The sequence below is a fragment of the Haemaphysalis longicornis genome, unplaced genomic scaffold (assembly GCF_048455015.1).
Source record: "Haemaphysalis longicornis isolate Haplotype H1 unplaced genomic scaffold, Haemaphysalis longicornis Haplotype H1 scaffold_52, whole genome shotgun sequence".
Classification (NCBI taxonomy): Eukaryota; Metazoa; Arthropoda; class Arachnida; order Ixodida; family Ixodidae; genus Haemaphysalis; species Haemaphysalis longicornis.
Window position 1 is genome coordinate 1249563 of NW_027526388.1, and position 72089 is coordinate 1321651.

Consider the following 72089-nt stretch of genomic DNA (forward strand, 5'->3'; position numbering starts at 1 on the left):
ATCTATTATCGTCCGTTGCCAAAGGTTTATTGAAGAAAATGAAGGCTACGTAAAAAAAATGAAAGAAATAACAAAATGACAGGGAAGATTATAGTATTGCCACACACATACATGAGGTTTCACATAGTCTAAAAAGAATTGCTCAGAAGGCCCATGTGAGTGTTGTTTTTTCTTCTCCTGATAAGCTTTAGAGACTTTGTAGGCGCGTCTAGAGCAATAACCATAGTCCTCTGGTTTGTAGGAAGAAGCATCAATGACAGTTCATTCCATGTGCAACTAACGTAGTCTACAGTACCCCTTTATTTCGTTGCAACGAATATATCGGGAAGACGGGTAGATGTATTCACGATAGGTTAAAGGAACACACTACAACGTGGAAAAGTGCAAAAGCGCTCGTTTAGGAATACATTGCAGAGACTGTGTTGGGTGCGAGCCTATCTTTAATACTACCGTGATATTGTATGAAAATAAGCATAGGCTAACAAGCGAAATTATTCAGGTTCACAAAACAGCGGAGACGAGAACAAAAGTGTGTTAGCGTCGCTTCGGTCGCGCTATCACCAAAAGAAATCACCAATCTAGACAGTCTGTACACATGGTGCAGCAGCGATATCGTGGGGGAATTGCTATTTTGTTTTCACGTATTCTTTCTCGCATAGATTTCTGCTTTGTTTATATGCCAGATGTCAGATCAGTCAACTTCAGTTGTCAGTCAGCGCCTGAGTGTCTGGCTTTCCCTTTCGGCCTTGTTTGTTGTGTGCGCTGTGAAATCAAGAATTTGATATTATTGTTGTCTGAATGCATCACTATTTTTAGTGACAAAGCTTGATTCGGTTGCATAAGTAGTGCTGGAAATATTTCTACACTTTCAAAGGCATGCTGGCATATGGGGTCTGTTGAAAAAAATGTAGCTGTACCTGATATTTCGAAACATGCATGTTTAATATGTCTACTGCTTGAAAGGTGCAATAATTGTGCGGAGGGTTTTTGGTGTGAGGAAAAATGACAGAATTGTCCTATATTTTCTATAAAAGCTGATACAAACTAGGGCAACATTACTAAATGTTGGTGAAATATTTATCAATTAGTGTTCACTCTTTGACGCGTAGCGTTGCCTTGGGTTTTAAAAATATTGGGAAATTACAGATAAAGGAAAACTTGGCTCCCACACCTCTGGGATGTTTTGCCTTCGCTGCATAGTGCGGGCATTAGCATTAGCTTTGCCATTTGACGTCAAAGCTGCAAGCAAGCTTCGGAGTGCAAAGAAATTGAGAAATGTTTTTCCTAAATTCAGATCACCTTGAAATAAATCAAGCACACAAATTTAATTCAAACTGAACAAACTTTTCGAGATTTGAAGTTCTTCCACCTACTGAGAAGGAGCACAAAAAGAAAATGAATGTTTCAACAAGACCATCTGACAGCTGTGGTTCCATTTGCTGCTGTGCGTAACCTTGATGAGTTGACCAGCACCATTATTCAGTGCATCATGAATAAGGTGAAGGTAAAGGGTGTTAAAGTATGAAAATAAAAAGAGTGCAAGGATCGCGTGTAGGCAAGGGATTAGTTATTGTTAAATACCTTGACAGAAAAGGTTAATTTTATTCAGAGACGCTTTTTAAGGAGTTTATGATAGGATCTTCAAGCTCTTGAAGCTGGTTTCTGTTGTAGTACAACTTGTGTAACCTTAATAAATTATCTGCATTGAATACAGTGGAATCCTAATGATATAATTCAGAGTGGTACAAATTTTGGAATTATATTAACCTCCTAAAAGTCCTGGTAAAATTGAATCATTTTCAATAAAAGAAATTTTGACCTATAAGTCATACAAATGTTCAAGCAAGGCGCGGGATGTCTCAAAGCTGCCTTGGGTGCCGGGTGACTGACTGCGACTTACAGGTACTCCCACCTGCGTGTCCCTGTTTCTTTTGGAATGGCTGGACTTCTGCTGATGTGTGAGTGCGTGCGGCACACAGAGTTTACCGTGGCTGTACCACTGCGCTGTGGGCAACACAGCTCTGGAAAGAAGGCTTTGTCGGCCTAGTGGAGGCAAGCGCTTACGATGCAGTTGGCTAGCGCCTTGACATCACTCAGCTGCTGGCGTGTCATTGCCGGGGGGCCACGCCTTAAGAATGCGGGTACTTTTTACCCGCTCCTTGCCGTTGCCGCCATTTTCCCATTGTGGATGTTCGGTTGCTGAGACACGTATGCAAGGTTTTCGCTGTGAACAGGGTTCTCCCAACCAAATAAACCAGGCTGCTGTCACCTTTCGTGCAAGACGAAAGCCGCTTCCTTCGAGGAGAAGCTGGAAATTCTGTTTAAAGCTGACAGTGAACGGAAAAGAAAGCGCCGTGACTCGGCGAAAGAGCTCGACCTGCTGAGGTTGACGTCGTGCAGCGTTGTTCGGCAACGTGACGAGATCTTGAAAAAGTGCACTGCTTCCACGTGAACGTCAAACAGGTGAAGAGAGCCCAGCATGCCATGCTTGAAGACATCTTCCTGACGTGGTTCAGGACATGACTGCGTCTAGACTGATCATCGAAGGAAACGTGGTCTGGAAGAAAGCTGAGGACATCGCCATTTTGCTTAGAGTTGGGAACCTTCAGGGCTCTGGCGGGTGGGTTTACCACTGGTACAATGGTTGCTTGTTAAAATCAGTCGCAAGGACGAAGACCTCCAGATCAGCCCGTTGAACGTAGTGCACTTCCTTGCCGTATCATGGGAAAGACTCACTGCAGACACGATTTCCAACTGCGTCCGCAAGTGTTAGTTTTCAGCCCCACTGTTACAGTGTCTCCAGAGCCTGAAGGGCCACTGTCAATTGAAGAGTGGGACCAGCTTACCACGGCATATTCAGCGCACCATTTCGCCACCGTTGATGATGATCTTGCCACTTGTGATGTGCGGACGATGAAAAACATCATTAACGAGATGAGATGAGAGAGCACGAGAAGCAGTCGTACAGGGATGGTGAGGACTGCAGCGGGAGGGAGGAAGCACTGTTGACGAGCGAAACCCTGCCTGCGCTTAACATGTGGCGGCGTGCAGTGAGCTTGGGCACTGTGAGTGAGGAGACGAGTGCCAAGTTATGCGCTCCAGAAAGGAAGACTTGGCGAAATGGAGGTTAAGAAAAAGCAGAAAATGTCACACATTTTTTCATGTGAAAGTAGGAAAAGAAATAAACAAAAACGTTTTCTCTGTGCTCAGTTTTTGGTCTGTGTTGGTTCTATAAGAATTGCGGGTGATACGAATGCCGCGAACCATGTATAAGTTGATTGTTTGTTTTTGCTGCCCGGCCATGCCCGGCTCTGTTATCTGCACCCCGAGCGAAGCGCGTCTTCCATTCTTCATTTTTATGCCGCACGCACTATCACATTCAGATAAGCCAACTGTCTCGCCCTAACGTCACTATCCCAGAATGGTCTTCTTTGATCTACGATGTTCTGGATGTAAATCGACGGCTCCAGAAACACTCGCGCCAAGAGATAAAAGCCTGCAGAGCAGACGCCATGGCATTGGAATCGCCGACACTAGTTTACGCACGTTACTTTGTTGATTGCTGTATCGCCGCCTTGTATTCTTTGAGTTGTTAAGCTTCCTTTATTTTTGTAACTCCTAGCACACGCGCAAGGCATGCACGGGGCCGCTAGACGTGCCGCGGACGGAGCGCACAGCAGCGCGTGAGGTCGCGTGACGCTATCACGTGGCATTCAGAAAGAATTAAGGGTTAACCCGTAGATGTGCTTGGTGAGTCCCGCACCTGTCTTGCCTTTCTCCGCGTGGGCTTGTAGCTAAATCGGTAAGACAACGGGCTCTCGATTTGTTACGCTATTAGTTCCAGGTTCGATTCCTGGCGATGTAGCTACGTTCTTTTATTTGTTCGCGGGAGTTTTTTGTTGACACCAACGGCCGCGAAAGAACCTTTGAGGGTAGAGGTATAAAGCTTTGCTTTAAGAGTTCCATTGCACACTGCAGTTGTTTGCAGCAACTGAGTGGTATGGGAAAGAAATAGGAACAGCTGTGTGTTTCAATCATGAGTCAACACAAGGTGTTGAGAAAATCACTGCTAATATAGCAACAAAAATTCTGAGCAAACGCAACACGAACCTTTACGGCTCCTCTTGAGACCGAAATTGAAATGTCGTTTTGCCAATGATGCGTGCATTGATCCCTTTTTTGGCACAGAGGGTTGGCAGGCACATGAAGTAGAGTTTGCAACAGCGAAAAGCAAAAAGCAAAAACAACACCGTGTTCAAGATTTCGGCGCACTTTAAAGGTCCTCAGGTGCTCAAAAGTAATGTGGGGCACCCCCCTACGGCACGGGGTGGAGGTGCGGGGTATCGATCCCCGTACGTCTCGCTTGGCATGCGAGAGGTACGGGGATGGATACCCCACCCCTCCACCAGATGTCACGAAGCCAAAGGCGATGCAGTTTCCTTCAATGGAAAGAAGTTGTTTGGAGCGAACTTGTGCTCCACTAACTACTCAAAGAATACACAGGCGGCGAAGCAGCAGTCAACAAAGTGGCATGCGCTAACGAGCGTCGGTGAGTCTAATACCGCGGCGTCTGCTCTGCAGGCTTTTTATCTATCGACGCGCGTGGTTCTCGAACCGTCGATTCACATCCAGAACATAGTAGATCAAGGAAGATTACTCTACGCTAGTGACGTTAGGGTGAAACAGTCTCCTTATCTGAATGAGATAGCCCGTGTAGCATGAAAATAAAGAATGGAACACGCACTTCACTTGAGACACAGATAACAGAGCCTAGCGCGGCCGAAGAGTAAAAACAAACAATAAATAAACAAACCCGTACATGGTTCGCGGCAGTATTGTATGAGCGGAAATATAATTAGTGTGAGAGAGTTTTAGGGGCCATTAAAAATGATTCGCATCACTCGTTTTGGAAACACTGCTAGATTATTTATATTTGTTTTTAATGTAATTGCCCAGACTAAATGACAGTAATTCAGCGTGGATAAAAATAGTCCATTATATAAAACTCGTTTTACGGCCAAAGGAAAACGTGGCGATTCGGATTTCACAGCAGAGTAGCTCTTTATTTGCTACATACACGTTGAACGTGCAAATCGCATGTTACATTTTCAGGAAATATCATGTCAAGAGTTTTAACATGATCAACAATTTCAATATTATCTGTATTTAAATATATCCGTGATCTTACGTGTAAGGCTGTATTCTAATATCGGTACAGTATTGCCTGCGTTTTTCTTCTGTACTAATTTTCACAAAGTTTTCTTCACACGATTTAGAAATCCGCGCAAGAAATTTATGGGCCCTGTAAATGAAGCTATCTTGATCTACTCCACGCAACAGAATTGATGTATCATCCGCACACGCTATCCAAAGGGTGTCATCTAAAGTTTGAAAAATGTCGTGTAGATATATAAGGAACAGAAGAGGGCCAGAATTAAGATTTGACGCAGCGAAAGTCAAGGGCGAGAAAAAGGACGGCACGGGCGCTAAATCCTAAGTATGCAATATGTACCAACTCGCCCAGCAACACGTCTTACAGAAGAGGGCCACGAGTGCTCCCCTGAGGTACATTGGTGGTTACATGTTTCTTGTTAGATTGTACACCTTGGTTGCTTATATACTGATACCGATATTTTAAATAGCACTCCAGACGTTCGTTTGCCTTTCCGCGTACACCATATTGGTTTAATTCGTATAGTGGTATTTTATGATTCACGCAATTGAATCCTTTAAAAAATCAATATACAACACCAGTACGACAGCCCTTGGTTAAAATGCATTTAAAATGTGCTCTTTTTTACAGCAAAGCTGTAAATGGCTAGGATCCAGCAGATCGTCTCCGGTGGCAGAGCGATATAGACATGAATCGCTAGCGGAGCCCACTCAAATCCCCGGAATCGTAAAACTGCGCTCTACACCCCCGGGGCATGGAAAAACTCATACAAAAATGAAAAATTCCTAGGGCCTTCATAGAGCAAGCGCCGTGATTACCATACCCGCGCTATAATTAATTTATACCCACGATTCCTGTGTGTTTTGTAGCGTAAGCTACACTGGCTGAGGTTGAGCAGTTTCGCGTGTGCCGAAAAGGGCCGTTCTGCGCAAGCGCGAGTGGCATTGGATTGGATTCGATTGGTTTGGCTTGGCTTGGCTTGGATTGGATTGGATTGGATTAGATGGGATTCGATTAGATGGGATTGGATTAAAGTGGATTGTGTTGGATTGTGTTGTGTCATAACCGCGGCAGACGCACTGGCGCCGGCGCGTGCCCAGGTGTGCGCCTCAATTGCGCAGTAGCCAAGCCTGACGATGCGTCGGAGCCGCTTGATAGCCGTTTCACGTGGCTCGTGAAGAGGCGTGCTGAGCATGCGCGAGGAGCAGAGACTGGACAGGACTGGGCTTTCAGTTAATAACCAGGAACAATGCTCAATCGCAAATTACAAACAAACGTGTTTTGCTTCGTTCACCCCTTGGACTACGACACAGTCAAACCTCACGTGGAGGCTCGGCACCGCAGCTTTGCTGGCCATCCCTCTTCACGGGGTGGAAGGGCTCTGAATTGTTTTTAAGAAAGCTACTTTGGTAGATTTGCCTTTTTGAAAACCGTATTGATCGCTGGAAAGTTAATGCTTCACCAAAAACTGGATCAATCGAGAATTTATTATTTCTTCGAAACCTTTGGACAGTATAATCAAAATAGATATCGGTCTAAAGTTACTCGTGTTATTTTTTGTTTCCGCCTTTATATATTTATATAACTTTTGCTATTTGCATTTCATGAGGAAAAGAGACAGTTTGTAGAGCTAAATTGTACAACGCTTTCAGAATCGGAGCTAGAAGGTCGCTAACATGCTTTACTGGGCCCATCTGCATATTGTTAGAATCTTTTGATTTGGAGTTTTTAAATTCCTTAAAATCATTTATAATCTCAGCCTCATTAGTTGGAAAAAATAACATACTGCTAGTAAAATTTGCTGTACTATGCAGCCGCGGATAATTGCTTATGTGACAACCGCCTGCGTCGCCTACTGAGACAAAATATGTATTTAACATACCTGGAAGCTGTTTGCCTCTAACAATGCGAATATTTTCTGTTACACTTTGAACTGGTTCACTAGAATAAAGGAGTTAACCCCCTTCCATAACTTGTCACTTTTGTTCGCTACACAGTCAAAATAGGCAGAGAAGTAGTTACGTTTTGCTTCTCTTAGTTTAGCATTCAGTTTGTTTCGGGATTGTTTGAAAACACGTCATTTTTCCGAGTGCTTTGTACGTACAAACGCTGTGTATAATTGGTTCTTGACCCTAATTTTATCAAATATGAGTTCGTTATCCAAGGCTTGGGACATTTCTTGAACATAGGGGCAGTTACGTATGGAAAATGCGTTTTATATATCTTACCCGCCTTGGTGTCTCAGTGGCTAAGGCGTTGGGCTGCTGAGCGCGAGGTCGCAGGTACGATTCCCGCCCGCAGCGGCCGCTCTTCGGATGGAGGTGAAAAGCAAAAACGCCCGTGTGTAGAAGATATCGGCGCACGTTAAAGATCCTCACGTGGTCAAAATTAATCCGGAGCCCTCCACTGCGGCGCGCCTCATCGCCCGCGTTGCGTCGGTGAGTTAAACCCCCAATCCATTTTTTGATAAATCTTACCAGTATCGGGCAATAAAGCATTGTACATTGAGTCTGCGTCGGTTTTTAAAATCACGTCACTCCAGTTATGATTCAGGATATCCCTGCGAAATGAGTTCAGTGTAACGCTTGTGAGGCTTTGATAACATGCTGGAAGCCTTCATTCTGCTAACTTTTTTATCGTCATAAATCATCTCAAAGATAGGTAGAAGGTCACTAATTTCATATGGTAGAGTCGCTAATGCTAGGATCGCTAATTTCATATGCTATTCCCAAAGAAATTTCCAGTATTGTTGTGATAATGAGGTCGACAATACTTTCAGATGATGTTGTTATGCGAGTAGAGACAGTAATTACATTCTTAAAACCGTGGAATTCAAGTATAGATAAAAATCACCTCCATCAAAAAGCGAGTATTTCTTAATAGATGCAAAATCTAGAAAAGTTTCCATAAAACAAGGAAAAGCTTGCGGATCTGCATTTTGCGGGGAATAAGTCGCTGAAAACATTTTTGTACCGTCTGCAACCGGTAACATTTCATAAGGTATGTTGGAAACGGTAAATTCCTCGACAATCTGAGGATTCGGCAGATTGTGATTATTAACATTAAACCACCGCCTCGCAGATCTGTACAACTCAAAACAAAACATTTGTAGTTGGGGTAGGAATAAGGAATGAAATGTGTAGTATACCAAGTTTCGGAAACCATAAGTGCGCCAAACGAGACGCCAGAACTTTCAATTAAAAGATCGAGGCTTTCGTGCTTGTTTTGTAATGAGCGCGCGTTTATGGGGAGAATGCACATACTCTTTTTTTTGCTATTGGATTGCAGATCAGAGCATTCCACTGCCATAGTGAAACAGCTTTAACTGTCTATAAAGAAAACGCCAGCTGCTGATGTGGTCGAACTAATTTTTTTGACATAGCTTTACTTAACTTTTTAGACGGTGGTTGGGAGTATCCTTCGCAAAGCCTACTCGTTCCCCATCAGGACGACCAGAATAGCCCACTGTAAGGCGGAAGTTACTATAGAGCATGTGCTGTGTCGCTGCCCCGAATACTCGTCGGAGAGAAACGTGCTTTCCATCGTGCTCAGCCGATTGCACAATTTACCACTTACAGTAGACTATCCCAGGTCATCGGCCTTTACCATCGACTTCACATAAGCTGGCGGAAACCCTTCTGTGTTTTCTGAGCGGAACGAATTTGCTTGACGACTGTAGTGCCTAAAACGGGACTATAGAGTGCGCCTTCCCACTCCTATTTTCTCCTCTTCTCCCACACTCCCTTTTATTCTCTGAACCTCACTCCCCCAGTGTAGGGTAGCAAACCGGGCTCTACACATGGTAACCTGCTCTCTTTTCCGTCATTTCTTTCTTTACCAACTCTTTGTTACTCCCCGCATTTCCACTGCTTGTTTTAAAGCAAAGCTTTCTATGCCTCACTGTTGGTGCAAGGAGCGCTGCGAAATTCCCTACAGTAAAGCCACATTTTCTCAGGCGCCTTAAGAAAGAAAGATTTCTGTGGATAGAATCGACCCTGGGTCTCTCGCGATAGGAAGCCAGCGTCTCTCTGATTGCACCATTCTGACAGGGTGGAAGCAGTTTGAATTTTATAGCAAAGCGTTTTTTGCGTCAGTGATGGTGACCATTCAAACCAAAACGAACGGCACGAAAGCCAGCTTTCTCTGACAATGATGATGATTGCGTGTGAAGCAAAAGATGGTTGGTACACAAAGCTTTCTCTTGTCAAAATCCAATGTCGTGAAATACCAAAATAAAACTTCAAAATTCAAATCATTACACCCGAAGAACTGCAGGAAAGTCCACCTGAACAATGGGTTTCTGCACAGAAACATCAAAGCGCAGTTGCAAAGTCAACCCTTATTCCTGGCAGATTCCTCTGAGTGGGTTCGTGACATAGACTTCAAGGATATCATCATCGTCATTGTCATCTTCATTCGAGCACGTAAAAAATTGGCTTTGGCGAAGCGTTTAGGCGTAAGACAAAGTTGCCCACATTTATTTCATCGCGACCACCAAGTCCGTCCATCGCCGGCTGCCGTCATGGGCAGCCGATGACAGAAAAAAACCTGTACTAAGATATTGGACTGTGATTCGGCACGGCTTGCGGATTAAAAGAGCTTCGCGCTTCAACCTTCTGTGCGTTAGACAACGCGGCTTCAAATTTTTAGGCATGCTAACAATCCGTATAATTTAGCTTCAATGACTTGGAATTGTGTTGTCATTCATTCATTCATCTTAAGCACAACAGGATGCAAATCGGCGGATCGGGAACGAAAAAAGACACTACAAGCGCTTGTAGTGCCTGCTTGTGTTTCCATCCCCGTCGATTTGCGAGCTGGTGTGTTTAAAGTGGACCATATCTAAATGGGCCAACTTATAACCCTCCTACAGTGTTGTCCCGGCCACATTAGCAAACCGGGAAGAAGAATGACGCTATATAATGAGTATTTTGACCCCTCTTACCTAGTTGAAATTTTCTTAAACCGTCTGGGAAGGCAAATGATAATCAGGTATTGCGTACTGTAATCTGGCAAACTAAAAACAAACAATTGGCGAACCCCTGCTCTCTCCTCTTAAGGTTCCTTGTCTTTAGGAACATCTTTATTTAAACATCTTTATGTTAGATTCCTTGAAAAACCGTATATCGTTTAAGTAAAATTAGGGATATAACTTTTTTAAGCGGCCACTTAGACCGCATAGTATCCGACAGGTCATTTCATCATACACTGGTACAACACGTTTCTGTGAGTCGATCGCCAAATGGCTAAGGATACATGAAAACAATTTAAAATGCTGGGATTTTATTTTAGACCACTGTTTTTTTCTGAGATTCTATATTACCCTGCGAAGGAACGTTTGACATCCACCTAAATGAGTTTGATTTGTTGATCAATTCGCTCTCGCGCTACAAACGACTACCCTCCTGGTTAGCTCAGTTGGTAGAGTTACTCCTCCGGTTAAGCGGTGGTCCCGGGTGTAAATACTGGACCACGATGATTTTTTTTCAACAGTGAGAGAGAGAGAGAAGGCTCTTTAATGTAAACTGGTGAGGCCAGCCCTGCTAGGGACAAGGCTTGCTACACCAGATGGTGGGTGACTACGTTGATGAGTGGTGAATATTAGACATTAGGGTTACAGCAGGAAGAAGACAAACAAGAAGCGTTGAAAAAAAGGAAAGTAAAAACAAGAGAAATCTCCCAGCAGAGTCCGGACATAAAAATACAATTGAAAACATAATCGTTAATCCAACACTGAAACAAAACGAAAAGTAAACGACGCGAAAAACAGTGAATTTTCTGATGCAGCTGTATAGCTTTCCTTTGTAGCCGTACGGCTGCATTTAGGTGGATGTCAAACTTTCCTTCGCAGAAACTTACTCCACCTTGGGGATTTCCCCTAAATCTGGTCGATATATTACCCTGCGTTTTATGAATCAAGTAGCCTGTGAAATGAAATCTCATTCTCGGTATTAGCTGAACAATAAAAGGGTGAGTGAAAAGGTACACTTCCAAATGACCACTCAGAGAACAGATAATGACAATACCCTCGGCAAGCTTTACATTATTTTTAACCAAACTAAACATTTTTTTTTTCAGAGATAGGTCACCCCGTCCCTACGGTTAGAAGGAGATACGTCGACTAAACACAATGCACTGTTACACCCGAAACTGCATTCAAGGTCCTTTTTGAGAGCTCAGATAAAATTATAATAAAAAAAGAACAACATAAAAATTAAAGGTAGTATTACGAGCTCTTCGTTTGCGTTTTGTAGCAAAACCTTGAAAGTGTACCACATGCAGCCCCTGTTCTAGTGAAAGGAACCCCAAAAATAAAGTGATACACCCTTCTGTAGTAAAGAAAACAGCTCCACCATGTTGTCAGCATCACAAGGTTTTTGCCAAGCAGGCAGGAACTTCTTTTCGTTTATTGGTAGCTTGTCTAACTACAGCATCTAAATAAAGACCAGGGCTATGTTCCCCCGGTGCCTCATTTTTGCCATGTTTCCGACCTGTCACTTCTTAAAGTGAACATTATAATCAGGGTCTGTGGATATAGCGCGTCATGTCCTTCTAAGCTAGCATGGGGTACTAATGAGGGCGGAAATCACAACTCCAATTAATGACAGATCTACCTCCAGATGGTGAAACAGGTTAATATTTTATTACCTTTCAAAAGAGCCAGTGACGCGTCATGTCGTTCCAAGGCGTTGCTGGGAATGCAGTAAAGTTGCAAAGACTGATCCTTCTACCAAGTGGAGATTTAACAGTATGGTGTCAGAGAATTTCAATGTTTTCCTGTAGCACATAAGTTTCTTCAAGAATAACAAGGAACAGTGCAGACAGCACATTAAGAACTGTACCATCGATCCTCGCGCACAGCAAACAGAAAAAGTCCTACCTTCACTTGTTGGGATAGTCATGGCTTTTAAGATACACTCGCTGGCGCCATTCATTCAATAAGCATCCTAATGTCAAACAAAATCAATGTGACTAAGGTTATGGCACGTTCCGTTGATTTCAAGCCGAAAGCCTTTATTTCCCTATTTTTGGGAGAAAAAAAAGTGTTGTAGTTTTTCGGTCAAAATATTGGCTCCGCAAGTAAAGAGTAACCAAAAAATACGCCTGTGATACGATCGTAATTCAACCCTAGTTTCTAGGCTAAAATCCAACTGTGCTCCCACTGTGCTATATCCACAGGTTCTCAGCTATCGAAGAAAAGCTGTAGTTTTTCTTCGAAGCGGCTCCATCTTGGCAATTTGGGAGAAATCAGTAGCATTGGTAGCTAATGTGCGCCCTTCACAAAATTAAATAAAAAAAATCCGCCACCTCCACGACGTGAATGATGATGAGAGGGGCGAAGCGAAAATTCTTATCGGTAAAACCGTGAAACATTCGCCCGCACATCATATAAAGACTCAACACGTGAAGCTTTCCACCGCTCCGTTGACAAGCCCGTCGACGACGTCGATGTTTGTGGTAATTATGTATGGGTTGGTTTGGACGATGAGAATCTCCGTGGGTAAGTTGGCGAATTCGGTGTGTGGCATTTTAGCCACCTTGGCAGTCGCCTTCTGCAGAGCGTCTTGTATCGCGTACCCCCGGTACGTGTCTTGAGCTCGCAGGCAACGAACGACAACGTCTTCTTCTTCCTCTTCTCCTTGTTGGGTAGCAACGAACGCGTTGAACGTTTTGTCCTCTTCGGCCAATCTTTGGTTGGCCAATCCATAGGGGGATCCTGCCACAATCATCATTAATGAGCCGCGCCGTATACAGCAGCAACGAGGGACGGGACAGGGCCCGAGCAAGAGAAGCTTCTCCCCTAAAACTAGAAACTGGAATTTTAAATTTTGTGGAATAGCCCATGCCGCGCAATACCTGAACATCATGGCACCTGAGTGAAAAAGATGCACAACCCCATCTGCGCAGAAGCCTTATTCTAGGGAAGGTATTGTGTGCGCCAGTAAGCTTGCTGACATACTTCGCGTCCTAAAATGGATAAACGAAAGGGAAGAAATAGACGCAGACACGACGGAGCAGTAACAAGGAATGCATGCCACCAGGTTATTTCGATTAAGCCACGTAAGAATCAAACACTTTCACCCCGCGATCAAACATTTTCACCCCGCAAGAGATTGAGACGCTTTCGTCATTTTAGCTTAGCTTGAACATCCATTGACGGAACGAGGCACTTTCGGGGTTTGTACTGGGCTTAACAAGTTTTGCTCTAGCGCTGAAGAAATGAGATACAATAAATGTGATCAAAAACTGTAATTGGCAGACGTCCACTTCCTCTCATCCACCATGTGTTGATACACGGTTAACTAGCAGTAACAAGTACATATGCTCTTTGTGGAGAAGTGTAACCGATGGTTTTCTAAGGCAACTGTTTTTTTCTTGTTGATGTTAAGAGCTTCAACACTTTTACAGTCTCTCCCGCCAGGATATTGCGTAATGGACACAAAGTCATTGAACACTGGATCGCAGCCGTAAAGAAGCGAAGTCTTTTTATCCTCTGCTAGGTTTTGACGACCTAACGCCTGGGCTCGCCGTTATATTGATAATTGAGGCAGCGCACCGGCGGCCCTATTTCAGAGCGTCCACACGACAACCAAATATGGTAAGTGACACTGCCCACACAGTCAACGCAGCGCATCATGTTCTTCAAGCTTTCGAACTTTAACCCTTGCGAAAGCAGCTTTTGCCAGTACCTGGCTAGGAGTTTGTAGGCAGTCGGGGTAGGATAGTGGTCAATACTTCTTCAGCTCTGCGCAATCCCACTTCTCGTAAATCAGAATTATGTTTGCGCTTTCAAATGCAGTGGGTACCCTTTACCTACTCAGGAGTTCTTAAAAGAGTTTGCCGAATCTTTTAGTGTAATATCCCCCAGCTCCTTCATATGATCTACGGTGACACGATCATCAGCAGCAGCATCTTCTCTTTTAAGTGCGAATGCACTTTATAAGCGACCCCAAACCATCCACCGCCGGCGGCGGCGGCGGCGTCCGCAGTGCTCCTCTATATTTAAAAAAGAAACAGCATCCGGCGCCAGGTTTCGATCCGAGGACTTCGCGGTCCGCAGCCCGACGCTCTACCGAATAGGCCACGGACGCGACGCGGATATCGGTGTCAGTAACGCGCCTTATATCTTTAGCGCATTCAAACTACGTCGTCAGCGGCGTGCGTTGGCGACTCAGCGGCGTTATAGCGGCTTGATAACTGCGTGGTGTACACGTGATAATACAAACCCGATGGAAGAGATGGAAGAGAAGGCGGCGAGGCGGTGGGCTGCGCGGGCCGAGCGCAAGCGCCGCAAGCGGGCCGACAACCGTGCATTCGCACTTTCACATTCTCCCCCTCGGGAAAATTCGGGGGAATTTTTAATTTCATGTGTACCTAGGCCACCTCCTCAGTAGTTATTAGCGGGACCTCGCAAGCAGACTCTGTAGGCTCACTATTGTCCTATGTCCTACAGTTGCCAGCGTACAGGCTGGTATAGAAACCTTCCGGCGCCCATTTTCTCTGTTTCAGTTTATGCGTAATGTTATTTTGTGTGTCTAGAAGTAAGCACATTCTATGTTAGCAAAATCTGGCTTCTTGTTGCTTCCAAGATTCAACAGTTCCTCCAGTAGCAAAGTAAAGCGTCAATAGCTACCCACAGTTGGTGAGTGTAATTGTGCGAAGTACTCCATAAGACGAGCCGTTCCAACGCCGTGTTGTGTGCTCCAGGATTGAACAAGGTGTGCACCCGAGGCTGCGCGTCGTGTTCGTAAGGGTGACTGATGAGACGCCCACGCATTCAAAGGAGCCCACCGAAGAATCTCGAAATATTTTTGCGCAAGTTTCGTGTCCTTTTTTTGCGTTCTTTGGAAATAATGCCATCGAGCAAACCCCTCAAGCATGCTTCTGTGCGAATACATACTGACGCTCCCAGCCAGCCAGAAAAAATTATTTTCGCGAATAGTCCGGAATGAAATTATTAGTTTTCGTTCAGAATACAAACCAGATTATTTCAATTTCTTTGGCGAGGAACCTCAGGTAGCAGTACAAAGCAAGTTACGCCTATGCCTAACGCGATAAAATACTACGCATGTGCATCTTTCCCGCTCATGGCAGGGAAACAACACTGCCATGAGCGCTGATTACTCTGTAGTTTTTTAGCGAAATCTAACGTGTTTTTCCGCAGCTAATACTGGGGGTAAAAACGTGCTTTGTGCGCAGTGTCAAGTCTTGTACGTGGCGCGAATAATTTCCTGAGCCATGAAAACTATCCCATAACAATGCATGGGAAGTCAGATTTGACAGGGAATTGCACAAAAAATATTCAGAATCCTGGAAACTGCTTTTAGTGTTTTCATCTTCACGCTGACTTTTTTCTATACGCCAACTATCACTTCCTTGAGGTGGTTTTGCTAGGGTTCCTAAGAGGTCGGAATTTCGAGCTAGAAAGCAGGGTATGGGAACCTTAACTGCAGTTCTTGTGGAAACGCACGCAATCTCCCAATAACAACCGCTAGTTTAGAATACGTTTTAACGATTGCCGTTGCCGCTTTTGCACTAGAAAGGTAAGGGCTTCAGTAAAACCTTCCGGAGTTTTTTTGACATGTTATTTTAGTGTAACACCCAGAGGACCCCAATAATTGACTCGCATCACTCGCAGGATCACGTCTATAATAGTAGTATCTGGAAATTGCACACTGCGTATAGACACGTTAGGCCAAAATGTTTCGTTAAAAAGATGGCTTTGAAAATTTAAATATCATAATAGCTAATTGTTTCCCTCAATTCAACTTATATCCTCACCCTTGTGTTTTCTCTGTACTTACCTTTCCGATGGGATGACAACGGCGATGGTTCAAATAAAGGCGGTTGAATTGAATGGAAACTACCTTGTCTTATTACGCGGTCTAACATTAGGTCATATGAGTGTTTGCAGTCATTACGGGTGATAACAAATCATTTTAAAGGAGCATCGCGCTCGTGTAAAAAGCTGCAAATATTTATTCATGGGCACGTGCGCAGCAGTACAAGTGTGGGGACCAATCACTTTGCTTATTCAGTTACGGCAATTTTTAACTTTACTTCCAAGACCAGAAAAAGCCGTTTCTCAACATGCAAGAAGGATGATTGAAAAATTGATCACGTAGGTCTTGTAATCCTAAACAAGACAAAAACTAAAGTTTATATGACTGCACACTAAGTATCGTCTGTGTTTATGAGAGTTCAACGTGTTACATAAAGGGTTGCATTCCTGTTGCATATTCAAAAATGACCTCAATGTGGGAAGACTCACTTTATTTGGTTGCTAGGAAAAACTTACCTGCACTCAAATAAAGGAAATAAGCCAGTGGCCTATGATTCATCCGGTAAATGCACAATGAAACTGAAATGACGACGCGTCTAACATACCATCCTAAACCCAGTCTTTACAAGAGCACTTGCGACAATAGTCACTGACATCCCTAAATTGGTACTTGTGTGTCTATGCTCGAAAGGAATTACTCATACCTAATGAAAAGCGAGAGTATGGTCACTGTGCAGTGATTCCGGAAACTTATCAAACGAAACAACAAATTTTTTGTATGTTTTCATGAGTCAGCTAGATATATGGCAATTTTTATGCCATTGAGCCAGTCTGAACTTGTATATGCCTTTGGTTACAGAATCCAAATATTTTGTCACATATCACGCAATGCTCTTGTTCAGAGAAAATATTACCCGTGGTCACTAACATATTTTTCTCCCTACAGTACTGAAAACCCTACTGTTTTTACTCATTACCACATGAAAGAATTGTGTATTTGTGGGTACCTTGATATAGCCTATAAGAAAAAGCTGTCGACATATTATTTGTAGTTGTCACGCTGTTATAAACAAACAGGCGTTGTTTTAAACCAGGTAACGTTACAATTTTATTATTGTGATGCTTGGCAGAAGACCTAGCAGCCAGGAATATGGAGCGAAGGTCCTGTAAGAAAAGGAAAATGATATATGTAAAACAAAAAAGTGCATTGCGACACACCGCTGGCCGTTTCCAAGCGTATCTTAACCTCATATGTTTAGCTGAATATATATCCTCTACAAACCTCCCTTCAAATCACCTCTTGAAGAATAATTAGCTACGCAATATTGCAGTGGGTTAGTATTTTTTTTTTCATCCAAGCATAAGTAAGCGGAAGCAAGAGGCATGGCAATGGTAGGTTAGTTCTGTTAAGTGGTGCAGCCAAGTTTTGTTACGGCTTGTTAGTTTTTTTCTGGTCAGCAGGCTGGCTGCAGCACAATGAAGTCGACCACCTTACCGCACGAACTTTATCCAGGAGGTCAAGGTTCAAACTTCTCGATGCGGTCCGCTATAGAATACAAAAATCGTGCATTATATTCGCATTACACACAATGCATTGAGCCCACTGTTGACACTCCGTTTTATATTTTGCATTATTTTCCTGCGTAAATAATTTTAAATACAATGAATACTTAAATGCCTGAGTACTGTGCTTAAATACTGGTTAATCACTTCAACCGGGGGGCGGTTTTGACAATTACGATTGATATTTGTGAATTTTCGAAAAGACTCGTTTTTCCAGAAAGAAGCTTCTTTTTTTTTTTACTTTCTTCGTTTTAGTGCCTGAGCGCCAGCGGGTAACTGAACATCGCACATTTGCTCCAACGTATACTTGCAAAAAACACGCCGATTTTACTCGTGAAATGTTCCTCAGTATGAGCAAGAAATATTGTTTAGCTCCAGCTAGGCTATTACCTTGAGAGAAAACCTCACCATCCATACTAGAAAATTGGGCATTAACGACAACACGAATGTTTTACGTGCATCTTACGGCAACTATTCGCAAGACAAGATTTACAATAAATGGTTCCGGGTAAGAAAAAACTCCCATCACAAAATACTTCAGTATTATAATAACAACTAAACTGGCCAGAAACTGAAGGGGAACTGAAGAAAGTAAGGCATAAATGAAGCAATGCGCTTAAAGCAACGGAATTGAAATACTCTGGCAAACGTTTGGTTATATAAACTTGCATGTCAAGAAATACTACGTATTTTAAAATTCAGCGTGTCACAAAATGAAGCAAAATACTATTATTTACCGAATTTTATTAACCGCAACCCTCACGAATACAATGATGTGCTCTGAAAGCTGCAACAGAAACTAAAACCGTCAGAAGGAATCAAACTGAACGAATATGTTCTTCGCGTCAGCACGACGCTATTAGAGTAACTGTAGCCGATGGCGGAAACCTTGTGCGCCTCTCCCGTCAGCTGAGCTAAAGAATGATAACGGCCTTTCGTAATTCAAGCCGTACAGTAAGATGGCGTGCATTCCAGTAACAACTGCTGGCATACGGCTACAAAACACTCTCATTATAGGTTGCTTAACAGCTACATTTGCAACGTGCTTGAATTACTGCCAAAAACAACATATTTCAGGCGCCCTTGAATAGCTATCATTTCACAACCACACTGTTTGGCTCACCACTTGACTGGGCCCTCAAACGTCCGCTGCAACATTACAATGCTAAAACAATAATCGCCCCACTAGGCAAAATCTACCGTCGGCGAGGCACGCCGCCGCGGTTCAAAGATTACCGAAGGCATAAAAACTTGGAAGTAAATAAAGAGAAGTTGGGTGACATCCGTGGTCTGATATTTGACCTTACGGCCTACCGAGTGCGGGTAAATGACGCATCTTCCTTACCATGGCTGATATACAGCTCTACCTCAGAAAAATGAGCCTAGGTTGGGTCCCTTGACTTACAAATACGTGATCGAGACGTGTATTGAACCCTACAGGAGTCATTTGACCACGCAAAGTATCGAAGAAGCACGGAAATTTTCCACTCATCGCCCCAATGTAGGCCTAACAAGGCGATTGGCCAAGCCTCTAACCATAGTTATAGAGAGAAAAAAAACCACGCAATAATAAATGATCATGGCGGCGGTATGGGAAACACACCATCGCACCACGGGACACGTTTCTACTGTCGCGTCTTTCTGTACCGCGCTGACATCCGATGCGTCTACCTCGGCGATTGTAACAAAATGTGGTCAGCCAGAGAGGCAAAACAAAAAAGAACGATCATTAGGGATTAAAAATCCTACATGGCGATAACAGGGGCAGGTGCTCGCTGAGGCCAAAGCCACCATAATCCAATACTTCCAAAACCATTGCGACGCGAAGAATACGCGGCACAATTATTTCTTCTGATGAAGATTTTATCCCACGAGAAACGCGCATAATCACGACGGGCATATCTGCAGATGATGAGGATTGTGCAGCTCGAAATAAAATGCAATGCCTGGAATTGCGCCTTGGAGGCAGTCTTAAGTGTGTCTCTGTTTTTTTACCAATGTATTCAGCCAGGCCAATCTGGTTATGATACAACGTTTGCTATTAGGAGGACAACTAGCACATGGGTGGTTTGACTAAATATTGCTGCCAGTGTTGCCAAATTACGACTTACTTCTGGCCTTACAGTATTTTTACTTCTCTTTACAAAACAAATTATTAAAGCTTTCAAACTGTACACACCAAGAAAAGAGTCCAGCAATAGCTTTTTAATGCTGCGTGGTAGGGAAATTTTGCCCGTATTTTTCGGCGTTTTATCGCATGATTGCTTTAAACACAACAGTAAACGAAAGGTTTTAATTGTGCGTATAATTAATATATATACGTCCTAGCAATAACGCCGAAAAACAGATCTGAGTTTAAAGAAGCGATGATCACCACGAAAGTGTATTTATTCCTTTGTTCCACGCCAAAAATATCAAAACAAAACGTTGCATCTGTCTACTTGTGAACGGACTTTTGAACTCTACCTTTTGAAACTGTATGTAGTTTGCTTTCTTGACTCAGATGTTAAAAGTTTGAATTACGAATCCCTATACAACCTCTTGGACTCCAAATCAACGAGAAAAATGAGCCATCAGAAATAAAATTCATAGGATTGCTTTCTTTAGAAATTACAGTAAAAAAGCACTTAGTAAAATTATAATTGTAATCCTTTTAGTATTTGTATTCTTCGACAACATAAATTCTAATTTACTTCTCTGCCTCATTCAGCATACGTCCTTGATCGCAGTATTACCGTTCTCTATTATATGACACTAGTTATTTCGCCATTTATGCTACTACAGCACACAAGCTTCAAGGATACACCAAAATCCTGGCGCCACCTTCCAGTGCAGCGTTTTTAAAAGCACGAAAAACAAAATCATCGGTGATACACACACTTACATAGCCCTCGGACCACTGAACCAAAGGCAATAACTTTCGTCTAATTATTATCATATCCGATTATGCTCACTATTCAACTGCACAGGCCTTGTTTGGAAGAAACCATCAAAACGTAAAGTACAAACCAATCTAAATAATCTTCAGGTTAAAGTAGGCCGCGTTTTTTCTCAAATAAACGTGCGTGTTTCATGAATCCAATAGCCTATCATATACCATACAAAAAACTTATCTTTAACACGTCGACAACCCCACTGAAGTATAATGCCCTAACTTTCCGTTGGTTTGTTGTTCTCGTTCTCACCCAATGTTTTATCGTATTTCTAAAAACTTGATTTTTATCTGAAAAGCAATACGTATTGCCCTACACTCAGCACAGTTCCGGTGAGTTGCACGAAATCAAACCACTTAAAACAAACCCCATTATTTTATTCCGAATATACCATTACTGGAAGTGTTTCATAGCCCAAGCTGCAAATTACAACGAATAATTTATCTTTTAATGAAGTATTTCTTGTAACAAAAAAAATCATCTATAGAAGATTTGTTTTAATAAAAATAGTTTACCGTGCTTCAAAACAAGTCTGGCATTACATTTTGCGGGCTCTCAGCTGCGCTCCTAATGTGAAGCATATTTCAAGCATACTCACGAATGCACACTTCTCTGCACTCTTCCTTAGAATCGAACAAATTTGGTCCACCATTGCAACCACCATACAGAAACTGGAAGCAGTCCTTGTGGTAATGGTCATAGTACCACTTGAAAGAAAGGGCGTAGCATGGACCTCGGTTCGGCCAGTGAAGGCAGTCCTCCTTATTCCGCCCTGCAAATTTGGTGTTACGCTCTGCTGTCAAGGTGTACTTTAACAACATGTTGCGATTTAGAAGCCCCAAGGTAATCTTCACAAGCTGAATAACCAGAAAGAATATAGAAGACAGTGCTCTCAATTTTCTGCAAATCAATAATGTCACGCCAATCTCACGCTCCTTCAGACATTTGAACCAACCAATAGCGGAGTTTTTAAACGACCATTTGGATAAAAGCTGTATGGTCTTTCGTGCGAACTACAAATCAGTGCCTTGCGCAGACACGCGCACCTTCGTTATTACATCCATCATAATTGCGTTCATCAAAGTCCTTTTTTTTTCTTGAAAATCTGACGTAGGCGCCTTTGCGAGGTTAATCTCGCCAGTACCAATAAGGGCCTTTCTCTTCCTCTCACGAAGCAGTCTGCGCTGTAAAGCGTGCGTTATTGGAGTGATAAAAGCCCTTTTCAAGCTTCACGAAGTTTCTCAAGTACGTTTCCGGCAATGCTTAAAACTAAGGCCTCCCGTTAAAGTTACAGAATAATATTAACATTAAACATTAAAGTTATAGAATATTATGGTTTAAAGGAAGATGGTTTCTGTTGAACAAATGTGCCTGTAAATTCCTTTTCTCACTTTAGACTAGGCAGAAAGCATGGCTGCAGCATCATGGCGCTGAAAGATTCAGACTCAAAGATTTCATTTCCTTAGAAATATGCGCAGGCAGGCTGGGACTAAAAAGGCTTGTCATATCACACCCTATGTGCTCTTCTATTACAGCAGTCCTTGCACAAACGAATTGCGGAAAAACAACTTTAACAAGTTCTAACTTTAACAAGTTTAACAAGTTCTAATAATAAGTTCTAACTACGTTGGTAACAAAAGCTACCAAAAGTGCCATTATCCCGTGATTCCAAAACCAATGTGCACGGCAATGTTTCTCAAATCTGACAAAATGCCTGTGTACCTATTCCGGAAGATTGCAATTCTTCGTCGAACTTCCAACGACCGTAACGCTAAGCCGTTTCAAAATAAAACAGGAGGCATAGGATCGGAATCCGCTTATCACGTGGTCTCAAGCATACTGAAGCATACTCACTGTCGATATTCGAAAATCTTTACGTGTTTTATTCTTTTTTGATTTTACGCGTAGAAAGAGTAAATTAGCACTGTAATGGGACCACAAATCCCCTCTGTCAAAAACCCCTGTCATAATTTAAATTCAATCGATTCAACCTGAAATACATTGGCGCTCAGAAAAAAATGTTACCCATACAGTCTGGTTCCCTTCAGCTACACTTCTGCGTTTGATGCAAGGCAACATAACTTATTGCCGAGGTTCCTACAAAGAATGTACTGCTAAAATTTGCAACTTTTCGCAGTTCCACAAAATAATCTTACACGTCTACTAAAATACACTTACCGAAACCTTCTACAGCCCTCTTCTGAGGAGGGAGAAAATTTGTAAGAAATTAAAACGTGAATTGCTCTCCCTTTATGTGCGTTCATTGCTTATGTTTGCAAAGACAATTTTTCAATAATAGGTTAGCGTATTGGTGACAGAAGTTTAGTTGATGCAGTTGGGTACTTACGCCGGTCGCAGGTTTTGTGACATTCGTGCGATGAAGGGAAGTTATTTCCTCTCGTGTGGCAGTTTGTTGCCTTTACGCATTTCCTCGACTTACGACTGTAGTGCCAAACAGTGCGGTGTTTCTCGCCGCACGATGAAGCCAAGAGCGGAGGCTGTGTGCAAACGTCCCCTGGAAAATTAGGATAAAGAAAATCCATGGCTTTTATTAACCTCGTAAAAGCAGGAATGTTTGGAAGAAAGAACAATAATTAAACCTTTTCAAGAAAATTCATCAGCGTCATCATTTTTTCACGCGCAGTACACAGCATGGGAAAACGTCTCAAGTAGGAACTTCTATTCTAGACGTTACGCATACGTTACCTGAATTCAAAGCAAATTAATTGGATCACATAAATGAAGATACTTTTTTTTCTTTTTGGGAAACAACAGCTGTTCCGATATGATTTTTCTCTGTTACAAGAATCTATTTGTTGCTAAGTTTTGGACAAACGGTAATTATCCTACAGGCCTCTTGGGATCCCTGTTTAAACATGCTGAGATTTACGTAATAACTCTTAATCCAGGCTATTGAGAGAAACACCATTTTGGCTAACCAGCACAGGTATAGCGTTTTTGGTTCGAAGGGCGGAGTTTCACTCCGTGCAATGCTGCGATATTTCTCATGAAGAAGCCGAAAAACATTGCGTTCGCGTGCGATATTCAAACGAAATCAAAGGTTCCTATTCATTTTAAATATATCTCCATGATCAAAAACGACGTCCCTCTTAACTGAGAAGCACCTTGAGCTTTTCGTTTATTTTTTTTTCGTGGAATCTGTACAAAGCTATCTTACCGAAAATCGACATCCGTCGGTGTACGCTTTGCGTCGACACGAACAAAATGTGGTTTCCACTTTCTCGCGTGATTCTCTGTATCCATAATTTTTTAGGCATATTTACAGCACTACACAGAAATTTGCCTTTAAGACACTCCATCATCATGTCGTGCTTTATTTAGTTCTCGCAATTACTTTGCAATAAAGATGTTAAAGTCTACAGTCAATATACCGCTATTTGCGCAGGGAGTATAGATAAGGTAGCCGACTGTTACTCCTGTTTTATTGTAGCTATACCGCCACGAATCAAATGACAATTAGCTGCTGAAACAGCTATACCGTGCCTCTACGTTTCTTCTAAATTTCAAAAAAGACGCAGCTCAAAGTGAAGTTGTTAATGTGCTGGAATTTCGTTCTGCTATCAACATGGGGGCTTTTAATTCAGCCAGAAGGACAGTCCGGTGTTCGTCCTCTGGAATAAATTTCCATTCCTCCCACGATTCATTAGGCAAATCAACCCCGAAGCACGCTCAATCCCAAATTACAAGCTACCGAGGTTTGTTTTGGGCACACCTAACTACACTCCAGTAAAACCATATTGCCACTTTGCCTTTGCTTCTCTTTCTGCACAGAGTTGAAGGGCTGGTGATTGTTTTGGAACTACGACGGGTTCTTTGTTATATAAAATATTTTCCAGAAGATGACAAACAAACTTTATATTAACCGGCTATTGCAATCTAATGTAAGCCATGAGACATGGTCACATCGTAGAATTACAATGATCCCAATTTCTACGATTTTATAAGCCGCTGTCCCGCAAATATTGATATTGTTTCGCCTTCTGTATCTAGCAAAAGAATACCATTTGACGTTCACGACGGCATTCATGCTCACAGTTTCAAAATAAAATGTCGTTTTTCAGCCTATGCCTATTTCCGTTCATACAGCGCACCGCCCGTTTTTTGCTAAAACATTGTGCTAAGTCACATTTAGATTCTTGTGGCAGCCATAAAAAATTAGCACACTCCCGTGCCGCATTCCGCACAAAGATCCGATTTGCATTTTGACATTGCTTGACCGGCAGAAAGAAGGATAATTGTATATCTAGCTGGCCTGATTCATTCCATTAACCCATTATAATAATAAATGTGATGATTAAATGAACACGTAAGGAAACTAGCACTACTCACTGCTTCTGCAAATGTCGCTGCAGAGTTCTCGAGTTGGAAACGTGTTGCCACTTGCATGAGCGCATGTGACACCAATCCGGCATTCACGTGTAAACCGATCGTAGAACCACGTGTGCTTCAGCGGGCCATGGTGGACACATGATGGATCCTCGTGAGGTCTCGGCAGGTAACAGAAGGCCTCTGAAAGACGGGGGAAGCGAAGTAAAATTACTGCTGCGAAGACTATTTAGGTATGCATGTGCGTTTCGAAGCATCAACCTTTGCGTGCAGGAAGGCTTCATGTTAGGTTTGTTTCTACCGCTTCTACTCACTGGTCAGCCAGAATTAATGCTAACAGGGCGAATAATTAGACGAATGACGAAAGCGAGTGGCTACACGAACAAGCGCATAGGGGCGAGTTCCCAAGTAAACAAAGTTTTTTCAGTGTCCCAATAACTGTCAAACCTTTGCAAGGAAACATGTCCTGCCAACTCAAACAAGAATAGCGGCCAGATAAAAAATAAAACTGAGTTTGCACCTTGCGTTGAAAACGTCGTCTACGTCATTTCATTCTCCTGCGGAAAAAAAAGTACGTCGGCAAGACTTCAAGGTACCTTAACGTCCGCCTTCGTGAACACCTTAGAAATGTTCCCAGTGCCCACACTGGACACCTGAGTGCCCATTGCAAGAATTGTGCCCTTCGTAAGGACTGCGCCCCTCTGCACAATGACCGTGGGATCATTTTAGGAGCAACAATCAATTAAAAAGATAGACAGCAGAAGCCGCCGAAATGGCACGTCTTTGCGACGCATGCGTTAGTATGCCGTCCCACAGTCTTTCAGAGAAAGAACTGGGTTATCTGTTCTCCGCCGCCCTGCTCCCCATGTGCTATATCACGCATTTTTGTTTGCTGTTTTTGTATAGATGCGGTTGGTATCTTTATTATGCGCAGTGCCTGTCTGGTTCCCATGTTTTTGGCGCAACCAGAATAATGTTTGAATACTGATATATTTGTGTTTTCCGAAATAAATCATCAGTTGGAAGTGAGAGCTTCTCCGTGCAGCCACACTTTTTCGACCTCCGTCTAATTGTTCGCGCTGTTACCATTAAGTCATTGGAGTACCAACTCGACCAAACACTCAAGTTAATTGGTAAGTCAGAGTCACTATCAATACTTAACAGCTGACTTTGGCTAGTCAGTGTGCGGAATCGTTTTGAACGGTTGGGTGAAATCAACTACAACTGCTCCCATGGCCGTCATGACGTAACACTATTTGGATTAGCTGATTATCCAAAGTTACGGGTACTTACTGATAGTGACTCTGGTTCGTCAGTGAGCGGAAGCACTTTGGCCGGTTGGGTAAAATCAAGACAGACTGATCACTTGCAGGTGTGGAAGAACACCAGCGAGGATTGCCGTACTGAATATAAGCAGTTTCTTTTGAATTTTACCCAACCGGCCAAACCGCTTCTTCTCACTGAGTAGCCAGAATCACTATCAATAATTAACAGTGACTCTGGCTATTCAGTGAGAGGAATCACTTTGGCCGGTTGGGTGAAATCAACTACGACTGCTCCCATGGCCGCCATGATGCAACACTATTTACACCGTTGCGCGTACTGAAAGGGAGCGCGCTTGTAACTGACAAGGTACACAAAAAAGGATGACAGTGTAAAACGAGTGAGGCGTTGGTAACGTATAAAATTCCTTTGCTAGTTCACCCTTCACTCCTTTCGTACATTGTATACGCCCCTGTACATTGCAAGTTGTACATTTTACATTGTACGTTGTTTGTCCCCTGCCAGTTGAGCGCTCCAACTTTGAGTATAAACCGTTAAAATCACAGGAGGATTAAAACGTTGCCTTCCCCCACGCGAAACTAGAACAGCAGGGGTGTTTAACTTCTAAAAGAAGGACCTATATCGCAGCATTAAACAGTGCTGCACCTTTGCACGAACTAGCTCCTCATCCAACTCGCCCCAGCCGCTGCTTTCGCACCGTTGTATCTTTTTTCAGAATTCACAAACGCACATTTGTTCTGCGGGAGCACTTTCGTCATATTTTCTCCTCGCCGATAGTCAATTCATATTCATTGGGATTCATCTCTTGAATTGTTCCATGAAAATATTTTTTATTGACGCATATAGTGTATCCCTGAAGAAGAAAGTGTATGACAGCTGCATCTTACCGGTACCCGCCTACGGAGAAGAAACGTCGAGGCTCAGTAAGAGGGTTCAACTTAAATTGCGGACCAGTCAGCGCGCAATGGAGCGGGAGATGATAGGTGTAACATTAAGGGACAAGAAGAGAGCGGAGTGGGTCAGGGAACAAACGCTTGTGAAGGACATATTAGTAGAAATTAAGAAGAAGAAATGGACGTGGGCAGTGCATGTAATGCGAAGTCAAGACAACCGTTGGTCATTAAGGGTAACCGAGTGGATCCCTAGAGAAGGCAACCGTGACAAGGGGCGGCAGAAAGTTAGATGGGCAGAAGAGATCAAAAAGTTCGCGGGGATAAATTGGGCGCAGTTAGCACAGGGCCTGGACGATTGGAGATTAATGGGAGAGGCGTTTGCTCTGCAGTGAGCGTAGATAGGTGATTATGATGATGATGATGATGATGATGATGATAGTCTAATATACAGCAGAGAGTGGGGACAATGAGCTGCTCACCCGTCGGACAGCTGTGTTCGCAGTCGTTTCTCGTCTTGAAGCTGTTCCCAGCAACCGCACAGGCGAATCTTCTCTCGCACCTTTTTAGGTGCACGTTGTAGACCCACCTTTCCACGACGGGGGCACATCCGTGGATCGGGGGAGGCGTCAAGCACACCGGGCTGATTGTAAGCGGTGCCACCACTCCTAGTGCAAAAAAAAAGAAAATTTTATTGCTTTTGGATGTGACGATTTTAAAGCGTTTTTGCAATTTTATATCGAATATTTGACGTACTCAAAACCTACGCCATGTAGAAGCAATTACGCATGAAAATAATCTATTACAGCCTCTCCGCGTACGCAAAAAAAATGTTTATTTTTCGAAAGATTGAACATTTTAGTTCTTTGCCTGGGCCTGTCTGCTTTCTTTAATTAGATCTGTTCTAAGATATAGGCACCTCAACAAATAAATGTTACCCATTGCGCCGTTTGTGCGTGTGTGTACTTATGTAACTGATTGAGTTATTCGTTGGCAAAGTTTCATGATATAACCTTTGTTATTAAACTTTCGTATAACTTCCAGCACGTTTTGGCAATTTTCTTATGGCTGCTGTTGTATGGTGATTACTATGTCGAAATTCGCAACCTTTTGTACGTTTAGCGCTTCTATATTGCGTTATGTAGGCTGTGCGTCAAACCCACCCATGTTAAAGCCCCTCTTGAGCTCTGCAGTGCATTGAAAATAAAAATAACGTTATGCACTACTGTGAATTGTAACAGCAAAAAGGCACCAAACGCTGACTAGCAGCTATAGCTGTAAACATTTGCTCATTTTTAGCAGCTTTTGCTTCGGTGATATGAGTTTCTCTCACCTTGTACTGCCACAAATACTCGAGGGGCCACAGCGCTCTACCAGCTTCCTCTACATCCCCACACAGGCGTGTACCTCGGCTGCTCAAACAGTAGGTACGGCAGAACAACACCCGATTCAGCCGCTAATTCGGCGCGCCGACTCACAGTCTTACCGACTTCGTGGGCAAGCCCTTCTTGCCTTTTTTGGCGTAACAGGCACACAAAAGTTTTCATTGAAGCCAGGCATTACAAACATTCCTTGGTTTAGGATCACTCAATGCTGCCCCTAGTGAAGAGCAGCTCTGTAGGGCTCATATTTCAGTACTGGGTTCATCTACAATTCCAAGAATCTTCCTAATCTACGCCACCACAAGGCATAGGTATGCTTTTGTGTCTAACGAAATATGTAAACGTCAAAATGCAAATTGTGGCTCACAGTGCAAGTAATTTGTTACAATTGTGTACTTTTAGCTTTTTTCTTTGCGTCGAGAATCAAGAATTATAGGTTTTGTGAATGGTTGGAATGCAGTCCGTTATTCATTATAGGAGCTACGTGATTTAAGGGTTTCTCCTCATTGGAGGTGATGATTTGTGGAAATTGTGCATACTTAAGTAAAAATTGATTGATTGTAGGGTTTAACGCGCTTACCCAACGCAGGCGATGAGGCGCGCCGTAGTGGAGGGCTACTGATTAATTTTTACCGCCTAGGGATCTTTAACGTGCGCAGAAATCTTGCACACACGGGCGTTGTTGCTTTTCGCCTCCATCACAAAAGTGGCGGCGGCGGCCGGGAATCAAACCCGCGACCTCGTGATCAGCAGCCCAACGCCTTAGCCACTGAGCCACCGCAGCGGATGACTTAAGTAACAATTCCTATTTTACTGACAAAAAAATATTAGTTTTAGTTTCCATCTTGGAACTGATAAAAAGTGAACTAGAAAAGCGAACAAGAACAATTTTTGCACACACCCCAGCTTAATATCTTCGCCGTAACATTAGCTCGTGAATTGTAAATAGCATTAAGTAAAATAATCTAGCTCGTTTATACCTAACTTTCCGTATACCAGTAGCTACAAAGCGACTTTTATATTGTCACGTAGCCAAAGACGACGCAGCTGTCTTGAAGGAAAAACAAGTTTATTGGAGCGAACTTGCGCTCCGATTTCGGCACACGTTAAAGATCCCCAGGTGGTCAAAGGTAATCAGGAGCCCGCCACTACGGCGCACCTCATCGCCTGCGTTGCATCGGCGCATTAACCCTACAGTAAGTCAAAAACTTGTGCTCCCCTAACAACTTAAACACACAGGCGGCGAAACAGCAGTCAAAAAAGCGACGTGCGCAGACTGGTGTCGGCGAATCGAATACCGTGGCGTCTGCTCTGCATGCAGGCTTTTATCTTCTAGAACCATCTAGAGTGTTTCTAGAACCGTCGATTTACATCCAGAAAATTGTAGATCAAGAAGATTATTTTGGGCTAGGGACGTTAGGGCGAATCGCTCTCCGTATTAAAACACGATAAGCGGTGCGGCATAAAAATAAAGAATGGAACACGCTCTTCGCTTGGGAGACAGGTAACACAGCCGGGCGCAGCCGGGCAGGTAAAACAAAACATAAGCAAACAAACCCAATGAATGTTTCGTGGCAATATCATAGACGTGTTTCTTTTCTGTGCAGCTCATGTAGAGTAAAAAGCTTTTGAAGATACTTTTAAGGGAGCAGGAATTATGCTTGTAAATAACAATTGAACAAACAATACTTCTCTACTAATGCGAAGATCATCCAAAAGGAGGTCTATTTTTTTGGTGGTGAAGGTGTGAAGGAGGGGAAAGGATGTGTCAATAAATGTTGTCACTAAAAATATAAAACTGCCTTATAATGAAAGAAGTGCGGAAGCAGCTCATAGGCTTTCTTTTTTTGTGCCATGAGAATTACACCTACTACATTCAGATCTACGTACACAACTACTAATAAATATACGGAACATATTTAATACATCAATACCGCCTTGTCTGAAAGAAATGGTGACAATCAGCGTTTACGAAACAATTTAACGAACGTATGAGCTCTTCATATTAATCGAGCACCTACCGATTTGATGGTGCGTTTTGTAAGCATCTCCCTGCATCTCTGCCCACCATAAAGAAACTGTTTATATTTCATTTCTCCCTGGGTTCTCGATCTCCACAAACTGAGGTAACATTTAAAAATGAACAAGTAGGAGAACAGATACGATCAATACTCACTTCTTACGCACACCTTCAAGCATTCTTGCATACTTGGAAAGTTGTTCCCTCTGTTGTGGCAGTTGACATCAGAACGGCAGCTCATAGACACTGGATCGTAGAACCACACCGCCCTCTGACCGCTCTGGCACAGTTCCGATGGCCGTGGTGCGTCGCAGACGTCCACTTTAAAACAATAGGAACGGAAGTTTAATCAAGATTTACACTTTTATTTGTTTCTATTTATTTATTTATTTATTTATTTATTTATTTATTTATTTATTTATTTATTTATTTATTTATTTATTTATTTATTTATTTATTTATTTATTTATTTATTTATTTATTTATTTATTTATTTATTTATTTATTTATTTATTTATTTATTTATTTATTTAGAAGGTTGCTGTACGTAACCTTCACGACGATCACGAAGGTTGGAAGTCCACGATTTCAGCCAATTTACTTCTTCGCTGCAGCAACGACCCTTAATCTATCATTGTTGCTATAAATGTCAGTTTGCTTCCTGTTTTGGAGGGGACAGTCATTGGACGTCACCTCGGAGAGACGTACGCTCTAACATGTCATTCTCGTTCCGAGGTAGTGTTGCCACAATAACAGGGAGCACTCGAGTTTTTTTTTTTTTTCCAATCTAGGCGAGATCTCCTTATGTGGGTATGCTTGGATTGACAAACGGGCTCAGAGGATGCTAGGCAATCGCCGCAAAGCGCGAACAAACGAGCGCTTGGGATTTTTTTTGTTTTTATAACTGCCGGGTGGTCGCCGCCATCTTGGCCGATCTGCCTAAGTGGGTGTGCTTGGCTTGACGAACGTGCGCAGAGGACGCTGGGCAGCCGTCGCGACGTGCGCGCACACACTAGTCTAGGCATTTTCTTCGTTTTCTTAACTGCCGGGTCGTCACCGCGAAGCGCGCGATCACGTGGGCACGCTCTGCAATTTCTTGGTATTTGTAACTGCAGACACGAAAAATGACGATTTGCCAAGCAGCTTTCCTGTTATAAAATAAAATAAAAGTCACGACCACTCAATATTTTGTTTTCCTGTAAGCTGGACATCAAATATTTTGCAGACGTCTTTGGAGACCATCGGTAGTGGCTATACTCTTTAAAACGAGGCCAATGTTAGAAGCAACGTTAATCAATATTAGCCCTTAATGAAGATGCCAGTGTTACCGTCTATTAATGAACGTTTCTCATCGCGCGTACCTAAGGTTGACATGTCTACCGTTCATTTCTAACCAAAGACTAAATACATCGGTAACTGTGCTCTACTGTCTCTCGGGCATACAACCACGATAACTGTTTTCGCGGATAAAAGCTCACTTCCTTTGCTTGTCATCTATCACCTTAGACTAGGTTTTAAATGACCGAACATTTTTCGCGATGCTTTTGTTCGAAAGGTACATCATCTCGGCCTTCTCAGGCTCATCGTCGCAATTCGAAACTTCAACGCGGTTACTTTAAACTAGAGATCATCTGAAAGCGTTTATACTGAAAAGCGTATTTACTGAAAAATAAACGGGAATGAAACATTCATTGAAGCTCTACTGCTCAACTGTGGCGACGTATTTCGTGGACTTCCCAAAGCTCAGCTTTCAGGGCAGGAAATAACGGTATCGAAAGACAAGTTGCTAACATCTAGAACAAAAATTCATTTTTGTAGTTACCTGCCCGGCACGTGGAGACACATTCCTCCCGTCTTTGAAAAGCATTCTCTCCGAATACACAATGATGCGACTTCTTGCAGTGATGAGAGTACGGGTCAAAGTACCACTGCTGTTTGACAGTCGTATTTTTACAGTGTCCTTCCTTCACAGGAAAGAGGCAAAAAGAATCTGAAAAAAAGGTAAAAACCAAGACAAATTTGCCATGCAAGCGTCTTTCAGATAAAATTGCAATCGTTGATACAGTACAAATACAATCACTAAAGTCAGTCATTTCCTCGATTTAACTACAAGCATATTAATTTTGTAAAAATAACATCAATAAAGATCAACGGAAATTGTGGTGACTGATGTGTTTTTATTGCCACTTCAGCGCTTTCTTAACACAAGGGCAATTACATGCCTGAGCCAGAATAAATGAGAGTAAGACAACAACCGTTCTGCATCGGCATTAAAAGATCCCTTTATACAAAAACGCACGTACCCGTTGGTACTCTGTGTATTTAGCGCTCCTTCCAGATATGATTAATTATAATTCTGACGTTCTTTTTTTTTTTCATGTGAAGCGCTCCTTCTAATGCTGCTATAATATGTTAGGCCGACTTACACTTGGCTCCGTAAGGCTAATTTTAACGAGTATTTTATAAGTGTTATCTCGACATTCTTGCACATTCAAGCACAAATCTTTCCCCGACAGAAAAAAATGGGAGGTACACTTTCACTGCTATGCGTACTATTCAGTCTTACATGTTCTTTACGGAACTCCCAAATACACTGAACATTTACGTTACTAATACATGAGATTGCACAATAAATTTTAATGGCGGAAATGTCAGCACTATTATGCTTCTGAGCGGCTTAATGGGCTTTCTATACTCCCTATATATACTCGGTGCAGGACACCTCATTTCTGATAGTCCCTGAATTTTTGGGGGGGGGGGCGGAGGGGGGGCATTCTACCTTTGCGTGTTAGTACAGGTGGCGCTCGAACTGCATTTTAGTTTTACTTCGCACATAAAATTTAGAAACGATTCAAACACACCATTCTTACAAGTCTAAGAAACGAAAAACAAAGCTTCTTAAACTCCTCCAACATGTTCGCTCGTATTCCTCTGGCGTGCTGCGTTTAACTGAGTGAAAGGAAGTCTTGTTTTCGACTATTTTAGTACTCAGAATTACAGAACTGGCTCACCTGGACCACGTTTAGGTCATGTAAGTTGGCAAAAATAGGCTACCTTGCATTTACAACGTGTCACGATTGCTATAAACTTTAGGAATATCCCGAACAAAACCCATCCCTTTAATTCTGTATCGGTTCGCCTGGACGTTTACAGTCTCAGCAAAATTAGAGACAGTCACAAATATGAGCCTACTAGAACCACACGTGATCCTGATATGCATGGTGTTAACGGACTGCCAAGCTCCACCCATTTGTTTTGTAGATTAGGGGCACTTCCTCGAAAATATTAGTTAGCAGGTGCTACCCCCAAGATATGAACTGCGAATTCGTAGCGCGCCTTATCATCTACTTCAGAGTAAAACCTAAATGTCTTATAGTAGTTCCAGATCCGACTACAGACGATGCCCGTCAGTAGTCCTAACAAGTTTAAAGCCTGGAGTAAAATCAATTTTATACAGCTTGAACAACTTGTATCGTACGCAATAAAACTTTCACCAACACGTGAATAAAGAGAATGTAAGAAACATTTCTTACATTCAGTACAATTCGTAATACTGCTCGAGCGAGGATAGCATTTAGTTATTCTCCACATGGCGTCGTATGATGTCGTTTTCCCTGATACCTACTCGTCGACTTATGGGAACCAAATGGTATAGCCCAAATTTTGAACTGAGACGGAGACATAACTGCGGCTTCTCTTACGGCGCTTTCGGAACCCCCACTTCCTTTTCTAGTACACGGTCGAAGATGGGCGCTGTGCAAAGCAATAATCTACTACTGCATTACCTATTTGGACAATATTTCTCTAGCGAAAACAGGGCGCACTTGAAGGTGCGGTCTGTTTGGAATTTAAAAACCGAAAAAAAAGCATAAATCATATACACACAGCCAGGGCAAGCGTATTCGCATTCTTCTTTTGAAAGAAAATTATTGCGGTTTTCAGCGCAGGCGCCGGTCTTCACACAAGTTTTTGTGATGATGTCGAAGTGCCAACGCTGGCCAGAATGTGCCACTCGGCACGGTTGATAACCCAGGTTGGTGTAGCATTTTTGGTGTGGGTTCCGTGGTCCCCCTGCAAAAAAAGTCAAATACGTGAAAACCCGTCGTGGTAAACAGCCTACATGTGGTGCAAAGGCTACGCGAATTACACTGTGCGATTTATTTTGAGCAAAATACTTCCACAGCAAGGACTGATTCGAGATCAGCATCATTAACCCGCAGCGGTGGACCAGTGGCTAAGGCGTTGTGCTGCTGATCCCATGCACACGAGTTGGTCTAGACTGCGGTGGCTGCTTTTGTGATGCAGGTGAAAGCGAGAAAGCCTGTATGTTGCGACTTCGCATCAGGTTAAAAATACCCGGGCGGTCAAAAAAAAAAATGAGCCCTCGACTATAGCTCGCATTTACTTACCACAGGTGTTTAATCAGCGCGGTTAACGCCACAATCAATCAATCAATCAATCAATCAATCAATCAATCAATCAATCAATCAATCAATCAATCAATCAATCAATCAATCAATCAATCAATCAATAAATCAATCAATCCATCAGTTCAGCACCATTTAAAAAGGACCTTTTCCGCAGAGCTAAATGCCAACAAATCAAAAAGAAGGCAGTAAACGCTGCTCTCACTATCAACTCATGGCTTGTAAAGGAAGAGCCTAAACGTGTACGCATAGATATTCGTACGCAATGTTACAACATCTCGAAGGCAGTACTTACGAATACAAAAGAGTACAAGAATACTAGAATACAACGATAAAAAGAATACAATACCATAAATAACAATTCCGTACAGCGAAGCACACACACACACACACACACACACACACATATAAATAAGGGTTGGCAGTCAAGAACACCTCGGAAAGCAAAGGGGAAGTTTTGTTAGCTCATTGAAACAGATAAAGAATTTGGAAAGAAAGAAAGAAAGCGAAGAAAAAATGCCCGCCAGGTGGGATCCGAACCCACGACCTCCAGAATACCGGTCTGATGCGATAACCACTACGCTACCGGCGGGGCGATTTTCTCCCCCGCTTTCTGGGGTATTTATGTCGATGTAATTTTGTTCCTGTGCTTGGGGGTGGTAGCCAGCGCCACTCTGACTTCTCGGGGTGAAGGGGACCTTCTTTTTAATCCCCGCGCCGTGACTCGAGTGTCTACGACATGTCGAGAGTGGTCAACCAGCGTTGAACCCTCTTATGCTCCCTATGGCACCAAGACTGCCAGAACAGAGGCCCTCGCTATGCATGTAGCGAATCAGAAAATGGGAAATGAGGGACTCGTAGAAATAACACAGAAATAAGGGTTGGCAGTCAAGAACACCTCGGAAAGCAAAGGGGAAGTTTTGTTAGCTCATTGAAACAGATAAAGAATTTGGAAAGAAAGAAAGAAAGCGAAGAAAAAATGCCCGCCAGGTGGGATCCGAACCCACGACCTCCAGAATACCGGTCTGGTGCGATAACCACTACGCTACCGGCGGGGCGATTTTCTCCCCCGCTTTCTGGGGTATTTATGTCGATGTAATTTTGTTCCTGTGCTTGGGGGTGGTAGCCAGCGCCACTCTGACTTCTCGGGGTGAAGGGGACCTTCTTTTTAATCCCCGCGCCGTGACTCGAGTGTCTACGACATGTCGAGAGTGGTCAACCAGCGTTGAACCCTCTTATGCTCCCTATGGCACCAAGACTGCCAGAACAGAGGCCCTCGCTATGCATGTAGCGAATCAGAAAATGGGGATTAAAAAGAAGGGGATTAAAAAGAAGGTCCCCTTCACCCCGAGAAGTCAGAGTGGCGCTGGCTACCACCCCCAAGCACAGGAACAAAATTACATCGACATAAATACCCCAGAAAGCGGGGGAGAAAATCGCCCCGCCGGTAGCGTAGTGGTTATCGCACCAGACCGGTATTCTGGAGGTCGTGGGTTCGGATCCCACCTGGCGGGCATTTTTTCTTCGCTTTCTTTCTTTCTTTCCAAATTCTTTATCTGTTTCAATGAGCTAACAAAACTTCCCCTTTGCTTTCCGAGGTGTTCTTGACTGCCAACCCTTATTTCTGTGTTATTTCTACGAGTCCCTCATTTCCCATTTTCTGATTCGATATATGCATAGCGAGGGCCTCTGTTCTGGCAGTCTTGGTGCCATAGGGAGCATAAGAGGGTTCAACGCTGGTTGACCACTCTCGACATGTCGTAGACACTCGAGTCACGGCGCGGGGATTAAAAAGAAGGTCCCCTTCACCCCGAGAAGTCAGAGTGGCGCTGGCTACCACCCCCAAGCACAGGAACAAAATTACATCGACATAAATACCCCAGAAAGCGGGGGAGAAAATCGCCCCGCCGGTAGCGTAGTGGTTATCGCACCAGACCGGTATTCTGGAGGTCGTGGGTTCGGATCCCACCTGGCGGGCATTTTTTCTTCGCTTTCTTTCTTTCTTTCCAAATTCTTTATCTGTTTCAATGAGCTAACAAAACTTCCCCTTTGCTTTCCGAGGTGTTCTTGACTGCCAACCCTTATTTCTGTGTTATTTCTACGAGTCCCTCATTTCCCATTTTCTGATTCGCTACATGCATAGCGAGGGCCTCTGTTCTGGCAGTCTTGGTGCCATAGGGAGCATAAGAGGGTTCAACGCTGGTTGACCACTCTCGACATGTCGTAGACACTCGAGTCACGGCGCGGGGATTAAAAAGAAGGTCCCCATCACCCCGAGAAGTCAGAGTGGCGCTGGCTACCACCCCCAAGCACAGGAACAAAATTACATCGACATAAATACCCCAGAAAGCGGGGGAGAAAATCGCCCCGCCGGTAGCGTAGTGGTTATCGCACCAGACCGGTATTCTGGAGGTCGTGGGTTCGGATCCCACCTGGCGGGCATTTTTTCTTCGCTTTCTTTCTTTCTTTCCAAATTCTTTATCTGTTTCAATGAGCTAACAAAACTTCCCCTTTGCTTTCCGAGGTGTTCTTGACTGCCAACCCTTATTTCTGTGTTATTTCTACGAGTCCCTCATTTCCCATTTTCTGATTCGCTACATGCATAGCGAGGGCCTCTGTTCTGGCAGTCTTGGTGCCATAGGGAGCATAAGAGGGTTCAACGCTGGTTGACCACTCTCGACATGTCGTAGACACTCGAGTCACGGCGCGGGGATTAAAAAGAAGGTCCCCTTCACCCCGAGAAGTCAGAGTGGCGCTGGCTACCACCCCCAAGCACAGGAACAAAATTACATCGACATAAATACCCCAGAAAGCGGGGGAGAAAATCGCCCCGCCGGTAGCGTAGTGGTTATCGCACCAGACCGGTATTCTGGAGGTCGTGGGTTCGGATCCCACCTGGCGGGCATTTTTTCTTCGCTTTCTTTCTTTCTTTCCAAATTCTTTATCTGTTTCAATGAGCTAACAAAACTTCCCCTTTGCTTTCCGAGGTGTTCTTGACTGCCAACCCTTATTTCTGTGTTATTTCTACGAGTCCCTCATTTCCCATTTTCTGATTCGCTACACACACATATATATATATATATATATATATATATATATATATATTGATATATATATATATATATATATATATATATATATATATATATATATATATATATATATATATATATATATATATATATTTGCAATTATGATACTTACAAAATGGTGTTCTTCCTAGCAGCACATTTCTCGAAACGGTAGCAGCCTGCATTCAGTGCCAACATTTACAAGCACATGTGTATTCGCCATGGTCAGCCTGTGTGTCTTTGTGCGTGTGTGTGTTGGGGGGGGGGGGGGGGTCGTGTTTGAAGAGAAACGAAAGCCGCACTTCGAGAAAAGGCCGCTTCTAACTTCTGAGTTGCTATCGCGGCCATTACGTAGATGCACTACTTTATGAGCTTCATCCTCCTCACGGACCTTACCCCCCCCCACCCCATCCCCTCCACCTTTAGTCTCATCAGCGGCTCTCCGAAACATACCTGCCACAGTGAGCTTCAGGCGGCTGTTACACTCCCTCCATTAAAGTATATGGTTCAAAAGCAAAAATATCAGCCAGCCTACAAACACCCCTTTACACACGGGTGAACTCAGGTCATGGCTTGGAACCTACAATAATCTGCACATCACTTGTGACTCAAGCCGCTCCACTCCCTTGTTACCACCCATTCACTGCCCGCCGGCTCCATCTTATCTCGTTAGCTTCCTCATAGCTTGGCTGCTTGTCGACTTCAGTAACAATGTAATTTCTCAACGACTGGGAGCAGAACGCCGAAAAGAGAACTCAGAGAAGCAGCCCAGCATCGAGCGTCACCTCAATCAGAAAAACATGACTGGCATTACATTATCTTCTTGTAATCGAATGCTTCGACTTTAGCCATTTTTATTAGCAATGGTGGTCTATGTTCTTTTTTGTACCGGTTTTAAAATGTACCAATCTAGCGCCATACTCCCTTCTTTGTTAACCGTATTTTTAATAACCAAAAATACGTCATTAAACAAAATCAATCTAAGAAACGCTGCAATTACTAAAACTAAAAAGGACAAGGTCATCGGAAGCACACCTAAATGAATAAGCAGCTGTCACGCGTAGCGGCTAACTACTACAGCAGCAGGTGCAAACAATACACGTGTTTCCTTCGTCACCTTGAACGTCATTTGTATACATCTTCACGGCAGAGATAGTTAGCAAGGCGCATCCAACTTTCAAAATATGGTGGGAACTGCAAGAAATAGTGCCAACTAATTGAAGTCGCCACGCGTGTTCGCCAGTTCGTTGCCTCATTTTTTTTTCGTCTTAAATATTGATTCATCTTCCCCACCAAAACCATCCGCATCTGCACTCTTCGTGACTTGGTACTTATTTTTTCCTGACATTTCTACCCGACGGTAGTGGGGTCCAACGGAAAACATTTTTGATAGTGTAAGTAGCTAGTTCAGCTGGTACGTTTAACTTCGTGCGACAAGAACAGCGCGGGCGTCAGCCCTACTGCCGAAGCACTATTCCTTCGATAGTCCTGTTTGCTTAGCATCCTTGTCTGCAAGTAGCATATGGTACACATGCTTTAGCCCGTTTATGTTCAAACAATGGTATCACAAGACCCGAAACAGCGACTGACAGTCATGAAAAGGTGTCTCTGAAGCAGCAAGAGTGCTTCTAACAAAAGAATGCTTGGGTAAGACCGGACAACAAAAGTGAACGAGGCGACACATGTGTTCTTATTTTTTCACATTTTCCATGAAGCAACCACCTGTCCACTGTAGGGGCACAAGAGTCACTGGGAATACAAAGTGCACCGCGACTGCAGGCTAACTTACACTGCAGTCAAGGTGACCTTCCCATTGTCCGAACGGTGCCTTTTAAAATTAATACGAAAGTTATAAATGACTTATGGAGCGAAGAATCCGGCATTGGCACGCGCGGAGTCTTTAAATTGAAATGGCTCTATACACACGCGACACTGTAAGTTTCATAGCGCGGACTGAGCCTCACTAGACCACAAGAAAAGGACACGTATTTTGGCCTTCGGAGAAACAAAACACTTGGAGAGTGCGGTGGTAGCACCTTCCCCAATTTTCCGTGCGGCCAAGGTGAAACGACGCGCATGCGCCCCACTGGTCTCACCAAGTGCCGCAGCAGCCACCTGATAGGTAGGCCGCTCACGACGGCTATAGGATCTCAGCAATATCGCCCTAATAACTCCCATCTACCACCAACTTCGTAACTAGAAACTCTGCAATATTACACACATCAATGTAACGGCAAAACTCGCGAATATAGAGCGCAGAAAAATTCAAAGCATTCGTTGCATCGCAAAACACGAAGTACCAATGAGCGGCTTCAAGTTAGACAATATTTCTATCAAATTCCCAACATATTTACTTGGGCGTTCAGCCTACAGTTACTTTTGAGGTGGGCGGATCAGCGCTTCGCTATTTTCCTGTTTTCTGTCGTTGTTTGCTTGACCACGGGGTGAACAGAGCGATCGTTAACAAACAAAACGGTATTTATGCTTTTTGTTTCACGCCTCGCTGCAAGCAATTGCCTCGAGGTATCCCGTGTGACCTCCATTGATTCTGAATACGCGACAATTCACGGAACAACGTTTCCTCAAACACCGATTCATCGAAGGCATGTTCATTTCATCTAAGCAGATTCATCGAACCCCGTTTCGTCAAAGTGACGTCGACCGTTTCATCAAATGCTGTTTGGAAGTTTTGGGAGCGATTCAATTTCTGCTAGAAAATTTTAATATTGTTCAATCAACCAGAAATGCATAAAGCACTCCGTAGCATTATTATTGCATAAAAAAAACGTGCTTTTTTCAACCAGAAGTCATCGTGACTGACCATTTCTGCGGCGATTGTTTTCAATGAGCAACAGAAGGAACGCGCTTCGTTCGGGTGACGCGTCCTTTGTATTATCTTTACAAAAGTTTACCTTCTATTACTCTCTTTTAGGTTTTCTGAAACCCTGTATTTTCAAAGTGTTTTACAGCACAGATTGCCAGAAGGCACAGATTTTGGGTGCGCTCTACAAACTAATCAACCTAGGTACAGAAATGTACAAGTTTATTTTGCAAGATAGAAATTAGCTGTATACGTAGCTACATTGTACAATGCCATAAAAGCGTACAAGAACGCACTCACTGTTTTAGATGGTTAGCAATCGCCCTCAAAAAGTCTTTTACCGGCACGATTTGCCGGTCGTTGGAGACGCGCTTGAGGGCCTCTTGTTTGACCAGTAAAACATTTATCTGCTTTAGCGGCTGCTGGCCTCGCAGAAGTATTTCCAGACAGTCGTCTAAGATTTTCACTGCTCTTTCATGCGGCAAAAAACACCGCGTCAAATGCTGGGGCGTGCGATTCAAACAACGTTAGAAAGCCTGCTGTGCCAGCTTTCTACCTATTTATTTTCTTCTGGCCGCCCATCTTGTGTGAATACTGAATGGACCAGAACGTGGGGGAAATCAAGGTGACGCGCATCAGCAGTGCACAAGGAAGCTGGCGCGACTTTCCACGACGTAGTTCTTTTCGAACACGCACACCAGCCTCGGGGTGGCCGGTGGAACCTCCTCCGCTTCATTTAATCGAACCTCTGCGAGCGGACATATTTTTAGAAATTCGAGGAGTAACTCTGGCCAGTTTACGCACCCGTCGAGTTCTTTTAGGTGCACGCAGGAGGGGGTGACAGGTAGGGGGCAGGAAGGCCAAAGCATAGAGTTGTCAACCGAAGACGGAAACACTGGCGTCGCTTCAATAAAATACTACATCCTGCTCATTCGGACGCACTTAGAAACATTTTGAAACAAGTACATGCTCGAATACAGACAAAGAAACACAATCGACCAGATTTAGGCGAAATGCCCAGGGTGGAGTGAGTTTCTGCGAAACAAAATGCGTTTTTTTTCCTTTGCAAAAAAAAAAAAAAAAAACCACAGTCCTCCGGACGGTACTAGCTGGGGGAAAAACAACAATCTAATTTATTTCTATCCGTTCACACTGAAGGCCCTGCGTCTATGTGCGTGACATAAATCGATGAATTGCCCTGGATGAAAAGTCCTCTAACCAAACTGCGTTCTCTGAAACAGTGTTCAACAAAACGGCTCTAATGAACAGGTGTTTGATGTAACGGCGCTCGATGAATTTTCTGCAGCCCATTGACCCTACCATGTACCGGGCGTGTGCTCCCAGTTCGGTATTTTTCGGTTCGGGCATGCGCTTCCCGTTCGATAATTTGCTGCTTCAGCAAAACCTTTCCATACTCTAAACTGCACAATCATACTACTGTCAACGTCATTATTGTGCGAACAGGAAGGATTTACATGAAGCCAGCAGAAAATTTTTCCCCCCATACTGCGCTGAGAATTAGCGAAAATATCAACACGCAATTGCAAATTAGGCGCAACTCGTGTTTTTGGTGCCCGGTATCAACACAGAAGGTTCTCTGCGCCCTCAGCATCGCAGTAAGATTAATAACGCGGAGATATTTATGCTCAGGCAGGTAGGTATTGCACTCAAACCGTTGAAGATGTATTACAGGAATTATGATTTATGTCCCGTAAGCTCGTAACGGCTTGTTTAGACCCCATCAACGTACGTGCAAACCCGCTTTGTATAATTGGAATTGAACTTGCGGACCATTATTTTGTTGCGTGCTCTTTCTTACCAAACTCTTCCCCCGTGTGCCGAGCCGACAGGAAAACAAGTATTTCAGTCGTTGATCCAAGGGCACTTGATAGGCAAATCGCCCACTACGAGTGACACAACTTTGCATGTACTATGGCGGTCACACTTAGGGCCATGGAGGAAAGAAAGAATCCCCAGTGCACTTCCTTTTCCTTTTCACCCGACCACCTAAGAAAAAAATAGCTGTGAGCTGCCGTATACGTCACAGTACCGTAGCAACGTCCAAGCAACTGCAGAGCGATAAATGAAGGACTGTAAACGTGCGCACGCTTCACTTAAAAGCAAAGAAACAATGCACTCGCCATTTGTACAAGTGCGGCACGCACACACACAGCTGGCTGGAGCCGCATCTTTTCAAAGTGCTACGAGTTGTGCCGCGCCTCCGCCAGATGGCGCCGCGGGTCCCGCGACCGAGAGAAGACGCAGTGAAACATCCCCCTCGCGAGGGGCACGATCAAATGCAGAGCATTTCAGGGGGGGGGGCACGACGTTAAGTAGTTTGCGTTACGTTAATGTTGTTGCACTTGTGGCAACTGCTGACGAGAGAGCGCTCGTCAGCAGTAATTTGAATGAGTCAACGATATAAGGCGCGTTCGTAGCGTCCCATTCTGTGTCGGCTTTGTGGCGCAGTGGGTAGAGCACCATCTACATTGCGTTCCACCCGCAGGGTCGAGGGATCGAAACCGGGCGCCGGTTAGTATTTTTTTTATATAGTAGGGACAACGACGGTGCGGACTACGGACGTCAACGCGGGTGACATCGTGAGTTACTGAAATGCTCTGAATTTAATACCCAGGAGAGGCCCCTAGCATCCCAATGCATTGCAAAATGTGTGCAAGAAACAAGTGACGTCATTTCTAATGAGCCCTTAGACAGTGTGGCCTAATTGTTTTACGGCTGCGGCAGCTAAATCTAGGAAAACGGACATTTATTTGCGGTGCTTTAACTGTGGCTGCCTCGTTACGCTGGCAACACAGCGCAGTCGCTCTGTTGCCAGCATAGCGAGGCGCCTATAGCTGATTTGACAGCGTTTCTTCTACCACCGCTTTCTTTGTGGCCTAATGTTCCTTCGAAGGCAACGATGCGATGGTTAGTATTTGGCGTCGTCGGTGAGCATAGTTGCCGTTCTTTGCGGCGATATCTCGTAGATTCCGCGAAGTGGTTTTCCATCCTTGCCGGTCTGCCGGTGAGAAAATGCCTTTTCTCAGCTTCGGCAAGTTTTGGAAACCCGGCAACCCGGCACGCAACAGTGAGGCGTCTTGCACACCACTGCGGCAACTTATTCACCTAAAGTGAAATTCATCGCAGCTGAGACGTGGCGCACAAAGACCGACGTGCTGTACGTACTCAAACACTGCTCCCGTCGTCGGCTATCGTTTTCGCGAGCCACCCGTCCTGCGAACGGTTATGGACCCGGAAACCGCAGAGGAGAATGGCAAAGGTCCTGGGCTCAGTGCGCTTATTGACATGGTGGGTGCGGCTTCACAAACGTGATGTTAGGGCTTCCCTTAACATTTTCTTACGTGTCTCCACCCTGTACGGCGGACGCGTGAATCGGGGCGCCCTATTTCATCCATGCTTAAGGTGAACACGGGACCGCGTGGTGCGAGCTACTACTACATAGTGCATACTCACGGCCCCTCGCGGAAACAGCGCGCATGCGCGTTGGGGGGGAGCACGGGGAGAGGGGGGGCAAGGAGAATAGATCTCGTCAGGCGGCCGCGCTTCGCCTGCTACCTCCGAGCTCCCGACGCTAACGAAGCAGTCGACGTTGCCAGTGGCCGTAGTGAACGGCAAAAATAAATACTGCGGCGCTGAAAAAAAGGTCACAGATTTCTTTTACGCACCGACAATACGGTGAATGTAGGAACGCAAGAACGAATCATGGTCTTTTCCTATTGCACCCCTAAAGATCCCTAGCACAGGCCGTCACCACGAGCTGTCGAACGTTTTCCGCTCTCGAAAGGCCTGACGATGCTCCTCTGACTACGAACCTCCTTTGTAACCAAAAAATTGAGTCTCGACCGTACGATGCTTAGGTTCCTTGAGATTTTTTTGTATCTTCGTGAGTTTTGTGCAAGGTTGTCAACAACCGTAGCTTCTAGTTTACTTCTTAATTTGTGTATTTTCTGTCATCTGCTAGCTATGTATTCGTAAAACACTAGGTTTACTTCGGGTTGTTAAGGGGCTTTGTTAAACAGGAGAAGCTAGATAACCCGCAACATGAAGTTATTCAGTGACGCCTCCAGCCCGGGAGCATAACGGGGAAGCTAGCTTCTCTATTTCAAAGAACGTTTATTTCACGGCCCAGCACCGAACACCGATGACGTGGTAGTGTCCCGTTCTTGGTCTTCTGGTAAAACACACACGCAACTTCCTCGTCTGGGTGGCAGTTACAGTAATATAAGTTGTGGAGTGAAGCCAACGAGAACGCTTTCCGCTCTCACCCCCAAAATGCGTTGAGAGGGGCGGAATGGCAGCTAAGAATAAATCTTAAGTTTTCCGCTTATCTTCATGTCTAAATATTTTTGCACTGTTTATATACTACCGAACAGAGCAGTAGCGCTCTATAGTAACGCAACAGACGTATTGCGGCAGGCGATATCCCGTAAGTGGTGTGGTACCAACATTGTGCCCACGTACAGAGCGGCGCGTCTTTCAGAGGGAAAAATAAAACAAATGCCGAGTGTCCTTTCAGAACTCTGGTTAGGGCACAACAGTTACGCTAGCTGCAAATCGTGGGCCCGGTCCTCACTCCATGCGTGAGTTACAGAAACTATTTGGGCAAATCAAAATGTCCTTGAACCAGCGACGACGGCTGTAGGGATGCTTTATTTGCTCCCAATAGGGCCTTCGAGAAGCTGCGCTGTAGTTTCTTCAGCCACGTTGGTTAAAGTAATTGCTACGCCTCTGCGGCTCCGACTTCTCTCTCAGCCCGCAGTGACAGCTCGTGATAGCGATCTTCACGGCTGCAGAATGACGGTGCGCGTTGTAGGGAAAGACCGCAATTCATTCTTGCTTCCCTGCATCAACCGTTTAGTCTGCGCGTAAAAGAAATCTCTGATCTCTTTTCCACGCCACAGCACTTCTTTTTGGCGTTCACGGCAGCCACTGGCTACGTGGACTGCTCCGTGAGCGCCGGCCGCTCGCAAGCACCCGACGACGCGCTGCCGCCTGGCGACGCGATGCGCGGTACACGCAACGCGCATGGGTGCTGTTTCCGCAAGGCGCTGTTGGGATGCCCCAGCAGTTGCTCGCGCCACGTTCTTCCATGTTCGCCGAAGTTTGACCGCCACAGTAACATATCTCCCTGTAACATGCACGAAACGTTCTGAATCTTACTCGATGAACTGAAGAAAACTCCAACACGAAGAGCTGAGGTAAGGCAAAGAAACAATAACACAAAATGAATGGCAAAAGAAATCCTTGTCGCCATTAAAGAAAAAAAATATCCTTTGGGCTCGAGCGAAACGGGCCCTACAAAATGCAATGCTCAGGACAAGTTCTAAACAAACTCGAAATAAGATAAATCTGATAGTCCCTCTCGCAAAACGCAACCACATGCAGAATAAGTTTGAACATGGGCGCTTTGAGTCTGGGAAAACTTTGTCCTTAATTAACGGCATGAGAGGCTCAATGTACAGTCCAGCAAAAACGAATACCTTTTTGCCATTTTTCTGTTGATGGACCCAGTATTGCCTATAGTTTCAACAGATATTTGTTCGCGGGTCACGGCTGCTGCCCGAGAAATCCCCGGCTTTGTATGTTGCAGATTAGCGTTGCGATTCGGCTTATCCGCCACTACTCAGTGAAGGTGACCTCAAGTCAATTTTGTTTACGCTGAAAGCCAACACGTCGCCTGCACATGATGGTATTTCGATAAAAGTGCTTCGCAGAAATTCTTAACACATTGAAGCTGTTCTTCTTTCCCCTTACACTTGAAGAGGGCAATAGTTTTTTCTTTACTTCGTCCGGTTATCGCACTAAAATTAATAATTACAGACCCATCTCGGTTCTCGCTTGTATAGGACAGATATTGCAGAAACACGTGTTAAAGGAGTACTGACACTAAATTTCAAAGCAAAGATAAAAAGCTTTATTTGTATATAAAGATAATCGCTCGGAAATTTAAACCGTAACTGTTAAGCAGAACATGTTTTAAATCAATTTTAATCCTTGTGCGCATGACAACGATTATCTGCGTCATCGAGCGAGCTCATGGCGTCATCTGCGCTTCGACACAAACGGCCGACCTCGGGGCTCCCTTGACGTATCGAGGCGGCCGCGGTGCTATTGGCGCGCGCTTTTACGTCTTGTGCACACGTCACAAATTTTGGGACTGACGTCGCGTGCGCCTGCGAAGAGTCTGGCAGGCAGGGCGCACGCGCGCGTCCGCTATGCCGGAATCGGCCCGGGTGCTACGAGAAGTGTAGTCAAATACGCCTGTCCGTCATTGCGGCTGCCTGGGTGTCCCCTTGAGCGAAACCGAAACTGACATGACTTAACGGAGCTGTAAGCAATTATTTATGCTGCGCTCGAAAATTTATTGCGCTATTTTATGATTTGTGGGCTCGTAGGCACGTATACTCTCGAAAAAAAAACGTAACCAAAAATTTTGTGCCACTACTCATTTAAATGGTATGACGGTTTAGTTGAACTTGTGATGTTTTCTCCCCATTTTAGCATGGGTTTACGTGAGGCCGACTTACTCACACTTTGCTCGAAGATTTTTCTATTTATCAAACCATACTTTGCGTCATACCGAGATTACATGTGGACTATTTGTCGATGTCAGTAAACCGTTCACGGCCTGGGCCATACCCTCTGGCTAACCAAATTACAAAACTTGGATTTCGGGGCAACTTTCTAGCTCTATACTTGAAAACATCGTGCTAGATAGAACTCACGATATTTGTCTTTGTAATTTTCAAGCAATGTTCTCTTATAAAGACAGGTGTGCCTAAGGGAACTTTACTTAGTCCACTGATGTTCAACTTCTTTGTTAACGACCTCGCCTCTGGTGTATCCTCTTCAAACGTTCAATACGCCGATGACACAATCCCGACTTTCTCCCACATGGTTCCAAACAAAAACTGAAACAGGCGTTAAGGCACATGCGTTACAGATCTGCACATATTTCGTGAATGCTGGATGGCTATTTGTTCTCGGTTGACACTATGTCGTAGTAAGTTTTATTAGAATTTACAAAACCGCTTGATGCCTTCCAGGTTCTGCCAGGCAAGCCCGATGCGGCTTAGGGAGGCCTTATTATGTGCGTCATTTGTTTGACTATTAAATATTAATATTAGTAGTAGTAGCACTAGTAGTAGTAGAGGCAGTAGTAGTATAGTAGTAGTAGAGGTAGTAGTAGTAGTAGTAGTAGTAGTAGTAGTGGTAGTAGTAGTAGTAGTAGTAGTAGTAGTAGTAGTAGTAGTAGTAGCGGTAGTAGAAGTAGCAGTAGTGGTAGTAGAGGTAGTAGTAGTAGCAGTAGAGTTGGAAGTAGTAATAGTAGTAGTAGTAGAGGTAGTAGTAGTGGTAGTCGAGGTAGTAGTAGTAGCAGTAGAGTTGGTAGTAGTAGAGGTAGTAGTAGAAGTAGTAGGAGTAGTAGTAGTAGAAGTAGTAGGAGTAGTAGTAGTAGTGGTAGTAGGAGTAGGAGTAGTAGTAGTAGTAGTACTAGTAGTAGTAGTAGTAGTAGTAGTAGTGGTAGTAGTAGTGGTAGTAGTTGTAGTAGTAGTAGTAGTAGTAGTAGTAGTAGTAGTAGTAGTAGTAGTAGTAGTACTATAGATAGTAGTAGTAGTAGTAGTAGAGGTAGTAGTTGTAGTAGAGGTAGTAGCAGTAGAAGAGGTAATTGAGGTAGGAATAGTAGTAGTAGTAGTATTAGTAGTAGTAGTAGTAGTAGTAGTAGTAGTAGTAGTAGTAGTAGTAGTATTAGAACTAGTAGTAGTGATAGTAAAGGTAGTAGTAGTAATAGTAGATGTAGTAGTAGTAGCAGTAGAGTTGGTAGTAGCAATAGTAGTAGTAGTAGAGGTAGTAGTAGTAGTATATGTAGTAGTAGTAGCAGCAGTAGAGTTGGTAGTAGCAATAGTAGTAGTAGTAGAGGTAGTAGTAGTAGTAGTAATAGTAGTAGTAGTAGTATTTTCCAGCCAAATGAGGTCGCTAAAAAGCTAAATATTTTATTTAAAAAAATAACAAAGAGTGCTCGAAGAGGCATATTTGAAGAGATGATTCGCAAAATAAGGAAAGGAAATGGGCCAATCCAAGTAAATAAACAGCATGAATATAACTGTAAATCACGACGTGATGTGTTTCATAGCAGTTATCTGTGATGTGTTTCATAGCATTTATCTGTGAATCTGGAAGGAACATAGCCAACGTCGGCGGGAGGGCTGTTTTCAGCATACGTAGTTTGTACAATTATTGTCGGTGGGAAGCTTAACTCGCAGTTGCATCATTAACTCCGCTATGATGTTTACTAGCCGACTTATTAGCACAGCTATAAAAAAATGTAACTCACACAATGGGAAAACAAGCACTCTGGAACATGTGTATCTGTTTTACACGTGACAAGTGAAATAAGCCTTCGGTAAAAAGTAAGACCTTGTCTGGGACATTAATCTGCAAGAAGGCTTGTTATTTTCTGCTTTTTATACAACATCAATCATACAAAAGCAGTGGGGATTCACTGGAATACTGAGATGGCAGTGTAATTCATAGCAGAAGGGGATAGCTGTAACGACAGTCTGCAATACTATCGTATATTCCCTCTGAGGGCACTCCTAATGCCGCAGGATGTTCTGGGCAATCGTTGAACTCCATCCACAGTCTGCAGAAAATTCATTTGGACTTAACTACGAAATCCGGGGGCTGACATGCATTGTACATGGGTCTGCTTTATGGACAACAGGAAACCTTTTCACCAATTTAGGGGTTTTTCTCCTACAAAAACTTCAGAATAGCACTCAAATACTAGTCGGCGTTTCGCTAAATTCCCAGTTCTTGTTAAACAAGATAGCATTCCAAGGAAACTTAGAATTACAAACATGAGGCTACTCGGGCCTACAGTGAACCATTAGTGCCAGATCATCAGATATAAATTACCTAGCGGGTGCAACAAATAAAAACACGAAGTCGACCACCTGGAATCAACGCCTCCCTTGTCTTTCTCGGATAATTATGGTAGATAATGTCGCCGTCACTTTCCACGTATATTATCTTCTCCGAATCGCTTCCAAAGAACTGGAACGGCAAGCATACTCAGTAACCAAACGTAAAACTGGGAAAAATACGATCGCGTACAGATTTCCGCGGAGCGTCCTAGCTAATGTAGTTGCCTTTAAAACTTGTGAAAAACGCAAATCACTTGACTCGAAAATGTTTGCACATTCCGGAGCAACCCGGTTGTAAAAGCAAATACACGAAAACTGGTGTACGCCTAAAGAATCTGCACGTGGGTGACGGGCGTTCCTTAAAAGCGTCGTCTGTTTTCACTCCGGGAGCAACCGAAACAGCACTCCTCTACCCGGAACTCGACGGCGCATTTTTGCAGTAATTTATTGGCCCGCCAAACGTCTCTCGAGCCTCGGGTGCCAAGAGAGAAGAGAGCGTAACGTCCCGGAGCCAAAATAACTGACCCGACCGCTAGGGCGTGCGATGACTATCAATACGTAGATATCGCTCGCTCCTGGCTCCGTGCCTCCGTTTCGCGGCATTGCGACACGACTGTTGTAAACGGCGTATCCGCCCGCACTCAATCGCCGCTTCTGAGACGCGGTTTCAGGGTGCGTAAAATTCTCGTCTGAGTGTAACGCACTCACGCGTGACGTAGCTTTTCCCGGGTTTTTCAAGTATCCTTCTCCGCAGCGGAACGTTCATGCCTATCTCTGCTCCATTTTTACCGTGATTGCGCACCGTAGCGACCATAGGACGTGGTACTTGTCGCGCTATAAATGAAAAGCTACGTCAGATAGACGGGGAACGTTCTTGCGGTATTACGCTGAAGTTTCGTAAGCGTCAGCAGGTTTTGTGGGAGCAGAATATTGTTTTGCTTGGTAATTGGTTACAGACCATTGCGCAATGTAGATGTAGTTCACGTGTCCCTGTCACACGCGTGGGATACATAATATGATGCAAATGAACGCACCAAAAATAATATGGGGGCCTTTATAAGTTTTTCACATACAACCGCCCACTTCGTCAAGCAAAAAATCACATTGATTGATTGATTGATCGGTAGATTGATTAATTGATTGACTGGTTGATCCTTTGATTGGTTGATTCGTGGATTGTTTGATTGATTGATTGACTGATTGATTGATTGATTGGTTAGTTGCTTCGTTGGTTGGTCGGTTGGTTGGTTGGTTCGTTGGTTGGTTGGTTGGTTGGTTGGTTGGATGATTGATTGATTGATTGATTGATTGATTGATTGATTGATTGATTGATTGATTGATTGATTGATTGATTGATTGAAGGGTTTAATGCGCCGACGCAACGCAAGGGATGAGGCACGCCGTAGCGGAGGGCTCCGGATTAATTTTGACCACCTGGGGATCTTAAACATGCGTCGAAATCTCGTACACACGGGCGTTTCTGCTTTTCGCCTCCATCAGAAAAGCGGCCGCGCACCCGAGAATCGAACCCGTGTCCTCGTGCTCCGCAGCACAACGTCTTAGCCACTGAGCCACTGCTGCGGGTCCGTGAAAAATCTGTTTAATAAAATGCCTAAGTAACTTCTGATAGCTTCAGAGCGGAAGTGTTTTCTAACTCTCGTAGTTCGGTTGTGAATAAGATAACTATAACGACAACTGAAAGTCTTATAATCTCCATTTATATTTTTCTTTTCAGGTTTTAAAGAATACTCGTTGTTTCGGAAAATGCTTTCGGGCTGTGTTTAATCTCATCCGTTAAACTATATGACGCGACCGCAAAACAGACATTGTCCACATTAACGTTGGGGTAGCTCAGCGTAGGAATGCAAAGACTCAAGTTCCTCGCTGAAACAGAGTCGACCGAGTGGCGATAAATGGCCTATTTTTCACAACAGGGTGCTCTAAAAGCTATTCATAGAAGTTGTAAGCAATGCTTAGAAGCATTGACAGCAGAGTTACACTGTATTTAGGCGGAGCTTTTCTAAGCATCACCGCATAGCTGTGTATAGGCACAATTTAAAGCTGAAGCCATAAGGCTACCTCCTACGCTCACGTAGAAACGACGGCAGAAGAGGTCCTAAACACGAGCCAGACACGGGTATTCAAACAAACTGTATGGGTGGCGACACAAAACAGCGCCTACGACGAGTGCGAGAAACCAGCGTACAACAAAGGCGCTGGCGAGCAACTAAAAAGCGTTTTGTGGGCATTCAGGAATTTCTTTTGAATATCGGAGCAAGCCTTGTCTTATATTTGATAGGTGGTACCAGAGGTATCTTCTCTTCATTGTCATTTTCCTGCTTGGTGCCATTAGCATGGGACGCGTTTTTCGTAATTGCTCGCAAAAAATTTTGGTTCGTAGTCAGAGCCAGTGTTCTCTGCTCTTTTCTCCTCCATTACCTCAGCCTTGTTTTATGTTCCCATGATTAACCAAGTCTCCAAGGCTTCTTTCCAGAACTGTCTTGCAAATTTCATAAACAGTGATCACGCATTTATTTATTTATTTATTTTTACTTATTCATTTATTTATTTATTTATTTATTTATTTATTTGTAAATTCTGCAGTCTCTCTCGAGATGTTTTGCCGGGTGGGTATAGGTAAGTAAATAAAATACATACAAAACAAGGCAACAAACAATAGAACATAACATGCACAACAACATGATCATTTCGAGGCCAGTAATTTATTTTTACCCAATAATATGTTATTATAGTGCACAGTATTATGGTAGACAAACGTAACAGCAGCAAATAGATACAAATGTTTTTGGAGGTATTGGCACCTGGATAATTGGTGTCCAGTTTAGACAACAACAGAGTGATTTTTAACATTGAAATACTTCCGTTACTAGGATTTATTTTACAAAGAAGAAGAAATCTGAAGTTTTTTCTAATGAAAATGTGGTGAAAACATTGCGAGTTGCATCTGAGGATAAAGCAAAAAATGGAACTGCTGATGCTCATATTATGGAAAACGTTTTGCTTGACATAAGTAGGAAAGCTTGTTGTACGCGTTGATAAAATCATGAGCCCGTTGGTACTGGTGATGAAGTTCAATGGGCTGGCACTGATACGTTCATCATTGTTGGTTTGACCTTGCTTTCAGAAAGAAGAGAGCAAGGAAATGTTGTTTCTGAGAAAGAGTTTCTACCAACACTTACGCGGCCAAATACTGGTTGAAATTGACAATTGGCGGAATGTTCATCACAAAATAGACGAGATTATTTTAGGTTCAGGTTAACCTGAACGTAAAATTTTAATTTTTACTAAATAAATTTCTCAAACGTGCACTCTACACGACCTACTCACATTCTTCACAGAAAGTATGCAGCTACTCACGCTCAACATTTCATCGTTTTTATTCAAGCGCGAACTCGCTTTTCCAATACCACGTGACAGACTTCACAATGCCTCAGGTACATCGCTAACGTCGTTCTAACAGGCAGCTGATTAATTGTGATTAATGATGTAGCATCAGTCATTTATACTGATCTCTGCTAAACCCTGAGCCCAGTGAGCGGATCCTCACCTTCTCACAAAACCCATACTTCCAATGGGCAAATATTGCGAGGCTGAGACTGAGACAATTATTACGGTTGTCTATCCGTGAAAGGGGCCATTAAGACAATACACATGTTTGGTTCATTCGAAAGATTGCCTCGTTAAAATCCTACTGGCACCCCTTTTAACACACACTTCGCTCAAAAAAGCTATATAATTAGAAAAAGAGGGAATGGCCATGCGAGCCACTAGCTCATTTCCCGCAACAGAATCTATGATGTCATACCAGCCAGCTCTGCGATTGGCAGAGGCCGGCGAAAGCAAACGCAAATTAGGCAGAGCCTTTAAGCTTGCCGAATGAGTTATTTGCGCTTAAATTGAGGGCACATTCTTTTTATAGCAGGAAAAATGGGGTATAAGCTTTGGAGGTTATGAAACCACACGTAAACATGGAAGTACCGATCCGTACTGTTCTTGGTACTGCGCGCACTATGCTTGTTTTAGCTGCACAGCAGTTCGCCGCTTTCGAGTTGTCTTACACGCTCTGGCCGATTGGCTTAAGCGAACTTGTCTTACGTGAGTCGTGACACCCCTGTTTGTCGCGGATAAACCATGTACAACGAAACGATTACTTTCTACAGTAGCAAAAACAAGCCACGTGCAAATATGGTCAAAAAACAGAGCAACGGCAGACAACGGTCCGTGCATCAGTATGGTAGCGCCATCTGGGAAGACCGACGGCAAGCACCGCTGCAGCCGAATCACGCAGTGGAAGTTCGTCTGTATACGCGCGCTTATGACTTTCTTTCTGACGTCCCGAAAACGCACGATTTGGCGGGAGAATCAAAATTATAACCTGAATTGCTTAATTTCTCAATTAATACGGAACTATTTGCTGCCTGCCAAGCGGTAGGAGCAGTATAAAACAGGAAATCTTTCGATTAAAACAAACTTGTAGTTTGAACTCATGGCCGCTTTAAAGTGTCGACAGAAGACGAATGCATACGGAGATCGAGGTAGCAGTGAAGACAGTAGAGTATAAATGGACAGTAAAGGATAATGGCATGACATACCACCTTGAGACGAGGAACGGTTACCTCTCTAATCAAGACAAAACGTCCCGTCACATGTATGGCGGGATCTGATTTTGTATGTGAGGGTTTGTGTTTATTAATCCTTTTCTTTCCTTTTGATTAGTCATGGCCACAAAAGATTACAGCGCTCATCTACGACAGGTGGAGGCAACTTAGGTGGAGGGTGGATATGTGACCAGTTCATAGACTTTTTCGCTGTCTTCACCAACCACGGTAACGAACGGATCGGGACTTGGTCACCTACAGATATTTTAATGCAATAGTTTTTAGAACATCGTCCCCGTCGTGCACGTAAATCAGTTCTGTGCTCTGACGGATTGCGATCAATTATAAATCTGGTGCGTAGGCTAGAGGTGGTTGTGCTTATGGATCCACCCTTCAGAGGCCTTGAGGTAACCTAAGGCCAGCAGCATCGATGTCATATCGATGTCAACGCGTCTGTGTCCAAGGCAGGAATGTTGACAGTTTATTGGTGTGTTCCCCATAATAGAGGTTGACAAAACCCAGACTGAGCCCTAAAGCTGTACCCAAATAGTTTGCTGTTTTTTTATTTTACGACCAATATTTAGCATACAATTCCATCGACAAAATTGTACGATAGACAAGAACACCAATAAAAACCCAACCAAATTTCTGCTATTTTGATGGTGAGAAGACAAAGATAAAGAACTAAAGAAATTGGAATATTTGGGAAAGCGATAACAACCTGAGGCACCGAGAAGTGCGAGGAAGAATAAAAGGAACTGCGAACGCAAAAATGCAGACAAGAGCTAGAGATAGCCAGGTTGCACGATTAGGTATGAACTTGGCATGAATTCAGGAAAAGTGTTCCGCATGGCTTCGTGCAACGAAAGTGCAATGGAAAACTAGAGCGTTCGGTTTACAAACAGAACAAAAGAGTCTTTATTTTGTTTTTGAGATTATCCTTGCCCAATTCAAGATGTTAAAAAGCCCTCTTCGGGTAAAGAGTTGTTTAAAATGAGATAAAAGAAGATTTAGTTTCCCTTGAACTTCATTTGCTGTGAGAAGGAAAAATGTTCCCACGCAGGAATCTTTCAAAATTCTCGCGCCAGCAGCGTTAAATTTTAGGCCACGGAAAATGGAGAAAATGTAATGAGTCTGCGCAATCCACTCACGCGCGCTTTCTGAACTAAGATTACTAGATTACTTGTCTCAGAGTTTCTCAATGCTTTTGAGGGACTCTGCTTGTGTGAAGCTCTGAGCGGAGTGCGTTTGCTGTAATCTAATCGCGAGCGTACACTTTATCGGTGCAGGGAACTATGTATCCGCGACAAAACTCTTGCGCAGGCAAAGTCGACTCTTGCAATCACGATATACGACGTACCTCGCGCTAAAAGTCCGTAAGGACTGGGAAGCTAGCTACAAAAAAACTGGCAGCGTATCTGCTCCTTTCGTTGCAAATGTCGAGGCAAGACGATAGCCGACTGGCGCACCTGGCAAGTAAATGGATCCCTTTTCTTTCCCGCTCACCTGTCACGCTGTTCCTCTGCCGTCTCGTTCCTCCCAAGATACACGCTTGAGGCTTGCTGAAGTCAATTTTAATTTACGGCATTCCACTGCTCCAAGTCGGGTACATCGATGCCAGCGCGGCCGTATGGCGGAGACGCGCGTGAATCGAGCAATCCGACTACAACACTCATAGAACCCCGTTGCCCTACTCCACGAGCGTTCCAAGCCGAACGCAGAACGAATCAACTGGAACCTTTTGTTGTAGTTGCCGTTTGATTTTTTGTAATTGCGTCAGGTAGCGCAAGCAACAGCAGGCGACGGTTTTCTGCAATTGATGTAGTATTTTATTTGGTAAAATCAAGCATCCGTAAGTTTTTAAATAAAAGAACACTGCAAATATCACTTATGTATTGAATTTCTGTCTAATATTTGCTAGTGTCTCGTTCTTATTCCACAATGTTCACAAGTCTGAACATTAACACCGGACCTACACGTTTAGATTTGCATGTGAGTATATAAAACTATTGCGCAGCATCTGTTTCACTTTGACCGGCTGGCTGAATGGAGTGAAGGACAGACAGACAGACGGGCAGACAGACAGACCAAATTTTTCCTGTTCACGTAGTCTAAGAAAGACTATCGTCTTTACCAAGCGTCGTTGTCCCATGTGCGACCCACTTGGTGAAGTAACCTTGGTAACGACGATGCTATGAGCAAAGGCCGGTAGAACCGCCGCCGTCAAAAATCGCGACCATAAAAGCGAACTCAGACGGCCAAATATGAAATGAGTGCTTCGCCTTGGACGAGGTCGGACTTCTACGTCATCGCAAGCCGCCGAGCCAACAAATAATTCTGTCTCGTCGGGGTAGACCTTGTGTTAGCGTGAGCGGATATGCTACTATTTTGGACATGCCTCTACAGGAACTACAGAGTAGATTTCTGACACAAACAAAACCACATTCAAATCCATCTCAGGGGCTCTTTAAGGAACAAAAAGAGAGCGGAGTGGGTCAGGGAAGAAACGCGTACGAAAGACGTATTAGCAGAAATTAGGAAGACAAAATGTGCGTGGGCAGGGCATGTAATGCAAAGGCAAGATTACATAACCGTTGGTCATTAAGTGTAACAGGCTGGATCCCTAGAGCAGGAAGGAGTGGAAGGGAAGGCAGAAAAGTAGATGGGCAGATGAGATCAAGAAGTTTGCGCGGAAAAGTTAATCGCTGTTAGCACAGGATCGGTATAAATGGAGATTTGTTGGAGAGGCCTTTGCCCTGCAGTGGGCGTACATGATTATCACGATAATGATGATGGTGATGATGATGATGATGATGAAATTCTCTGGTTTCTACGGGAAAATTTCTGCGGCTGTACTATGATTCCTCCGAGTGTTATGGAAGCTCCACTGGTAATGTTATTTTGTACAAAGCAACCACGCTTCGACATGATGTTTTTTTTTTAGCGTTGGAAACGAAAACACGTTTCAAGCCTCGACAACTTCACTTGACTTTCGAGTTTCTACTTAATGAAATTCCAGGAGAACTAGACCAGTAAAACATCCGCCGCAGTAGACTTGAACAAGAATGGATCGCGAATGGCTCATTCAAAGATATAGCTTCAGAATGCGGACGAAATCGCCTGAACACGTAAGCGTTCAAAAAAAAAAAGGCTGCTATTTTCTGCGGGGACACATCATGAATTGCATTACAAACGGACATAATTGCTATCTCCTAAACATGACTCGTCAGAACCGTTCATGATTGTGTTACACGTGCTTACAAAACCAGGAATTTTTAACAAAATGACTGCGTGCTCTGCTGCGGAGGAAATTTAGACGCCATGTTTCAGGTAGGTTCGACACTCCTACCACGACATATCATAAAGTAACCATTACACATTACTCTCTCAACGCGCAATCTAAATGCATTTTGTCCTAAAAACTACAAGAATGATAAATAACTAGTTATCAATACCCTGGCTACATAAAATTCAAAATTTAATGCGGAATACTTCCTACCGTTACCTATTAGCGAAAATTGTTCACAAATGCGGCGAGCTTTGCAGTTATTTAAACTTGAATATAAGCAGCAAAAATCAAAAATAGTTTCTAATTTGACGCTATTTTTTGGCGTACGGTGGGATTCCCACGTGTATATTAAAGCAGGTACTTTAGTACGGCATGCCTTAAATACCATCAATGCGCTTGCGTTGTAAAACCACGAAATTTCATTTTGAACATTCTAAGCCCTATTTATTACGCCATATGATAGAAGCGACCCTTAGAGGTTTTGCAGAATAACCAGCAAATCAACAAGCGCTAGAGGAAGTTTAAATATACTTATTTTGAATCTCTAAAAGTTTGCGGAGTTGGTTTTTTTTTGTTTGTTTCATTAATTACGTTCCTCCAATAGAATCGTCGGCGCGTAAAATGATTTTTTAAGCAATGTACTCATAGCTCGAAGTGTGAGGTATTTTTCTTCTGTTGTTTATCGACTGACAAATTCAATTTTCATGACGAAAAATTCTGAGGTGTTAACACTAACAGAAGCAGCTCTTGCTCTGAAATTTGATAGCCAAGCTAAGCATTTAAACAAACAAATAACCTTAGAGGCGTACTGCGCATGTACATACGTTAGCCGCGTTCGCTACCGCTAACAGTCGGAACGCCCTACGCCATCAATTAACCATAGCAGTCAACGAAACTTGTACGCACGAGGACACACACACAAACACACACACACGCACATACACACAAACACACTAATGACAACCACACTACGGTAACCTAAGTCGGAATGCCGCACTACTCACAGAACGTCTCGTACTCAGCCCCACTGGCGCAGGCGGCGAGGAGAGCGCACATCCATAGCAGCGACCTCATTTCTCGGCCAGCGTCGACGCTCTCAACACCATCTGGCCGCTCCTAACACTCTCGGCGGCGCGAGGAGCTTGCGCTTCCCGCCAGCAACTTTCTTGCTCTCTTTTCTTTGTATCTTGCCCCTATCTTGGTCCGTTCCTTCGCGCCCCTTCAGTCCGGCCGCCTCCGCATCCGAATGCTTCTCCATCTTTCACCCTCGCCCTCTTTTTTGGCAGCACAATACAAACGCTTGCGGACGCCTCTGTTTTGCGACTTGGCGCTCATAGGCTCTCTTTGCTATGCAAGGAATTGTATGCCTTACTGTTGGTGACCTTGTGCGCAGTAGGCCACGTACGAATAAGCGCTTACGTCAGAGTTGGATACAGCTCCAAGCAAAGTATTTTATCTTCCTGGCTCAATTGTTCCAAATTTTAAAAGAAGGGGGAGTCGAACTGCACATATGCTGGCTTTTAAACTATTTTTGTTGGCGTAAAAGTGATCGTTGTGTCACGGAACCTTATGAACGTGACGTTTATGATTTTACCACTCGGGCTGTTCACCGAGGATTACCCTACTCGTGTTAGACTATTACGCCAATACGACGTGTTGTTGAACGAGTCGCTGAATCATAACACAAGGTTTAGCGCAATGAAGAAGTAGTAAGTTACTTTATGTAGACAATGACGCCAGACAGGCGTCGTGGGAGTTGCTATACCCCACGCATGGTTACTTATCTTGCGCTATGACTTCGCAAACAATGCGCACGCTCGAACTCGTACACGTGCATGTAGGTGTGTAATTGCGGTAGTACCAGGCAATGCCCAGTTGGATTACTACCCTAATGACAGTAATCTGTATCACACGTTGTGAGTCATTTCTTACTTGTCATTATCAGTTGCCCGTGAGGATCTACACAATTTAAATCTGCCGCCTCAAGTCAACGCCTGAGCGGACCGTCGCAGCAGCTTGCACTCCTGCGCGGAAGTCCAAGATGGCTGCTCCCAGAGTGACGAACGCACTCCGTTTTATCTACTGAAACCGCAGTGGCAAAATCGCCAAAGCGCTCCCGAATAGGCTAAGATATCACACACCTCCAGGTAGGGTAGAAGGCAAGCAAAAAAAAAAAATTCACGCATTTCTACGAAGTGAATATGACAAGTGGGCGAAGCACTGGGGATCGTTCTTACCGTAAATCCCCCGTGGCATTGCGCACTCGCTCATGTAAATGAGTGACAACGCGTGTCTACAGTATATACAATTCCAATCCAGTCCAATCCAATCCAATCCAATGCCATGCTCCTCGCGCATGCGCAACACTGTGTGCAGGGACCCCAAGGGACAAGCCACGGACAAAGCCAGGGCCTAAGGTGCTTCGCCCCTAAAACGTCGCCCCAAGCTCCAGTCAACTTTTATGCGGGCCCCCCAAAAGCCACCGTTGTCTTGGCTACTCGAGAAATGAAAACTTTCTTTTCAGTTAGTTGTGACTGCCACTTAAGTTCTGTCACTAAATTACGTGAAAAATTTTGAAGGGGCATTAAACACGGTATTTTGCCTTATCAGAATGATTAAAATATCCTTTCTTATATTTCCTTTTGGAAGACGTTAATCACCAGCGGATCGTTCGAAGGTATGAATTGGGTGCCCACGTTTGCAGTATTTAGTAAAAATAGGGGGCTGATAACAATTGCGAATTGCTAAATGAACGACCCAAAGAGTTTCAGCCGCATGGCGAAATTTGTTTCACTGGCTAAATACATGCTTCCGCTCTCGCTAACGCTTCATCAGAGTTATAAACGGCGTGGGCCGCGAAGTTATTACTCTAATCCTTATATGCCCCCTCTGCGCGAATAACCGGTGTTGTCTTTAGTTGCTCCTGTTTTCCGATACAGAAAACACTGGGCGTTGTAAAGATAAAGTGAAACATTAGTCCAGCTTTGCTGACCTAACGTCCCGAACGCTTATGTTAACCGCGAAGCTGCCTTGAGTTCCCTAATCGCAAGGCAGAGATTGACAGATCTTCACAAAGCCAGCAGATCGACTCCCGTTACCGCTTATTCATTTTGTAGCATGAGCTACACTGGCAGAGGTTGAGCAGTTTCGCGTGGACCTTGAAGGGCCGTGGTGCGCAAGCGCGAGACATTGGATTGGATTGGGTCGGATTGGACTGCATTGGATTGGATTGGATTTGGATTGGATTAAATTGGATTGGATTGGATTGGATTTGGATTGGATTAAATTGGATTGGATAGGTTTGGAAATTCAATCCAATTGGAGTGCGGGTGTGTAGAGAATTGGGTCTGCACATTCGCCGGTCTGCGCATTCCAGAGGAGTGACGTCATAGCCGCGGCAGACGCACTGGCGCCGGCGCGTGCCCAGCTGTGCGCCTCGGTTGCGCAGTAGCCAAGTCTCACGCTGCGCCCGAGCCGCTTGATAGACGTTTCGCATGGCTCCTGGAGAGCCGTGCTGCGCATGTGCCAGGAGCAATGACTGGAGTAGACTGGACTGGAGTGCCCCTGACTGGATTGGATTGGATCGGATTGTAAATCGTTTTAGCAGCAGTAAGGATGATAATAAGCTAATGCTAAACAACCAGGAAACCTAAGAAAACCAGCTGAACCTTACGTTACGCATATCCTGGCATAGCCGTGCTACGCCACTGCTACGTTTTTTTGTCGTGTTACTCTGCCCACGCCATAGGAGGGAAACTTTTGTTACCTTTAAACCTAGAAACACTGCCACGAGGAGGCGCCTGGAGGGCTTTCGTTTTTCCCAGCGTATTTTTATTTGCTATAGGGCAAGTCAGACAGCCATGCATATTTATTTAAAAGAACAATGCAAGTAACACTATGTGCCGACGTCTTGCCTCAAATATAATTAATGTTATCTTCCTGCTCAACAATGCCCACAAGTTTAAACATTGCTACCAGAATAAGTGCTTTAAAATAGCTTTGCCTATCTAAGCGTCCCGGTAAAGCATTGTTATAACTTGCTGCATGCGTGCTCGGTGCTCGCCGCGGTGTTTCAGTGGCTAAGGCGTTGTGGGGCTCAGCACGAGTTTACGGGTTCGATACCCGGCCACGGCGCCCGCTTTTCTGATGGAGGCGAAAAGCAAAAACGCCCCTGTGTACGAGATTTCGGCGCACGTTAAAGATTCGCTGGTGGTCGAAATTATTCCGGAGCCCTCGACTACGGCGCGGCATCATCGCCTGCGTTTCAGCGGCGCGTTAAAACCGTACAATCAATCAATCAGGGTGCTTGGCTCTTGCTCTTGTGCCTTATTATTAAGGTAGAACGATTGTGTGTTTTCTAGGGAAGGGAGACGTATGTTCAGAGGCCAGGACGCCGATTATGCAGCCTGGCTGAGCATGCCTCTTTGTACGGACATAGGCATGAGTAAAGAGTAGCAACGATGTGTGTGAACTGTTTTGGCTTTTATGTTGACTCTCTCAACGTGAACTATGGTGTGTGGACCTTGTGCCGTGGACATTATTTGAAAATGACGTCGGTGCGGTTGGCCTTATGTTTCTGAACTTGGGTGATGTTCACTTCGTTTTCTCTGCAGCACATTGGGTATAGCCTCTGCCCTGTCTAACCGTGTAGTACCTAACTACAGCGGGTCCTAGCTGTAACTAAATTTAATTAAATCTCTTTTCGACAATCCCTCACCCTATACTTCAACATCGCAGCGACCGCGCTACCACATTTCATCCCATGAAATCTCCTGCGAAGAACAACTGCGCTGTTAAAAGCACACTTGACTTCGTATGGGAAATTAACCTTCGCCTCCGAGCAGATGCCTAGTGTTTACACCCGCGCTAGCACAGCTCGTTACAGTGGCGGTAGAAAAAAATAGTGCGTGCCGCCTGACAGACGAACGTATGCTGCGTGAGCAGAAAAGGAGCACGCCAGCCAGGGGGGACGATTATTCTAAGAACGCTGTGGCGTGAAGCGTGGCTAGCCTCTTGTTCAAGTCATTCGCACTAAAACGCGAAGAAACGAATGCGAACAAATGCACGCAAATTCTACGTAGCTGCCAAGATATCATTTTTTCAGTGTCGGCAGGCTTTCGCCTTCAACGTACGTAAGCAGAGCTGAGGGCCCTCAGAAATATTTTTAGCGGACTTTAAAAGAAGTGCAGAAGTTACTTTCAGAAGTCTATGGTTTAGGGCCATGGCTGGAACAATTAAACAATTTCGACCGTCCACGGGCACGGCTCCACCTATATGCGCCTCTGGCGCAAGTCTTTCGTTTCATTTCCTTTCCTCCCAACCCTGTGTTTTCACAATGGATGCTCGATAATGTGAGCGGATGCCGGGTCAGCGACTCATGGTGGGAGAAAAGCCATCGGCACCAGCCGATACGGGTTGGTCAACCCCGTGGAAATACGTGAGCAACAACTACGTATACGTGGTTTCGAGATGTATTCGTTGAATACAAAAAGACAAGAAAACCTAATGAAATACAGAAGCGTTTACATGATGCAAATTGCCCACGCGTTCACGCGTCCTGACGTGCTATGTTGCTGTCGCACTGCCGTGGCTCAGAGCACGCGGAGCTAATGTTACCACTCTCACCCACAAGTGCCACTTCACACAGTGTAATGCAACTGTGTTAGCCTGAAACCACGCTGAACAGAATTTGTTAGGTGTAGTTCTACAAAATATACATTTCCTTTCACTTCGAGGGAGTGCACTTGATCATTGTGAGAACTAAGAATAAAACTCTAGGCTGCTTTGCTGTCATTTCTGGTAATGCACGTATAGGGCTTTAAAAACTGTGGAAATGAAATTGTATCTATTTTAATTACATTTATTTGTGCGCTAACAAGAACATTTACGTGATATATGCGCAGACAGTACTAGAAACGACGTCCTGAAGACTTGCCATTAAGTTGTAGAACTTCAACTGAAGTTTTTCGTATACAGGTACCTTCTGGGCAATGAGACACCGCGCTTTACCTGGGGGTATGTAATGTGAACCAAAATAAGGAAAGCGAAGCCTCAATTAGCAACGTGCAGTATAGTCAAACATTTCCGTGTATACGGACGACTAACTTAATGTGAGCAAAATTATTTAATAGCTCGGGTGCGCCCAAGGAAACTGTCCTGTAAATAAGAGGTGTACTTTCTTTTCTGAAACAAATATTTGGAAGCACGCAAATTCGCTTGCGAGATGTAAACAAATTCAGCACCAATTAAAGATCACTTTTATCAAGGTATATACCACAAGGTACTTGATGAAGGTGACGTTCGGGTGGGGCAGCATTTCAGGAAACGCTTCATGAATAAGAAGTGTTCCTCCCAGACTCTAATAATAAAGACCCTGAATTTTGGCGGCCCAGTGAGTGTCTTGTTCCGACTGAAAGAGGAACTGCATTTTTAAAGACAACGGCTGAGTGACATGTTGTGTAAAGAGGAGCAAAGCATGACCCCGCGATTTTGCTTGACGTAACGAAATCCGCATCGAGCTGTTTCTTAAGCTCTTTCTCCTAATACATAGAATTAAATTGTCTAGAAAAGGAAAATTGGATAGACAAGGTTTTTTTGCACTCTTACGCTGTATCAGAATACACCGAATTCTAATTCTCCACTCAAAATTCCAGCTGTTGTTCATGGCTATCGCAAGCATGGCTTGGAATAGGAAAAATTACAAACCAATCAACGGCGTCAAAACAAAAACAGAAAGCTAATCAAATGGCTGCCAATTTTGTAAGGACTCAGTAATCGGTGGATGCTCTATGGCAATTAAAAGATTGAACAACTCTGTAAGACCGAATACCCCTATGGGCGTCGGCAGAGGGGTGCAACACTCGTTCCCCCGTCCCCCTAAGCCATCCAAGTACAATTTATTCAGCCTCTCCCGCACTCCCTCTTTCCACTCAATGCAATCGGTTTGCACTCCTCAAGACGAAATCCTGCCGACGCACATGAATACCACTGGCAGCCAAAGCGCTCTGCAGAACCTTAGGGATAGCATGGCTGCGTCTGGAGCCAGAATAACGTCAAATGCACAGTGTTCCATGCATCTCTTATAGAGACCGCTTAAGAAACGCGAAAATAATATAGGCGTCATCAATGAAAAGGCAGACATCGTTGACCGTCCAAGGGAACATGTTATACAAGGCCAGCCCGTCGTCCTTTAAATCAAAGATTTTGCGAGGCTCTGGAATAGAACTTCGGGACATGCAATGACGGTCCAGTGACATCACTATTTTATGTAGACACTACATATAACGCTGCTTTCAAAGTAAATAAAAGATGAACAAAAGTACACGAAGAAAACAATCCTCAGGGCAATAATTTCTATTCACGTCCTTTAAATATAAACATCTTCGACGTCATCAGTTAAGAGTGAACGGGTTACTACGGGACAATGTCTAACCGACATGTGTTCGAGTTTCCAGTCAAAACAGACTTGAAGACGCTACATTTATTCGGGCGAATAGAACCGCTGGTCGCGATAAAGTGGCAAGAAGCCAGAATAAGGCCAGGTGGTTAAGAAGCCAGGTGGCTGGCAAGATATAATTGATCCTGATGTCGGACGCGCTAATCGCAGTTAATGTCTCGGACAGAAAATATCACAGAAATTTTTTTTTGACATGCAATGCGCCATCATAGCACTAAATTCAAAGAAATCCTGGAGCTGCAAACTGAGGTGCTCCATTTTAAGACCTGCTCAAAACGTTTACCATCCCTTCTATAAGAAAGTTCAGAGATGCGAGAAAGCTTTCTCACATCAAAACTGCCTCAAAAGTGCGTAAAAACCTTCGTTAAAAGTGCGTCCAATGAATCTTCAAACCTTCAAGGCCCCAAATCGCCAACGGAGAAAGAACCTATGCGACGATCTTTCGCGCAGTGAGCAACCGTATCTACGAAAGATTCAAATGTATACCGATGCGCGGTTTATGGTATCAAATTATACTTCGTACACCATTTTATGATTGATGTACGCATTGTTTTTGCTTATTAAGGAACAAACCCATGGATAACGAATGGTCTCCTACGCAGCATTCGTAAAAGAGACAACCTTTACAAAAAAGTTAAAGCTCGGCCCTTCAATATTCCTCTTAAAATTCGTCATAAAAAGTATTCGCAAACCCTCGATGCAACGTTGAAGGAAGCTAAAAAGAACTACTACCAAAATAAAATTCTTCAAAACGGTAACAACACCCATAAGAACTGGCAACTAATCAGAGAATTGCTTAAGCTGGGTGACGAGCACTCCTCTATAACTGAAATTAACGATGGTATGCAGACTTTAACGAATCCTATGGACATTGCTGACTCATTTAACACTTTCTTTTCTAAAGTGAATGTAACACAGGCTAGTAACGTTTCATGCCTCCCTAGATGTCGCCATAGTTTTTACCTGCGTCCTACCTCAGCTGACGAAGTCCATAATGTAATTCAAAATTAAAAAAAAACTGGCCCCGGGTTAGATTTAATTCACCCTTGTAAAATAAAGCTAGTTTCTCGTGACGTGTCCGCCGTACTTGCTAGCATAAGCAATAACATATTTACGACCGGCGTTTTTCCGTCTGAACTTAAAAGTGGCAAAATTGTTCCAGTCTTCAAAAAAGCAGAGCGTAATTTTTTAGCTAATTACCGCCCTTTAACTATTCTTCCGTTCTTTAGTAAATTAATCGAGAAGCTTATTTCAGATCGTCTAATGGCATATTTTGCTAAATTCAACCTTCTAACCAACTGCCAGTTTGGTTTTCGCCCTAATCTTTCAACAGAACTTGCGCTTATAGAATTTACAGATAAGGTTAAACAGCTCATTGACAAAGGACACTGGGCTGGAGCGGTATTTATTGATATCACATATCACAAAAGCTTTCGATACCATTAATCATGAAATTCTTTATTCGAAAGTAGAATCACTGGGAATTTGTGGGCCACCTCTAACACTTTTGCGGAGCTATTTAGCAGACAGGACCCAAGTGGTACGCCTTTTAGACGCAACTTCCCAACCTATAACTGTAAATCAAGGCGTTCCGCAAGGGTCAATTTTAGGTCCACTTCTCTTCTTAGTGTATATTAATGACTTGCCTACGTGCCTAAATAACACAACTTGTATTCTTTACGCCGATGACACAACAATACTAACAGGTGATCCTAATCTAGACGTCCTAACAGCAAGGCTAAACAAAAACCTCGAAAATATTGCAGCATGGTGTAATAGAAACGCACTCCAGATAAACCCCACAAAAACAAAATATTTAATATTTCATACCTCTAATAAGCATCCAGTTTCAGCTCCAAGCCTTTGCTTTGAACGCACCGCCATTCCTGTGTCACGCACAGTAACATTCCTCGGAGTTCTACTCGACACTCATCTGAAATTTAATCTCCACGTGAAATCACTTACAAAAAAAATTGTTTTTGGCATAGGCGTACTAATTAGATCTCCAAGCTATTTTCAGAACAGAAACATATCCTGATATCTCTATACTATGCATTTGTTCACAGTCATCTTAATTACTGCGTATAGTCATGGGGAAACACATATTCTACTCATTTGTCATGTATCCATCATTTACAAAACCAGGCAGTTCGCCTAATTACATTCAGCCCTTACAACGCATCGGCGCTTCCCATCTACACCAGTCTGAAGATTCCACCACTAAAACTTGCTTTTCAACTAAAACTGGGTGCTATCATCTTTCGGGCTCGCACACACGGCATAATTGTTAGTAGCTTCTTAGATTCCCACCTAACAAACACCAACCCCACAAGATTTGCACAAGGCCTTAACCTACTGCTGCCTAAGGTCTACACTAACTACGGCAAACAAACAGCCATTTTCGCAGCCATTCAACTATGGAATTCATTACCAATAACAATTAAATTGTCTTATTCTATGCGTTCATTCAACAGTAGTTAAGATCGTTTTTGCTTAACAATCTTCCCGAATAATAAAGTCTCGTATAGTAGTTATTCCTGTTTTTCCAGATGTAATATTGTATAATTTCTTGTTCTAGTGCTGCCATATTTTATTGGCGTGTTACACTGATCCGTACCTAACTGCAAAATTTTAGTACTTGTACAAAATATTGCTTCTTCATTGTACAGTAATTTAAGACCATGCTTGCTAACATATTTCTTTTATTTTTCTTTATTTTTTTTCTGATTAATACTTTTTGTCCTTCCCCCTGTTTACAGTACTCAAACCTTTTTTTTCTGAGATAATATTGCAGAATTTCTGGTTATAGTGTTTGCATATTCAATTAGCGTGCTAAACTGACCCGTACATCGACTGCCTACAAAACAAAACTTTCGCATTTATTAACACGAGGTCCCCCCGACAGTTTTACTTTGGGATCTCCTTCTGTACTAATAACTACGTGCAATGTGTATGTACCGAAAAATGTTTAATAAAATCCTTGAAATCCTTGAAACTGCCTGGCGGGTCTGAGCAACTCCGTCAGGCAGTCAGTGCCTTTACTCCTAGTCTCCTGTCTCCCTGACATAAATAAAAGTTTTTTTAAATTGAATTCAGAACCGTCACCTTTTTCGCGGTTTTTCAAGTAACCGTTTTGACCAAAAGAGAGCCCGGTTTTACGCACGCGTGATGCGTCCAGAGACCTTATCAGAACTTTTCGGTCGACCAACGGGTCTAGGGGAAACGCATTAGTTTCTTGACAGACCGTCATCGGTACTACTAAGAGCGGTTTCGCTTTATTTCGCGCCAGGTATTCCAGTTGCTCGCAGGCCTCCTGTGCTGACATTATTCGAAGCGACCGCGACGTTTCTGCTGTCAGCGATGTACGTTCTGCTAAGACAACTCCCTCGTACCATAAGCCGTCAAAACCATGTTGGCTTTTTTCCGCTTGTATTGCAACTTGCGCATCCTGAAGCGAACATTAACCTTATAACCGCCATGCCCGGAAATGATCCCTTCGGAATGGATGCATATCACGCGACGCTTATTCAAAGGCGACTGTGACTCCTTTTTCGAGCTTCGGCCGGTAATTGCTAAAAAGCGCTTATCAACAACTACCTGGTGAAGGTAATGCTAAATATTACACTTCCATGCATTCTCTTACCCCCGGTTTAAATATTTCGTGTTGGCCCAAGCATTCTTGTATTTGGCGAGCAAGCGTCAATTCAAGAAACCGCCAGGGCTTATGACCAAGAGGAAGGGTATTGGCACCCCAACTGCATCAAGGCTAACGCCTGCAACAATGTCCATGTAAATATTTTTGCCGTTTATGAGGGTAGCAAATTATTTTTAACGCTCTAGGAATTGCAGCTAGATTTTACATTATTAGAGTCATCTTGTTTGCGGTACTTGGTGTTTCCTCCCTCTCTGTGTAGTTTGGTGAGCCACCACTATATTTCTCACACCTGCCCCTGCACTTATAAATCAATGCAGTCACCGTTTATGCAATAGCAGGTTGTGTGGAGGGGTAACCGGTTTAATGACGCTACAATAGCAGGCGCGCACAAATAAAAAATGAACTCAAAACTGAAGATTCAGACTGCTGCAGTGAAAAAGTTTTGAGTTACTGCCCCTGCCGTAAGATCCCCAAAAGGCACCGAAATTAAAACGTTTAAGAGAAATGAACGGGAGAAATTTGATATTCCCGTGACGCACGGAAGACGCGGCGCGCATCACCGCTTCCTTGGCGCCAACGTGACGCGGAGGCTGACGTTGTCTTGCTTTCCGCCACCGCCCAAACCCGCGAAGCGTGCATTTCAGGCTTCGGGGAAAACCTTTACTCAGGTTCACTCAACGCGCTTTTAGTAGCTAAACATGCTCACGTAAGTCATGCGTAAGCCCGCTCATTTTTAGGCCGACAGCGGAGGGGCTTGCCCAGACGGAAACGTTCATTCAGGCGCCGTGGGAGTAATCCGTTACACAACCGAGCGCCGAGCCACCAGACAGACAGACCAGAATAGAGCGGGCCCCGACGCCTCGGCGACCAAAACAACTGCCGCCGGAATGTGAGCGCTATGCGGGCGCCCTTGCCAACCCACACAGGGCTTGCCGCTTGATGCGAGCGCTGTGTTTACATTTGCAGGAATACCCGCCGCGGTGTTTCAGTGGCTCAGGCGTTGTGCTGCTGAGCCCGAAGATTCGGGTTCGATTCCAGTAGTAGCTGCCACCTTTCTGATGGAGGAAATAAAGCAGAAATGCCCGTGTGTCCCGATTTTAACGCGTGCTAGAGATCCCCAGGTGGAAAACATTTATCCGGAGCCCTCAACTACGCCGAGCTTCGTATTCCATATGTGTAACTTTGACACCGAACCCCCCCCAATAAATAATTAAACAACATTTGAAGAAAGGAAACAGAAAAAACCTTTCTATTTCTGCCTGGGATAATTGTTCACACCGAATAATGAACTGCACCTACCATGTTGGGAGTGTTGCAAAAGATGGTGGTTCATTTTCTATAATTTGCATTCTCTTATTTTCTTTAATTCTGGATGAAACGACTTAGGATAGTTCATTTACGCAAGCCTTCCGAACCAAATGCCCCTTTTGGTTGGCATGCGCCTAACATCGGCCACACATTTATTTGACGTGAAATATACTTTTTACTTCCGAGCAGCTTATAAGAACGCTTCCATGAAAAAGGGTTAAGTAATCCATCGAAGCTCTTACAAACAATCAAATTTGTAAAGGTGCAATGAGAAGGACAAAACTATAACTAAATAGTGCAGACAACTTTTTAACAGCCAAGCTGTTTAGAAAATCGTAATTGTCCATGTTCGCAGTTAAGAATACCGAGCGCGCGCACGTGAGTACGGGTTTCGCGGCGACCGCTCGGCAGTTACGAAAACCAAGAAAATTCCTAGCGCTCGTGTGTGCGTGCGTCGCGACGAGCGCCCAGTCTCCTGCGAACGTTTGTCAACCCAAGCATACCCACTTAGATAGATGGCCAAGATGGACAAAAAGACACTCCAGTGTTCGGCGTAATCTACGCAACACTTCCTCGGAACGAGCAAGATACGTCATAGTGTACAACCCCCTCAGGTGATATCCAATGATTATCGCTTCCAAAAAAATGAAAGCTCACGGTTATAGCAACCATGACGGAGTAAACGCCGTTAAGACTGCGAAGGAGCAGCAAATCGGACGCAATCAGGGACTTAAACGGTCGTGATGGTCGTTAAGGTTGCGAACTGCTCCACTACCTTCAAGTCTTACGCGTTAGTGTGAGCTTCCTTCATTTTTAGGAGGCAGTCTGCTTAAGATGTTGTATGCCCGAGTTGCGAAATGTCAAGCGTTGCAGCCATGGGCATGTGTCGGTGTTATTATGTTGTCGATGGTGTCAGGATTTTCATATTTTTATGGTGAAAATCTTATATACGTCATACTCAACAAGTTACGTCAGTTTTATCGTGCAAACGGTAGCAATGAACGCGTTCCGCGCGTCCCTGAATTAGGCACCTTAGAATGAGGCGAGCTTCACCTACCCTCAGTAGGCACTCCGCAAGGAGCTGTGCTATCCCCTCTCCTTTTCAATATAGCCCTCTTTCATATTCCAAAGGCTCTAGATTGCATTCCCAACCTACACTTTAGCCTAATGCAGACGACTTCACACTTTGGGCAAGCGGAGGTAGTGACACACAAGCAGAGGAAACTCTCCAAGCAGCAGCATCAGCCGTGGTTGAGGGAGCCACTATAGCCGGCCTACAATGCTACACATCTAAATCAGAACTACTTCTCCTCAATCAGAAGCGCGCAAACCGCACAACTCCCAACATCCAAATCTACATAGATTCAAAGCCTGTGCCAGTTGCCCCACAAACCAAAATCATCGGCCTAGTCATAAACCGTAATCATTCATACAAAGAGTACATCAAGCGCCTTTCTTCACATGTTTCGCAAACCATCGGACTCCTTCGCCGCATCACTTCCAAAAAACATGGGCTTAAGGAAGCAGATAGGCTCGGCCTCGTTCAAGCATTCGTTGTTAGCCGGATCACCTATGCTCTCCCGTACCTCCTGCCCTTTAATTCAGCACTGGCCAAAATCAATTGCCTTATCCGCACAATATATAAAGCTGCTCTGCAACTCCAACCAGGCTACTCCACTGCCAGACTAGAAGGAACAGGTGTGTACAACACGGCCCAAGAGCTGATAGAGGCGCACCGGATGAGCCAACTAAGCCGCCTAGCCAAAACTAACCCCTGCACACACCTCCTTCAGCGCCCACAGCTAAATGCGCCTATTATTAGAGATCCAAAACTCCACACACCTATTGAAACCCACTCCTACCTCAAAGTACGTCCCCTACCCCGCTATATGCTTCCTCATATTCACCAGCGCCGCAAACAGCAACGAGCTAGAGCCTTAGCCGAACGCTGCCCCATACGGCCCGCCATGGTGTACGTAGATGCCGTCGAGTACCGGCACAAGACCTCTTTCGCATTGGCAATCATTAATGCCTCCAACTCCCCCCCAAATCAACTCCCTCACAATTCGTACCTCGGAACCTGCGACGGCGGAAGAGGCGGCAACCGCACTAGCCCTGTCGCA

General features: G+C 44.0%; 1 protein-coding gene across 2 annotated transcripts; it reads right to left on the reverse strand.

Moving 5' to 3' along the window:
- Positions 1-17036: 17036 nt before the first annotated feature.
- Positions 17037-58720, reverse strand: LOC144140839 (papilin-like). 2 transcript variants are annotated; one of them, XM_077672346.1, is made up of 10 exons: positions 58552-58720; positions 34261-34446; positions 32198-32365; positions 30532-30696; positions 27456-27641; positions 24803-24982; positions 22800-22967; positions 21051-21224; positions 17452-17502; positions 17037-17120 (listed from the first exon to the last, which is right to left on the reverse strand). In XM_077672346.1, the coding sequence occupies exons 1-9, from the start codon at positions 58619-58621 to the stop codon at positions 17474-17476; spliced, it is 1326 nt and encodes a 441-aa protein (XP_077528472.1). In that variant the 5' UTR covers positions 58622-58720; the 3' UTR covers positions 17037-17120; positions 17452-17473. The 2 variants fall into 2 exon arrangements, with proteins under 2 accessions (XP_077528472.1, XP_077528473.1); XM_077672347.1 differs by lacking the exon at positions 17452-17502.
- Between the last annotated feature and the right edge of the window lie 13369 nt (positions 58721-72089).

What these genes read in the sequence shown, in the direction of transcription:
- LOC144140839 (XM_077672347.1), bottom strand. Translation starts at nt 58,621, where the DNA reads ATGAGGTCGCTGCTATGGATGTGCGCTCTCCTCGCCGCCTGCGCCAGT. An exon ending in CGAATACGCTTGCCCTGGCT is followed by an intron (nt 32,366 to 34,260) that starts GTGTGTATATGA and finishes CCTTTTTTTCAG; the next exon opens with ATTCTTTTTGCCTCTTTCCT. An exon ending in CAGCGACATTTGCAGAAGCA is followed by an intron (nt 22,968 to 24,802) that starts GTGAGTAGTGCT and finishes CTAATTTTCCAG; the next exon opens with GGGACGTTTGCACACAGCCT.